Here is a 72,089-nt window from a genome sequence, read left to right as displayed (position 1 = left end):
GAAGCCTCCACAACCTCCCCCAAAACCCTAATTTTGGAGCCCCAACTCCTTACCTGACACCCCTACTTCGATTTTAGCCTAAAAAACACCTAGAAACCTTTCAAAAACACCCCAAAAATACATAATAAATTCAAAGCATCCAGATCCAAGAAGGAGATACCTTGCCTCGGAGATTAGAAATCAGATCTGGAGACAGAACAAAGCAAGGAGTACGGTGCAAGGAGCAGTTTCACAAGATTTGAGGGAATAGAACCTTTGCGTATCGAAGGTAACATTTTTCTATTTTTTTATCTAGGTTTTGGTCATTAGCAATGTAGTCTTACTTGGGATAAGTAGAGACCGGCATTGGCTGGGCGGGGTTGGTGCCTAACACCTTCCAACCCCGTAATATGATCCCCGGATTCAGATTTTCTGTAGTAGATTAGTTTTCTTATCCATTTTAGAGTCAGTTTGGTTCCTAGACCATAATAACTAGGTGGCGACTCCCAAACCTCAAGGGTTAAAAGCGGATCCACGGACCCCGCGGATCGAGGGCGCTTTCAACTATATCCTCATTTACTTAGTGTGTGTGCGTGTGGCAAAAAAGTTATCTTGTATATACTCACACATATGAACTTTATTTTTTATGCCTTTATGTTCCAGCTCAAGTAAGTTCCATACCCATCGTTGACAATAATGGGTCTCTTCTGGATGTGTACTCTCGAAGGTAAACCACGTTACATTCTCACATTTTGTTCTTTGTATGTTAGTGGAAGTTGTAATGTTGAAATTTATCTGTCCTTTAATTCTCTTTCAGCTTTTCTATTTTTCTAAGGACTTCTAGTGGAAGTTGTAATGTTGAAATTTATCTGTACTTTAATTCGCTTTCAGCTTTTCTATTTCTCTAGGGACTTCTAATCTAAGGGTTAATGTGGCCTTTCTATGTGCAGTGATATAACCATATTGGCAAAAGGCAATGTGTATGCCCATGCTCGGCTTGATCAAACAAGCTTGCATCAAGTAAGTGCACCCTATTAATGTATCATGATAGTCATTAAAGTTGGAGTCCAGCTTACCCATTGAAAAAGAAAAATGATATTCATTGAACTTTATTTAGTGTCTGAACATTCCCTTGTTGATTGGTGCCCCTTTTTCACTAAAAAACTAAGCTTTCTGAGGATAAAGTGGATAATCAGGTGATAATCAGATACCCTAAAATCACAAAGCAGTGAAGAATGACGAACCCGTTCAGATATTATTTCTGCCCTCCCAACCTCACAATCGAGCACCCAATCCTTGCCCCCGAATGTGCCATGTGATGAATGAAATCATGCATCTTGCATTCTATTATATTACCATAAGCATCTTCTTGTACAACTTTAAAAAATGAATTCCACACTAATTCCATGAAATTGTTATTACTAATAACCTCCAAAGTATCATCTTCTTGGTATGATTCAATGATCCCTCAGTAGTCCATAGCTGGATCAGCTTCTCTCTCAATATTGTAATCCTTTGGGAATATCGAACAGTAAGCAAAGCATTGCTTCAGATGTAATGGTAGACGATAATAGCTCGAAATCAAAATAGGTAAAATCTCGTATTCTAGCAAATTGAAAATGTCTGTATCTCTGACCAACAACCACTGGCTTTGCTCTCCATTGAGAAACAATAGGTCTTCAATCACCTTCATTGCAAGAGGTAAACCTCTACATTTTGCAGCAATTTCCTTCAGAGTGATGCCTTCTTCTTGCCCAAGATCAAGTGCTCGATTTTTTAACAGAAACCAACAATCATCATCTGATAAAACCTCCAAATGGTATATGTTATTTGCGTCCATCATCTGAGAGACCTCTCATTTCGAGTAGTTACTATAATTTTACCTCCCAGACAATGTGGTGAACTTAATGCAATGTTTAACATTTCCCAATTCTTGGTACCTACATTCCATACATCATCCAACACAATTAAAAAAAAATTTCCCTATAATACTTGAAAAATATCAGATTCCAAGAAAGGTCCCTGGCTTTCGGTTGCATATTCTATGATCTTACTGATAACTGCTTGGTCATAATTCCACTAAAATAAGAATATAAACACCTAGATTTATATGCTGAATAGGGAATGAGTTAGATTGTGGTGATACAGATTATCTAATACCCCAATTGACATTTTTTTATCTGTTCTGAGTATACTATTTTCAAGTGATCTCCTAATGTTCTTTTGTGTTTTGAAGCAAGGGTGACTACTGTCTCTTGTCAATGGCTTATAGGCCCATGCAATGTTAACTCTGTTGAGCTTCCTAATGGACACTCTTTGAAAAGTGGGGTAATGATTTCGAGTTCCCAACATTTCATGTTGTTCATTCTTCATTGTATCTGTGTACTTCTTGCAGGCAATCTTGATTTACTCTTTTTGGTTGGTTGGTGCATGAATTCATGTAGGTGTTGGTAGAAAGGTGCAAGTATTTGGAAGAAAGTAAATGTCTCAGAATTTGTGTAAACATGTGTAAGCTTCCAATACAGGTCAGTGTTGATCTAATTATATTTATGTTTCCTATATTCGTATCTTTTTTCCTTTGTTGAAAGTTTAAGCTTGATAATTTCCTGCATTCATAGAGACCTCGGCTTAGTTCAGGTTAGATCTTACTTATATATCATAGGTTGAATTCTCTTGTCATCAATGTTATTACAGTAAGTTTACAAGCCTGTTAATGGTTAGTTTGTTTCTTTTTATTTCATTTTTCTCATTTATGTAGTGCTATCCCATCTATGGTCATCTATAGTCGACTTACTGAAAGCGCCCTCGATCCACGGGGTGCGCGGATCCACTTTTGACCCTTGAAGTTTGGGAGTCGCCACCTAGTTATTATGGTCTAGGAACCAAACTGATTCTAAAATGAATAATGAACTAATCTACTACAGAAAATCTGAATCCGGGGATCATGTTACAGGGTTGGAAGGTGTTAGGCACCAACCCCGCCCGGCCAATGCCAGTCTCTACTTATCCCAAATAAATCTACATCGCTGATGACAAACCTAGATTAAAAAATAATGAAAAATCTTACCTTCGATCTGCAAAAGTGTTATTCCCTTAGATCTGGTGAAAACGGCTCCTTGTACCGTATTCCTTACTTCGTTCTATCTCCGAATTTGATTTCTGATTTTCGAGGTAAGGTATCTCCTTCTTGGATCTGGGTGCTTCGAATTTGTTGTGGATTTTTGGGATGTTTTTGAGAGGTTTTTGAGTGTTTTTTAGGCTAAAATCGAAACAGGGGTGTTAGGTAAGGAGTTGAGGCTCCAAAATTAGGGTTTTGGAAAAGTTGTGGAGGCTTCTTCACCTACTTTTCCTAGGGTTTTTTCTTTAATACGAAAATAGGGTGTGGAGGCTTCTATTTATTAAGTTTTTTAGGAGAATTAGGGTTTGATTAGGGTTTCTATTTAGGGTTTAAACTTTGGTCTCAAGAGATGGACTTAGTCTTTAGGGTTTTGACTTAGGGTTTTGACTTTAGTTTTATGAGATTGACTTGATTAGTTTAAATTAGGGTTTTGATTTAGGATTTTGACTTTAGTCTTATGAGATTGACTTGATTAGTTTAGATTAGAGTTTTGATTTAGGATTTTGAGTTTAGTCTTATGAGATTGACTTTAATACTTGACTTTAGTCTTACTTAATTGACTTTAATTTTGACTTTAGTCTTATTTGATTGACTTTAATATCTTGACTTTAGTCTTGCTTGATTGACTTTAAATTTTTGGAAAACCCCCATTTATTATATCTTTAATTCTTTGGACCCCCAAATGGAGGGGTCCTTAAAGAAATATCTTACGAACCATCAACAATTTTGCCTGAAAGCTTGATTGATCATTTTTTTTGTTCAAATTTTAAAATTAATTTTATTAATATTTCACTTTACATTATTTAATGATTTATTTATTAATTTCGAGATTTTTATTATTAAAATTGTGAAATTATCATTTTATCCTCGGAGAGGATTTTTTAAGTTTTAAGTCATTTTTCAATGTTCCAGGATGTTTTGGAATCAGTTTTTCGTAAGAAATTCAATGGGAATGTTGGTTTTTGTCATTTATGAAATTTTTTGTATGAAATGGTCGTGAACTTGATGAGGGGCATTTTCGTAATTTTGTCGAATTCTGTGAAAATTTGCGAAATGATTTATTTGGTTTCAATTTGTTATTTTATGTGTTTGAATGAGTTTTCCTAATCATAACATAGGCTCTAGGTTGTTTTGATGTTAGGGGTATTTTGATAATTAGGTCATTTTTAATTATTTTTAACGTGAAGCTTCTTTTGGTTTGCAAGATGATGATTTCTATGTTTCTGGGATCGTATTTTCCTAGTGTAGCGTGGTTTCTAAGTTTTGTCAGTTCGAGATACCTCATCCGGATTTCTGAAACATATCTGATAACAAAATAAAGTATTGAAATAGACATCCATCATTGGGAACCTTTGCGATCGGGTTGACGACTTGATTAATTAGGCGGATGCAAAAATGGGGTGTCTGCACTTACCATTTCATTCCTCGACTCTTTTTTCTGAAAGGTTGAACAACTCATGATGAAAATAATAGGAGTAAAAGAAGAGGTTGCTAGATGAAGGGAAGCTTGTGAGTTGGAAGTGGAAGCTGGGAAGAATGTCATTGAAGAGTGTGACAGTGAGGTAAACTCTTCACTGGATGTTGTTAGTTGTTTCCATATTAATCTATGCTTTTTTTAATGCCTACGTTGAAACATGTAATTATATGTTAAAAAAATGTTATCATATATGCATTCTCTTGGTAGCATGATTTGTGCTAGTGTCTGCACCCGTCCAAACATTTCACATTACGTTGTTGTAGTTTGCACTTGGTTTTTGAAGTAAAATTAGGTTTTTTCTGGGGAAAGAGTGTCGACAGATAGTACTTGTAGGGTATTTTGAAGTAGGATTTGGTTTTTTCTGGGGTACGGTAGTTTGTATGACAAAATATTTCATTTGAGTACATGTAAGTATTTAAATGGCTTCTCATTTCATCCTTTGAGCTATATATTATCTCTTAGTTTGGTTGTTGAACAATTTATATGTTTAGGTTTCCTTCATTACTTTAGATCTGGCAGCTATCAAAACCACTTGGCGCCATGGCTGCTGCAAATGCTCCAATCACCATGAAGGAGGCCTTGATGGTGAGTTCTGTTTCATCTGTTCTTTCTAATTGTTATGGATTTCACATTTGTTCTTTACATTTAAGCTGAATTAGTGCTAAAAATCGTATCTTTGGATTGGTTTGTTTATAGTTCAATTTCGTCTTCATTTGTATGATTCTAGACTGCAATTTATTTCTAAACTAGTCCTAGATCTATTAAACTCATAATTTCATGCATAAGTATTTTTCTAATCATTACGTATCAAAAGAAAGGGAAACTTATCAAAAAGTATTTTCTCATGAAAATATTTTCTGTCCTTTCTGGTGAAAATGAATGATCTCCCTGTTGAAAATTTTTCTCATTCCTTTCACTTTCATCAGTTCTAAAGTTATGACATTGTGAGAACCCAACATATCGTGTCAACTAACTAATAGTGCGGTTATTATGAATCAGTCCTCATTGGAGGGTATTCAATGGGTATTAGAACCAGATAGACTAGTCAAGTCAGTGTGTGTGCTTTGGCCTGATTAGTAATTGGATTGTGTTTGGATGATATCATCATCATCATCAAATCCTTATTCTAAAGGATTCATGGTCCGCTAATTGGGTTTGAATACTAATCGTCAAAATTCTTATTTGTTAACTAGACTGATTCCTTATTTATTATCTGGTTACGACTACATATTTCAGACCCAGTTAATGTTTGGGTTTTGATTTTCTTGGACAGGTTCTTGAGCCAGACCCGTTAACACGCCTTATCTTTCCTGATTTGAACATTTAGGCTAAATGTGGTAGCTATTTATTGGTTCCTTGATTTAGTTGGATTACATCTTGTGTCTTTTATTGTCAATCAGTGGACACACACACAAACTAGTTATTCCCTCATCCTTTATTCCTTTATCATCGATTCAAACATTTCCGAGTCTATGTAGGTAACAACTAGTTATTTTAAGTTGTTTAGGCTATCCACTTAACAACTTCAAATGCAGCAAAGGTAGAAAGGATGGACTAGAAGATATGATATTCATGTCCAAATTATTAGGTTTTAAAATACTATCGATCAATGTTTGTGTTACTTATTTTGTTTACAATTCATAGAGTTGCCTCTTTTTTTATAGTGAATGCGTACTTTGTTTTTGGATTTCACAGATATATGTTTTGTAGATTGTAGTTTATGCTTGGTAAAATATTCATTTACAGGTTGTGACATATTTTTATAAACATGTGATAAGTAAAATTTGAGGTGCCAATAGCAACTCTTTTCCTTTATATAATTGTAGAATTTATTTTGGAATGAATATTTTATTAAATTTTTATTACAACATTAGAAGAGGTTTTGAACTGCCTCTAATGGTGTTTTTTTTTTAAAACTAAATTTATTATTAGGATGATTTTTAAACTGCCTCTAAAGTATAAGAACCGCCCTTAAATCATAGTCTTTAGAGGCAGTTTTAAAACTGCCCTTAAATTATTATTATTAGAGGCAGTTTTCAAATAGCCTCTAAAATATAAGGACCGCCCTTCAATCATATTCTTTAGAAGCGGTTTTTAAACTGCCATTAAATTATTATTATTAGAGATGATTTTCAAATAGCCTCTAAAAATATAAAAAAACACCCTTAAATCATTATTTAGAGGTGGTTTTAGAACCGCCCTTAGTTGGCCACTAAAAGGAATCAGCGACGCCACTATAGTGGGTGGTTTAATCGGAGGCGGTTTAGTCGAAATTGGTGGCAGTTTAAAACCGCCTCTAAATACCTCATATTTTGTAGTAATACATCACAAGATGATGAATTATAATTGTAAAATTGCCTTAGTGTGTTCATTTTATTTCACAATATAAAATGAAAAAAAATATTAAGCCATACCTTTCCACATTTAGTGTACCTAGCTTCATGAAGATATTGTGGAATGCTGTTAAGACAAAACAGGTTTCAGTGAGAACATAAATGGAACTACAAAAACAACTTTCTTCAAAGTTAAAATTAATGCCAAAGGTCATCCAATGGATAAAAGAAGACCAAATCATTAAATTGGACAACCAATAGACAAATAAAGCTATATCTTTTTATAGGTAAACATGAGTGCATAACTTGACAAATAGAATGAATTAAAACAAAACATACCCTCATTCCAAAGGAAAGGCCTTGTGATCGCTTTCCATGTCTTTGCCCAATTCTTGTATATCATCAATTTCTGAGGAAAAATTCATAAATAAACAAATAAGACATTAGTTATAATTTATCCAATTAAATGCATTAAATTAAGTCATTAGATTATAAAGATAATTATAATTACCTTGGGTACAATCTTTTTTCTTTCTATTTGGATTTATAGGACATATTCAATTATAGTGTCTAAGTTTATGATAGAATGCACATTTTTTTTTCTTCTTTTGTTGGCTAAACTCAATATTACTTTTCAACCTACTTGTAGTATCAACTTTTTCTTTTTCCTTCTCATCCTTCTTTCTACCCTTTGTTTACGTGATATTCGGATCCAAAAGTAACTGAGATATGTTACATTTTTCTTTTTCATGTGCCTCTTCATTCAATTGAGCAACAATTTTTACTATTTCTTCCATTTGAATTGCATAAATTTGTTTCGACAAATCATTTACGACATTTGTGAAAAATGTGTATGCTTTCATTGAAAATGATGCATAATTGGCTAATGTATTAGCTTGTTTACACGTATTTCCATATCTCAATGCTTCTGATGGTTCTTCCCTATCGATTGTTACTTGTACATCTAACACCCTAAATTTATTAACCCCTTGTCTCCATCTCTCAATAATAAAGTGTGATGGTATAACATCAATGTCAAAGTGTGTGAAAACCTTTTAAAAATGTCGACAAATGATTCCAAGAAACTCAAATTTTTTGCACTCGCATGTACCCTCGTAGGTATCCACATTTATTTTCAAAATAAAGTCGTCAGGTTCGCCAAACTTAGTTTTCACTAAAAACGTTTGGATTCGTTCTTCCATCTCCCTTATTTCAACTTTATATCAGAAAACTTGGATTTATTCTTCTTTTAATTTTTCAAATATACTTCTTGTATAAACTTTTGTTGCATGTTTCAAAAACAAGTCGTTGTCATTGACATACCGAAACTTGTACTCTGTCTCATAATCTTCATCACTCTCCTTTTCAAAATATTCTTCAATGCTTCTTCATACTTCATAATGAATTCTCTGAGATTTGTTATAGAATTAACAAATCCATCAAAGAATGCATTGATGCTTTCGTTACGCCTAGTGGTATTCATACCAACAAAAAAAATTGTTCGATTATACGTAAGCACCCAAGATTCTCGTATTTCAAACAGGTGTTGCAATTATTCATTATCTTCTAATCTATTTTCTTGAATCACGTTCTGCCGCTGTTTTTCGAACTCTTCCCCAGTGTTGTCGACCAAATACATTTTTTTATCTTACTTCTGAAAGTAGAATTTTCAAAGTATTTATGGGACAACTTCTCCACAAACTTCTTCCGAATGTGCCAAATGCATAGACGATGACGGGTGTTGGGAAAAACTTTGGCAATTACATTCCTCATTGCCAAATCCTAGTCTGTGATTATTGAAATTGGATGTTTTTTCCTCATAGTTTTAAGTCAAATGTCGAATAACCATACAAAAGTAGTCTCTATCTCATCTTTTAGAAGAGCGCACCAAAATTGGATAGGCTGAAAATGATAATTGATTCTAGTAAATGGGACGAACGACATATTGTACTTACAAGTTGTGTCAAATGTCATAACATCACCGAAATATTCACATGACAATCTTGACCTCGCATCCACAAAAAAAAATCAATTGCTCTCCAATCTTCATCGCATTGTATCCCATAGAAAAATTGAGGATTTTCATTTTGTTTTTTAATGAAGTACTCGAGTACACATTGTGAATCGCCTTTCTTCAACTCCTATCGCCTAATATTTCGAAGGTGATTATAACAATCTCTACTATTAAACCAATCATATCTTCTTGAAGAATTGATGGAACTTTATTAATTTGAAGGTTTTGATTACGAAATGTTTCTGTTAGATCCTTAGCTACACTCGGCATATTTCGATTCGACTTCATTTTCATTTTTGTAGATAGAGTGACAACCTTGTAATTATGATCATCGTTGAAAAGCGACACTTTTGATTTTACTACATATTGATCGAATACAATACGCATGTATGTTTTACATCCATATTTAAAAATGGAACAACTTCTTGCAACTATCTTCTTCCCCTTTTCATTCTCATTTTTCATCGCATCTTCTTTTGTCTTCGATGTATAGTTGTTTTCATTTATGGAAATATATGTTATCCCAGTCACCGTATTTGAACCTCATATTGTCTTGAAACCACTTTGTATACTAATGCAAAACCCTTCCTAACGTCCCTATTCTTTATAGTATTTTTTTGCTCTCTCAGTTGAATAAAAAATCATTCCAACATATGGTGCACTTAACTTTCAAACATCTTTGTTAGGACGAAGGCAATCAACATGATCCCCACTATCTACTTCGATCATTGAAGATGATTCCACATTTCCATTTATAGGTACACTCCCACACTTCTCAACGTCAATCGTATCCATGAACAATTATCTAAAATAAATTAACAAATAACAAATGAGTAATTAAAATGGATAAACAATTATCTATGAACAATAAACAATTATCCTGAAACTAATTCTAAAATTTTCCAAATTTTTTTACAATAATAATAAATACTTAATCATATAGCTCCCAAATTATTTGGAACTCCATTAAAAAGATCTGTCATTAAATTTTAAAAGATCTTTTCAGATTATGTATCTGAGATTTAACAAATTTTGGAACTCCATTATTACGCCTAAAACTTTCAAGGCATTTGCCATTCGAACGATCTTTTTAGATTAAACAAATAAGAGTGGCATTCCAACCTGTAAAATTTTCATACATAAAATTCAGAACATGAAATTAAAATAAAAACTAATTTTCATACAAAAAATTGTATGGAGTAACATAGACTAATATAACAATTTCAAGGGATACTGGAATTCAGAACATGAAATAAAAAAAATTAAAAAATAAAAACTAATTTCCATACAAAAAATGTATGGAATAACAGAGATTGATATAACAATTTCAAGGGATACTGAAATTCAGAACATGAAATAAAAAATAAAAAATAAACAAATTTTCATACAAAAATTTGTATGGAGTAACAGAGATTGATATAACAATTCCAAGGGATACTGGAATTCAGAACATGAAATAAAAAAATAAAAACTAATTTTCATACAAAAAATTGTATAGAGTAACAGAGACTAATATAACAATTTCAAGGGATACTGAAATTCAGAACATGAAAAAAAATAAAAACTAATTTTCATACAAAAAATTGTATGGAGTAATAGAGACTAATATAACAATTTTAAGGGATACTAGAATTTAGAATGTGAAATCAGAGAAAAATAAAATAAAAATCAATTTTCATATAAAATAAATGTATGGAGTAATAGAGACTGATATAACAATTTCAAGGATACTGGAATTCATAACATGAATTAAAAAATAAAAATTTCTTTTCATAAAAAAAAATTGTATGGAGTAATAGGGATTGATATAACAATTTCAAGGGATACTAGAATTCAAAACATGAAATAAAAAAATAAAAAAATAAAAAGTAATTAAGGGTTGATTTCTTACCACTGAAACAAAGAAGAAGCTGAAGTTTCGAAACAATAATCCAAGATTTTAGATGTTCAAATCAATCTTAACCGTAGATCTGACTTTGTCGAAGAGGAAGATGCTGTCGAATGATTCGTGAAGAACGATGAAGACGAGTTTTAGAGGACCTAAATCTTATTAAAAATGAAGAAGAAGAGGAGCATATTAGATTTGTCGAAGAGGAATACGTTGTTGACTGCTGAAGATGCACTTGATTGCCTAAGAGATGAGATCAAATCTGTTGTCGTCGTCGTTCGTTAGCAGAGATAAGAGAGAAGAGGAACGAGAAAGAAGATGAAGTTGAGAGGTTTATCTATTTTTGTAAACGATGAGAGAGAAACGAGGAAGGACGAAGATGATCTCTGTCGATTTGATTTCTGTATATATGATTTCAAAGAGGGAGGTGATTCTAATTTCTAAAACTTTATTTATTTACATCGATTATAAACTCAAGTTAGATTTGCACCGCAAAGCTTCATTAAATCTGATAGTCTCTACAATTTGTAAAGATGTAAGTGTGTTTGTTTGTCTTCCGAATGCAACCCATATATATATATATATATATATATATATTAGTTTATTTGCATTTTGGTATTGTATTCATTGAGCATGAAATATGCATCTAGAAAATATTCTTTTAATATATGTTAAACAAGTGGGTTCAAAGGACATTTGGTTGAAAATCCTGAAAGTCCTGCATAGAGATCCCTTATTTGGGATAAAGGACGATGGACAATCCTAATGAAAGCGCCCTCGATCCGTATGGTACGCGAATCCACTTTTGACCCTTGAGGTTTAGGAGTCGCCACCTAGTTATTATGGTCTAGGAACCAAACTGACTCTAAAATGGATAAAAAAACTAATCTACTATAGAAAAACTGAAATCGGGGATCACATTACAAAGTTGGAAGGTGTTAAGCACAAATCCGGTCCGACCAATGTCGGTCTCTACTTATCCCAAATAAGACTACATTGCTAATGACAAAACCTAGATAAAAAATAACAAAAATGTTACCTTCGATACGCAAAGGTTCTATTCCCTCAGATCTGGTGAAACTGCTCCTTATATTGTACTCCTTGCTTCGTTCTGTTTCCGGATCTGATTTCTGATCTCCAAGGCAAGGTATCTCCTTCTTGGATCTGGATGCTTCGAATTTGTTATAGATTATGGGGTGTTTTTGAAAGGCTTCTAGGTCTTTTTTAGGCTAAAATCAAAGTATGGGTGTTAGGTAAGGAGTTGGGACTTCAAAATTAGGATTTTGAAGAGGTTGTGGAGGCTTCTTCACCTACTTTTTCTAGGATTTTTTCTTTGATACGAAAATAGGGTGTGGAGGCTACTTTTTATAAAGTTTTTTAGAAGCATTAGGGTTTGATTAGGGTTTTGACTTTGGTCTTATGAGATTGACTTAGTCTTTAAAGTTTTAATTTAGGGTTTTGACTTTAGTCTTATGAGATTGACTTGATTAGTTTAGATTAGGGTTTTGATTTAGGATTTTGACTTTAGTCTTATGAGATTGACATTAATACTTTGACTTTAGTATTTCTTAGTTGGCTTTTAATATCTTGACTTTAGTCTTACTTGATTGACTTTAAGGTTGACTTTAGTCTTACTTGATTGACTTTGATTTTTGAAGAACCCCCTTTTATTATATCTTTAATTCTTTGGGCCCCCAGATGGAGGGGTCTTTGAATAAATATCTTGGCAACCATCAACAATTTTACCTAAAAGCCTGATTGATCGATTTTTTGGTTCAAATTTTTAACTTAATTTTATTAATGTTTTATTTTACATTATTTAATATTTTATTTATTAATTTCAAAAATTTTAATTATTAAATTTGTAAAATTATCGTTTTGCCATCGGAGAGGATTTTTTACGTTTTAAGTCGTTTTTCAATGTTCCAGGATATTTTGAAATCAGTTTTTCATAAGGAATTCAATGGGAATATTGGTTTTTGTCATTTATTAAGTTTTTTGTATGAAATGATCGTGAACTTTATGAGGAGCATTTTCGTAATTTTATCGAATTCTGTGAAAATTGGCAAAATGATTTATTTGATTTCGATTTGTTATTTTATGTGTTTGAATGAGTTTTCCTAAGCGTAACGTAGGCTCTATGGTTGTTTTGATGTTAGGGATATTTTGGTAATTTGATCGTTTTGAGTGATTTTATTGTCAAGCTTCTTTTTTATTTGCAAGATGATGATTTCTATATTTCTGGGTCGTATTTTTCTAGCGTAGCGTGGTTTTTAAAGTTTTTTCAGTTCGAGATACCTCATCCGGATTTCTGAAACATATCCGGTAACAAAATAAAGCATTGGAATAAACATCCATCATTGAGAACCGTTGCAATCGGGTTGACGAGTTGATTAATCTGGCGAGTGCAAAAATGGTGTGTCTACAGATACCCCTCTTTGGCAGAGGGTTGAAACAAACTAGATAGCAAATCTATTTTGGTAGATAGTGCGATATCTAAATGCCAAAGCTAGTGACAGTTCATTTTGTGACCTGATTTAGCAATTCGTCGGGGTGTTCGGATCTTTGAGGGTAAAACTCTCCCCAAACAAGAAAAATGTCAGGTCCTTAAGTGCGAGCTCTCACTGGTAGTATCAGATCCTTGAATTTTAGAAATTTTTCCTTAACTGATGTAACAATTGTGCAAGTGTGTGGACTCAAAATCTGAGATAGATTTCAAAGAGTTTAAGTTGGAAATGAGTCAAATCTGAACATGAAGTGAATATAAACTGAGCATAATTCCAAGAAAACCCTTGGCGGCATCTGAGCATAATCCGAGAAAACCCTCGGCGGCATCTGAGCATAGTTCCGAGAAAACCCTCAGCGGTAACTGAACATAGTTCCGAGAAAACTCTCGGCGGCATCTGAGCATAATTCCAAGAAAACCCTTAGCGACATCTGAGCAAAGTTCCGAGAAAACCCTCGGTGGCATCTAAGCATAATTCCAAGAAAACCCTTGGTGGCATCTAGCATAGTTCCGAGAAAACCCTCAGCGGTATCTGAGCATAGTTCCAAGAAAACCCTCGATGGCATCTGAGCATAATTCCAAGAAAATCCTTGGCGGCATCTAAGCATAATTCTGAGAAACCCTCGGCGGTAACTGAGCATAGTTCCTAGAAAACCCTCGGTGGTAACTGAGCATAGTTCCGAGAAAACTCTCGGCGACAGCTGAGCATAATTCTAACAAAACCCTTAGCGGCATCTGAGCATAATTCTAAGAAAACCCTTGGCGGCATCTTAGCATAATTCCAACAAAACCCTTGGCGGCATCTGAGCATAATTCCAAGAAAACTCTTGGCGGCATCTGAGCATAGTTCTGAGAAAATCCTCGACGGCATCTGAGTATAATTCCAAGAAAACCCTTGGCGACATCTGAGCATAGTTCCGAGAAAACCCTCGACGGCATCTGAGCATAATTCCAAGAAAACCCTTGGCGGCATCTGAGCATAATTCCAAGAAAACCCTTGGCGGCATCTGAGCATAGTTCCAAGAAAATCCTCGACGGCATCTGAGCATAATTCCAAGAAGGCGACATCTGAGCATAATTCAAAGAAAACCCTTGACGGTATCTGAGCAGAGTTCCGAGAAAACCCTCGGCGGCATCTAAGCATAATTCCAAGAAAATCCTTGGCAGCATCTGAGTATAATTCCGAGAAAACCCTCGGCGATAACTGTGCATAGTTCTGAGAAAACCCTCGGCGGCATCTGAGTAATGTTCCGAGAAAACCCTCGGCGGCATCTCAGCATAATTCTAAGAAAACCCTCGACGGCATCTGAGCATAATTCCAAGAAAACCCTTGGCGGCATCTGAGCATAGTTCCGAGAAAACCCTTGGCGGCATCTGAGCATTATTCCGAGAAAACCCTCGGCGGCATCTGAGCATAATTTCGAGAAAACCCTCAACGGCATCTAGGCGTAGTTTTGATAAAACCCTCGGCGGCATCTGAGCATAATTCCGAGAAAGTCCTCGGTGGCAACTGAGTATAATTCCGAGAAAACCCTCAGTGGCATCTGAGCATAATTCTAAGATAACCCTTGGCGGTATCTGAGCATAGTTCCGAGAAAACCCTTAGCGGCATCTGAGCATAATTCCAAGAAATTGGCGGCATCTGAGCATAATTCTGAGAAAACCCTCGGCAGTAACTGAACATAGTTCCGAGAAAGTCCTCGGCGGCAACTGAGCATAATTCCGAGAAAGCCCTCGGCGGCATCTAGCTGAGTAAAACTGGGAATGAAGGAATAAATCTGGGAAAGAATGATTGAAAATGAAATCTGGAAAAGAGGGGTCGAATCTGGGAATAAATAAATCTGGGACAGAATGAATGCCCTATCTCCTATGTGAGATCCAAAATGCAGTTGTTTGAACCTCAAGGTTTTATCCAAAAGTTTTATGAATTTAAAACCTGAGTTTTTATTTCTTTTGAACCTCAAGGGTTTTTCGAAAAACTGTTATCAAGAGGGTAACCTTAAGTTTGGGGTTCCCATTATTTTTTAGGATTAACATTGCTCAAAAATAAAATTCCCCTAGTTTGACAATAAACATGGCATTGGAGATAATTGAATACATCATGTAAAAAAAATACCCCTGGTATAAGGGAGAAACTACATATTTAGAGGAAAAAGAAAATGCCCATTGTATGAAGGTTTGAAATATTTGATTACCACAAGCGCAATAAAGATCTAACTTTTAATTTTGATTTTATTGAAGATTTTGAGTCAGGCTCACGAGAACAAAATATTTCCTTTTGAGATCATCATAGAATTCACCCTTCTCTCCATTAGTTCACTTGGGGAAGTAAAAATTTTCAGATCGATCGTAGACGAGATACTTATGGCTTCTGAGTCTGTGCCTGATTTAAGCTAAGTATTGAACTTGATTATTTGGACTTCAAATATTACGGCTCGAACATCTTGAGATTTTATTTTATTTTTCTTTGTTGCTCTAACTTTTGCCTAGATCGCCTTTTAAGGTTTTCAATCTATCGAGCTTGCTCTAGCTTTTGCCTAGATCATCTTTTCAAGTTTTCAATCTAGCGAGCTTTTTCTTTTTTTTTTCCCAGCTCTGATTGTTGCCAAAGTTGTCATTTCAGATTTTCAATCTTGCGAGCTTGCCTTAATTTTTGCCTAAGTCGCCCTTTTTGAATTTTCAACTTAGTAGGCTTTATCATTTTTTTTTCTTCTGATCTTCTAGAGTTACTGTCTGATCATACTTTTCTATCTTCCTTGACTTTTCGTACGGTACTTAGGAGGACTTTTATTGGTGGGCTTAGGACTGGGTATAAAAAGAAAGGAATTTTGAGGCTCAAAAACCCAAATACCCCTTGTGTGGCATTTCATCTAAAAATTTTCTTGAATTTTCTTCCCCATTTTGGATGATATTTCTTTTTCTTTTGAATTTTTTTCTTTTTAAATTATTTCTTTGTCGGGGAATCTATTCTTTTATTTTAATGTGGTCGGGCCTGAAGTAACTTCTTTTATTTTAATGTTGCCTACGTACCCTAGAATTTTGGGCTCAGACCAAAACGTAGTTCGAAACTTCCCTGTCACGCTCCAAAATCCCAACACGAATCCCTATGATTCATCGGTTAGAATCTCGAGGTGTGAGGTAATCAATCACACAATCTGACAGAACATTCACAAATAATAATACTTATGAAAAGAAAATATACGCAGCGGAATAAACATTTGACTAACATCTATACGAGAGTCTAGAGTAAGTGAAAGAATTCGACAAACACTGATATAAGTCAAGATCCTAAATCTCATAATTCATCAGGTTATAAAAATTTCTAAACTAACATGTTTCTTATCTACAACCAAAAACCGCAAGGATCCTCTACTAGTCCTCAAAGACATGGTGGCGGCAAGACATCAATCTGATCCTCCTCGAGGACCTCCTCAAAAAACGGTTCTTCAAAAGCTGAATAATCCGAAAGGGGAAGGATAGGGTGCGTAACAGGGGAATGTTATTCAGCAGGATGAACGCCGTTCTAACAGCGAGTCATACATGCACGAGTAATCATCAGAACAATTAAATAATGCAAGTTTTCATAATGTAACTATAGACACCCCATTTTTGCACTCGCCTAATTAATCAACTCGTCAACCCGATCGCAATGGTTCCCAATGATGGATGTTTATTCCAATGCTTTATTTTGTTACTAGATATGTTTCAGACATCCGGATGAGGTATCTCGAACTGACAAAACTTAGAAACCACGCTACGCTAGAACAATACGACCCCAGGAACATAGAAATCATCATTTTACAGATCAAAAAGAAGTTTCACGATAAAAATCACTAAAAATGACCAAATTACCAAAATACCCCTAACATCAAAACAACCCTAGAGCCTACATTACGCTTAGGAAAACCCATTCAAACACATAAAACAACAAATCGAAACCAAATAAATCATTTCGCTAATTTTCACAAAATTTGACAAAATTACGAAAATACCCCTCATAAAATTCACGACCATTTCACACAAAAAATTTCATAAATGAAAAAAACCAACATTCCCATTGAATTCCTTATGAAAAACTGATTTCAAAACATTCTGGACCATTGAAAAATGACTTAAAATGTAAAAAATCCTCTCCGAGGGCAAAACGGTAATTTTACAACTTTAATAATTAAAAATTTTGAAATTAATAAATAAATCATTATATAACGTAAATTGAAACATTAAAGTCAATCAAGTAAGACTAAAGTCAATATATTAAAAGTCAACCAAGAAAGACTAAAGTCAAGATATTAAAAGCATACCAAGAAAGACTAAAGTCAAAATATTAAAGTTAATCTCATAAGACAAAAGTCAAAACCCTAATCTAAACTAACCAAGTCAATCTCATGAGACTAAAGTTAAAATCCTAATCTAAACTAATCAAGTCATTCTCATAAGACTAAAAGTCAAAATCCTAAATTAAAACCCTAAAGATTAAGTCCATCTCATGAGACCAAAGTCTAAACCCTAATTGAAACCCTAAAAGAAACCCTAATCAAACCCTAATTTTCCTAAAAAACTTTATAAATAGGAGCCTCCACACCCTATTTTTGTATCAAAGAAAAAATCCTAGAAAAAGTAGGTAAAGAAGCCTCCATAACCTCCCCAAAACCGTAATTTTGGAGCCCCAACTCCTTACCTAACACTCCTACTTCGATTTTAGCCTAAAAAACACTTAGAAACCTTTCAAAAACACCCCAAAAATCCATAATAAATTCAATGCATCCAGATCCAAGAAGGAGATACCTTCCCTCGGAGATCAGAAATCAGATCCGGAGACAGAACAAATCAAGGAGTACGGTACAAGGAGCAGTTTCACCAGATCTTGGGGAATAGAACCTTTGCGTATCGAAGGTAACATTTTTCTATTTTTTTATCTAGGTTTTGGTCATTAGCAATGTAGTCTTACTTGGGATAAGTAGAGACCGGCATTGGCGGGGCGGGGTTGGTGCCTAACACCTTCCAACCCCGTAACATGATCCCCGGATTCAGATTTTCTGGATGGATTAGTTTTTTTAGCCATTTTAGAGTCAGTTTAGTTCCTAGACCATAATAACTAGGTGGCGATTCCCAAACCTCAAGGGTCCAAAGCGGATCCGCGTACCCCGCGGATCGAGGGCTCTTTCAGTAACATACGATAAATGTCTAAGAATACTCAGTAAGCAGTTATAATAACTTTCAATCTATCATTTTCAATCATTTAAAGAAATATATGCATCTTTTAAATGAAAACACATATCAATCATTACAAAATAAGAAAAAGATACATAATAAGAACACGACGGTGTAATCGATAAGAGAGCAGAGGAATACGCCGATATAATTGCCGTCTCGGCTATGACAATACGATATTCCAAACTTAACCTTCGATGTGGAATCTCGTCGTTATAATCTGATTTTGTGGCCGGTCTAACATACCACAGTTGGATGACCATTTATCCGGCTCAGACTGGCCGTTGACCAAGAACCCAATACTAAGTTCAACTAACGGTAAGGTCGACCGTTTGACGACTACAGACTAATAGTGATCACTAACTAGCCCATGAGACCCCTCGCGTCGAAGCCTATCAAGAGGCAATGCATGTGAACCCCGCCTATCACTACACTATATATAGACCGTCTTTACACATAACGTTCCCTAGGAAATAAGTAGGAGAAATTCCCGGATTTCATAAGCTGTAATATGCTCTAAGGTATCCCATACTACCGAAGAGCATATGGCATCTAGTGTTATCCTAGATTGACTCGCCGCTTCCGGACACACAGCAACGCGTCACTCTTTATGGGTTTTCTACAAACCTTTACTGGTAAACAAAATAATTTATTTTGTATATAATATATCATTTCTTTTTAATCGAAAATATAAACAAACTCTGGTAGTGCCTTCCAATGACAGTTATCTGTCATTTCCATCCATCAACCATCTCATCCCTCTATCTATCTATCACGTTTTACGTGGCATTGCCACTACATAGAATTGAAGGCACTGTCCCATCAATCAGTCGAGAACATACGTTCTTTCTATCCATCTATCAATTAAATCGTTCAATCTATCATCTAATTTCCTACATATCTATTAAAGTAATTTTACTTTTAAAGTAATTCGAAATCCATAAAGCATCAACCAATTCCATTCGATGGTTTTAGTTGAGTCGAGAGACTCGAAAATAAAGGTAAAACCATAAGACATAAAAGCTGAAAATCTATGAAAATTTAACTAAGTGTTGAAAAATAATTTTTTTCAAAGTCGAAATTGAAAACGAACTATTTATTTATTTATTAAAAACTTAAAGTAATACTTAATTATTTTTAATGAAATAAATGTAGGAAATGAGTATACATACTATATGGAAGCAACACAAAACAAATTAGAACCAAACTCAACATTCGGATACTTTTCCGAATTGTTGATTTTTCGTCGAAACTCGACCAAAATCGATCAAAATATCATATTAACTATAAAATTATTATATTACATCAAATGAACTAAAATCAATCATAAATAATCATGCAAACATGATTTAAATTGTTCAAATATGTATAAACTTAATGAAACAATCGATTTATCAACAATCATATGGATTTTCTATGAAATTATCGCATAACTAGAAGGTAGAAGGGAAGGCAACCTACTTTAAGCTATTTTCAACGGTTGAACGGAGTTGAAAATCGCTTCAGGCCAATCTCCAAATTTTTCTTCCGGTGAAAATTGAATTTCTTTGCGTCCACGCGTAACCCTCGGCGAGAGGAACAACTTTCCTTCTTGCGCCTAAGCTCGGATCGTTCTCGTTTAGTGTAGATCTGAATTTCAAATATTGAAGAAAAATGGTTGAGATTTGTTTGGAGAGAAGAATAAGAAAAATTTTAATTTTTCTAATAGAATCTAGATATTTATATCACTTAAGTTGGGACATACTTGTCATTTTAGGAATTATTTTTCCCGAATGCCGAATTGGACAAACTTATACTCTATTTCGGGTGATTTTTCGACACGAATCTAATGATATGATCGGTTTCCTCAAATTACGTCTCTAAGGTGTCGTTTACCTATTAGAAAAATATCTAATGCGAAACTCGAGGATTTGATAATTTTTTCAATCGACTTCAGATTTCGACATGCTTACAGGCTAAAGTATATTTCTCGATCCTTATAAATCTATTGGTGAAGTTAATTTTTCCTCAAATATTAAAAATTAAGAATTTATACTTTTAAATCAATGCTCGGATATAAAATTCTTTCCTTGAGATACATTTTAGGATTTCAAGTCATTACATCCTCCTCCCCTTAATGAGAATTTCGTCCTTGAAATTAAACATACCTCAATCGAAGAATAATTCTGGAAATTGAGCACGCATCTCCGTTTCTTTCTCCCAAGTCGCTTCCTCGACATTGTGATGTCTCCAAAGCACCTTAACTAACGGAATAGCTCGTGACCTCAACATTTTCTCTTTACGGTAAAGAATCTATACTGGCCCCTCTTCATACGATATGTCTTCTTCTAGATTCAAGGACTGCCAGTCAATAACATGGGATGGGTCCGGTTCATACTTTCTCAACATTGATATATGAAATACATTATGAACCCTTTCTAACTGAGCAGGTAAAGCCAACTTGTATGCAACCGTGCCAACTCTGTCTATGATCTCAAATGGTCCTACATACCTCGGCATTAGTTTATCCTTAATCCCAAACCTATTGATTCCTCTTCTTGGAGAAACCTTTAAGAATACAAAATCACCGATTATGAACTCTAACGGTCGTCGACGATGATCTGCATAACTTTTCTGCTTGCTCTGTGCTACCCACAACCTTTCTTGAACTGTCTTAATCTTCTTAGTAGTCTCTGAGACGATGTCGGGTCCCAACAGAATACTATCTCTGACTTCTGCCCAACAATTTGGCGATATGCATGGTCTGCCATATAACACTTCAAACGGTGCCATGCCTATACTAGATTTGTAACTATTGTTATAGGCAAATTCAGCTATTGCCAAGTGATTCTTCCAATTACCTTCAAAATCTAGTACACAAGCCCTCAACATGTCTTCCAATATCCGAATAACACGTTCTGACTGCCCATTAGTTTGTGGGTGGAATGCTGTACTCATCTTCAACTTCGTACCAAATGCAACTTGAAAACTCTACCAGAATTGAGATGTAAAATGTGGATCCCTATCAGATACAATAGAAATTGGGAATCCATGTAACTTCACAATCTCTGAGACATAAATCTTGCTCAGCTTATCCACAATGTAAGTCATCTTGATAGGTAGAAAATGAGCAGACTTAGTAAGTCTATCTACAACCACCCATACAGCATCAATCCCATCACTGGCCTTCAGCAACCCACTAACAAAATCCATAGTTACGTGCTCCCATTTCCATTCCAGAATAGGAAGTGGTTGCAATAACCCTGCAGGTCTCCTATGCTCAGCCTTTACTTGCTGACATATCATACAACGACTCACATACTGGGCAATGTACTTTTTCATTCCTGACCACCAAAAATTTCTTTTCATGTCCTAATACATCTTGGTACTCCCTGGATGAATAGAAAAATGCGACTTATGGGCTTCATCCATTATGTCTTTCCTCAACAAGGCGTCGTGAGGATCCAAAGTCTACTCTTAAACCGTATACTACCATCATCATGAATTTTCCAACTCTGCTCACCAAAGTTCTCTGCTTTCTCTTGGTACCCTTCCAATTCCGTATCAATCTTCTACGCTTCCATAACCCTTTCAACAATCTGGGGTTGTACTCTCATGTGAGCTATATAAGATTTCTACTCATCTGTTTCTGAGGGAATGTTGAATGCTCATCTGCTCGAGGATTTGATAATTTTTTCAATCGACTTCAGATTTAGGCGTGCTTACAGGCTAAAGTATGTTTCTCGATCCTTCTAATTCTATTGGTGAAGTTAATTTCCTCAAATATTAAAAATTAAGAATCTATACTTTTAAATCAATGCACGGATATAAAATTCTTTCCTTGAGATACATTTTAAGATTTCAAGTCATTACATCTTCACAGATTGCGCCAGGAGAAGTTGTATGCTAAATTCTCCAAGTGCGAATTCTGGTTAGATGAAATGAAGCTCTTGGGTCATGTGGTTTCCAAGAATGGGATATCGGTGAACCCGTCGAAGATTGAAGCGGTTATGAACTGGCGAAGGCCTACTACAATTACTGAGATCAAGAGTTTTCTTGGACTTGCGGGATACTACCGTAGGTTTGTAAAAGGCTTCTCGAAGATAGCTTCGTCATTAACGAAGTTAACTCAGAAAGGGGTCAAGTTTGAATAGACCGATAGTTGTGAAATAGCATTCTAGGAGTTGAAGACTCGACTAACCACGGCACCCGTTTTGATAGTCCTTAAGCCAGGAGAGAAATATATCATTTATGCTGATGCTTCTCATACGGGACTTGGGTATGTATTAATGCAGGTTGGTCAGGTAATTGCTTATGCATCGAGACAGTTGAAGATCCACGAGAAGAACTATTTGACCCATGATTTAGAGTTGGCGGCTATAGTGCACGCACTCAAGGTTTGGAGACACTATTTGTATGGAGAAACCTTCGAAGTGTATTTAGATCACAAAAGCCTCAAGTATTTATTCTCGCAGAAGGATTTGAATATGAGGCAGAAGAGATGGATGGAATACCTGAAAGACTACGACTTTACATTGCATTACCATCCTGGTAAGGCCAATGTAGTAGCAGACGCTTTAAGTCGTAAGAAAGATGGGGTGTTTGCTCACATAAAGATTGAGGAATGGAAAATGCTAGAAACTGCAACCGATTATGCATTCAACATTCCCTCAGAAACAGATGAGCAGAAATCCTATATAGCTCACATGAAAGTACAATCCCAGATTGTTGAAAGGGTTATTGAAGCGTAGAAGATTGATACAGAATTGGAAGGGTACCAAGAGAAAGCAGATAACTTTGGTGAGCAGAGTTGGAGAATTCATGATGATGGTAGTATACGGTTCAAGAGTAGACTTTGGGTTCCTCACGACGCCTTGTTGAGGAAGGACATAATAGATGAAGCCCATAAGTCACATTTTTCTATTCATCCAGGGAGTACCAAGATGTATCAGGACATGAAAAGAAATTTTTGGTGGCCAAGAATGAAAAAGCACATTGCCCAGTATGTGAGTCGTTGTATGATATGTCAGCAAGTAAAAGCTGAGCATAGGAGACCTGCAGGGTTATTGCAACCACTTCCTATTCCGGAATGGAAATGGGAGCACGTAACTATGGATTTTGTTAGTGGGTTGCTGAAGGCCAGTGATGGGATTGATGCTGTATGGGTGGTTGTAGATAGACTTACTAAGTCTGCTCATTTTCTACCTATCAAGATGACTTACACTGTGGATAAGTTGAGCAGGATTTATGTCTCACAGATTGTGAAGTTACATGGAGTCCCAGTTTCTATTGTATCTGATAGGGATCCACATTTTACATCTCAATTCTGGTAGAGTTTTTAAGTTGCATTTGGTACGAAGTTGAAGATGAGTACAGCATTCCACCCACAGACTGATGGGCAGTCAGAATGTGTTATTCAGATATTGGAAGACGTGTTGAGGGCTTGTGTACTAGATTTTGAAGGTAATTGGAAGAATCACTTGGCAATAGCTGAATTTGCCTATAACAATAGTTACCAATCTAGTATAGGCCTGGCACCGTTTGAAGTGTTGTATGGCAGGCCATACAGATCGCCAAATTGTTGGGCAGAAGTCGGAGATAGTATTCTGTTGGGACCAGACATCGTCTTGGAGACTATTGAGAAGATTAAGATAGTTCGAGAAAGGTTGCGGGTAGCACAGTGCAGGTAAAAAAGTTATGCAAATCATCGTCGACGACCATTAGAGTTCGTGATTGATGATTTTGTATTGTTGAAGATTTCTCCTAGAAGAGGAATCAGTAGGTTTCGGATTAAGGGTAAACTAAAGCCGAGGTATGTAGGACCGTTTGAGATCATAGACAGAGTTGGCACGGTTGCATACAAGTTGGCTTTACCTACTCAGTTAGAAAGGGTTCATAACGTATTTCATATATCGATGTTGAGAAAGTATGAACCGAACCCATCCCACGTTATTGACTGGCAGTCCTTGAATCTAGAGGAAGACATATCGTATGAAGAGGGGCCAGTACAGATTCTTTACCGTAAAGAGAAAATGTTGAGGTCACGAGCTATTCCGTTAGTTAAGGTGCTTTGGAGACATCACAATATCAAGGAAGCGACTTGGGAGAAAGAAACGGAGATGCGTGCTCAATTTTCAAAATTATTCTTCGATTTTGGTATGTTTAATTTCGAGGACGAAATTCTTATTAACGGGAGGAGGATGTAGTGACTTGAAATCTTAAAATGTATCTCAAGGAAAGAATTTTATATCCGTGCATTGATTTAAAAGTATAGATTCTTAATTTTTAATATTTGAGGAAAAATTAATTTCACCAATAGAATTAGAAGGATCGAGAAACATACTTTAGCCTGTAAGCACACCTAAATCTGAAGTCGATTGAAAAAATTATCAAATCCTCGAGTTTTGCATTAGATATTTTTTCAATAGGTAAATGACACCTTAGAGACGTAATTTGAGGAAACCGATCATACCATTAGATTCGTGTCGAAAAATCATCTGAAATAGAGTATAAGTTTATCCAATTCGGCATTCGGAAAAATTAATTTTCAAAATGACAAGTATGTCCCAACTTAAGTGATATAAATATCTAAATTCTATTAGAAAAATTAGATTTTTCTTATTCTTCTCTCTAAACAAATCTCAACCCTTTTCCTTCAATATTTGAAACTCAAAACCACACTAAACGAGAACGGTCCGAGCTTAGGTGTAAGAAGGAAAGTTGTTCCTCTCGCCGAGGGTTACACGTGGACGCAAAGAAATCCGATTTTCGCCGGAAGAAAATTTTGAAGATTGGCCAGAGGAGATTTTAAAGTCCATTCAACCGTTGAAAATAGCTTTATGTAGGTTGCCTTCCCTTCTACCTTCTAGTTATGCGATAATTTCATAGAAAATCCATATGATTGTTGATAAATCGATCGTTTCATTAAGTTATACATATTTGAATGATTTGAATCATGTTTGCATGCTTATTTATGATTGATTTTAGTTCATTTGATGTAATATAAGCATTGTATAGTTGGTATAATATTTGGATTAATTTTGGGCGAGTTTCGAAAAAAAATCAGCAATTCGGAAAAGTAATCCGAATGTTGAGTTTGGTTCTCATTTGTTTTGTGTTGCTTCCATAGTATGTGTACCAATTTCCTACATTTAGTTCATTAAAAATAATTAAGTATTACTTTAAGTTCTTTAAAATATAAATAAATAGTTCGTTTTTAATTTCGACTTTGAAAAATCAATTTTTTAACACTTAGTTAAATTTTCATAGATTTTCAGCTTTTATGTCTTATGGTTTTATCTTTGTTTTCGAGTCTCTCGACTCAACCAAAACCAACGAATGGAATTGGTTGATGTTTTATGGATTTCGAATTACTTTAAAAGTAAAATTACTTTAATAGATATATAGAAAATTAGATGATAGATTGATCGATTTAATTGATAGATGGATAGAGAGAACTATGTTATCGACTGATTGATGGGACAGTGCCTCCAGCTCTACGTAGTGGCCATGCCACGTAAAACGTGATAGATAGATAGAGAGATGAGATGGTTGATGGATGGAAATGACAGATAATTATCACTGGAAGGCACTACCAGAGTTTGTTTATATTTTCGATTAAAAGGAAATGATATATTATATACAAAATAAATTATTTTGTTTACCAGTAAAGGCTTGTAGAAAACCTATAAAGAGTGACGCGTTGCTGTGTGTCCGGAAGCGGCGAGTCAATCTAGGATAACACTAGATGTCATATGCTCTTCGGTAGTATGGGATACCTTAGAGCATATTACAACTTATAAAATCTGGGAATTTCTCCTACTTATTTCCTAGGGAACGTTGTGTGTAAAGACGGTCTCTGTATAGTGTAGAGATAGGCGGGGTTCATATGCATTGCCTCTTGATAGGTTTCGACGCGAGGAATCTCCTGGGCTAGTTAGTGATCACTATTAGTCTGTAGTCGTCAAACGGTCGACCTCACCGTTAGTTAAACTCAGTATTGGGTTCTTGGTCAACGGCCAGTCTGAGCTGGATAAATGGTCATCCAACCGTGGTATGCTAGACCGGTCACAAAATCAGATTATAACGATGGGATTCCACATCGGAGGTTAAGTTTGGAATATTGTATTGTTATAGTCGAGGCGGTTATATCGGCGTGTTCCTCTGCTCTCTTATCGATTACACCGCCGTATTCTTATTATGTATATTTTCTTATTTTGTGATGTTTGATAGATGTTTTTATTTGAAAGATGCATAGGTTACTTTAAATGATAGAAATGATAGGTTGAAATTATTTAACCATTTATTGAATATGCTTAGACATTTATCGTATGTTACATTATGAAAAACTTACATTATTTAACTGTTCAACTGATTACTCTTGCATGTATGACTCGTTGTTAGAACGGCGTTCATCCTGCTGAGTAACATTCCCCTGTTACTCACTCTGTCCTTCCCCTTTCAGATTATTCAACTTTTGAAGAACCATTTTTTGAGGAGTCTTTTGAGGAGGTCCTCGAGGAGATCAGATTGATGTCTTGCCGCCGCCATGTCTTTGAGGACTAGTAGAGGATCCTAGCGATTTTTGGTTGTAGATAAGAAATATGTTAGTTTAGAAATTTTTGTAACCTGATGAATTATGAGATTAAAAATCTTGACTTATATCAGTGTTTGTCGATTTCTTCTGCTTACTTTAGACTCTCGTATAGATGTTAGTTAAATGTTTATTCCGCTGCGTATATTTTCTTTTCATAAGTATTATTATTTATAAATGTTCTATCAGATTGTGTGATTGACTACCTCACACCTCGAGATTCTAACCGATGAATCATAGGGATTCGTGTTGGGATTTCGGGGCATGACAGAAGTGTGACATTCAAATGATCCTCTTGCTCAAATTCCGTCTTCGAATAGATCAAGATATCGTCAATGAAGACGATAATGAAGACATTCAAGAAATCCCAAAACACTCGCTGCATGAGATCCATAAACACCGCAGGTGCATTAGTCAAACCGAACGGCATTACTAGGTACTCAAAGTGCCCTAACCGAGTTCGGAATGCTGTTTTCGAAACATCCTCCTCTTTGATCCTCAACTGGTGGTATCCCGATCTTAGATCAATTTTTGAAAAGTACTTGGCACCTCTTAGTTGATCAAACAGATCATCAATCCTAGGGAGCGGATACTTGTTCTTTATCGTCAATTGGTTCAGTTTTCGATAGTCAATGCATAATCTCATTGACCCATCCTTCTTCTTTACAACAAAACTGGAGCACCCCAAGGCGAGCTGCTTGGACGAATGAAACCCAAATCTGTCAACTCTTCCAATTGACTTTTTAGCTCCTTCATTTCTGCTGGGGCCATTCGATAAGGTGAAATCGATATGGGTCTAGTTCCTGGAATCAGTTCGATTGAGAAGTCAATCTTCCTGATTGGGGGTAACTCAGGTAACTCTACAATTAAGACATCGGGATAGTCACATACTATTCGGATTGCTTCCACCTTTAGTGAATCTTCATTCATCTCACTAACGGTAGCATTCATGTTATACAGACTATCCCAATCAGTCCCATTCCTAGATGGTTCTATCACTCGGATTACACGATTCCGAATTCCCTTAAACTTGAATTTGAACTCTGATTGTCCCAACACACCAAACTTAACTGTCTTCGCATAACAATCTATAACCGCATGGTATGCAGCTAACCAGTCCATGCCTAAGATGATGTCGAAATCTCGAAGTTCTAAGACTATCAAGTTCAGTTCAAATGAACTATCTCCTATCTTGAGAATGCACGAGTTACACACTCGATGTGGCATTGTTTTGTTTCCCAGGGGAGTTATCAATGAAAGTGTCCTATTGGTGTCTGTTGTAGAAAGTTCTAACTTTTCTACCATGCTAGAAGATACAAATGAATGTGTGGAACCTGAATCCATCAATACATGTGCTAAAAAATTGTATAACATAATTATACCTTCCACCACATCCTCTAAAGCTGTAGCGTTGGCTTGTGTCATAGCATAGACCCTAGCTTGAGTCATCGAATCACGGGTCTACTGGGGGATTTTGGGGCACTGTCTCCTCAGATGTCCCAACTCTCCACATTCATAGTATCTAACCGGCTTTCTACTGGCCTGACCCGTAGGTGCCCTCCACGACGGTAGTGGAGGTCTAGCAGTCTGAACCTGAGGCCTCGAAATCTGTCCCTGGCCTCTAGTCATCTGACTCTACGAACGAGTAGCCTAACCCCTGCCCTGCACTGGTGCTACTGTCCTCTGTGAAAACTGGCCTGTAGATACTAGGGGTCGGAAACTGCTCTGACCCTGTGGTTGGCTGGTCCACTGCTGCCCTGAACTACTGGGCCTGTAAATCATCTGTCTCTTGGCTGGTGGGGGTACCGTCCTCATCCCAACACTCTGCTCGTGAATGACTTCATCTGTCCACTCTAGCCTTTGGGCTCTTGTGACCACTTCGAAGTAACTAGTAATCTCGAAGGCTGCCATCCTACTCCTGAAAGTGACTTTCAACCCTCTAACAAACTTCTCTGCTTTCATCTGGTTCGTGGAAATCAGCTTGGGAGCATAACGAGCCAATTGGGTAAAGCGGGACTCATACTGGTCCACGGACATGTTACCCTGTGCCAACTTATCAAACTCCATCCTTTTTCTGTCCCGGGAGCTAACGGGAACATACTTCTCTTAGAACATTTTCTGAAAGATTGTCCAATTGTTCTGAATCTCTGGTTGGTTGTCTTTCACCGAAGTCCACCAATGTGATGTACCCCTCTCAAGCATAAAAGAGGCACATAGAACCTTCTGAGTGTCTGAACACTCCATAGTGCACAAGTATTTATCAAACTCCTCCAACCATTCTTCTGCCATTACGGGGTCCGCAACTCCATCAAAGCTGGGTGGCCTCATACTCCTATACTCTCTCAAAAGAGCACCCGCAAGACCCTGATATGGTGGTCCCACCAACTGCACATGTCTCGGTATCTGTGCTGGTGGTGGTGGGGATATACCCTGATCAGGTGTGGAGTCAGGGGTGTGCTCCGGAGCAACCTCAGGTATATGTGCACCTGACTGGTTTTGGCCCCCTATCATCCCAGTCAACTGTCTCATCAAGACTGCCTGATCTTCTATCATTTTCATTTGCCTTTCTTGTATTTTTTCCTAGTTCTGAGACATCGCAATTATGCCTTGCATCATCAATTCCATCTCTGTTGCTTGTCTAGCCTCAGATGTCCCTGCATCTGTGGGTTAGGGCCTCTTGCCTGGCCTACCTCTGCCTGCCATCTAATCAAATCTATAATTGAACAATCTTTATAATTTTTTCAAATTCAAAAGACATTTCATCAAACTTTATGTAGAGTACTAATTACACATCAAGCATTTATGCATTCAAACATATTCCATTTAATACTACTTAGTCCATTAATTCATCAAATAACTATTGTCTCATACTTTATATCCTTAAGGAATTTCCTATTATTCCTAATCCTATCTCCAATCTAGACTCTAAGGGTATGTTTGATTGCACATGGAAATTCATTTTCCATGGAATTTGAAATCCATGGAAAAATGGTATGGAATTTGAATTTCCATAGAGAAAATTTCTCTCTGTTTGATTGCACATGGGAAAATGCATTCATTTTCCAAATCTATTGTTTGATTGCAAGTTGGAAAATTTAAATATTTTCCAATTTCACTGTTTATTGTCATTTTAGTTATTAAATAAAATGGATCCTATACAATAAAAGTCTATCTAAAAAAACATACTTTCACTACAAAAATTACCATATATAACATTGATGTGGTATAAAATTTACAAGCATGATGAATTACTCATACATCATGATTAATACAAAATAAGTATACCCAAAAAATATATGTAAGACATCCCCCAAAAAATGCAACATATAACCATTGCAAATCAGTATGATTTTTTGTATTATAGTAAATACATCTCCCAAAAAAAATATGACATCTAACAGATCTTAAGTGTCATCTGACTTTCCTAAGCGCCTAAATAACCAATCTCTCTTCATGTCACTTGCCAAGCCAAGGAATATGTGTGCTGCTTCTTGACGCTCACCCAAGTAATCAATCGCTTCTAACATGATTTCTTGAGAGATATCAGGAACTTCATTGAGTTCCTTTTGCAATTTGGCTATGTTAGGTCTCTCCATTGCCGTTGCCATACGCATGGCTGCAGAGGCAAGTATGGAAATCGTCACATCATTAGATTCTTCAGAATTACGCTTTCGCTTTCTCTTAGACGAAGAATTTTCACGAGAAGGCACCGATGAAGATCCTGTTTGTTGTGTAGGTACGTCACCTTGTCCAATTGCTTCTTGTACCTCATCGTCTATTTCATCAAGATCTAGTACAAAAAAAAATTAAAAAATACATTGAAAGATGAAATATGCAATTTTCAAAATAATTGCATAAACCAAGGAAGAATTCTTACCTATTTCTTCAATTGGAGACATTTCAAGTTCAGTTTCTATTCCAGTTGTACATCGTTCTCCACTTGCTTGATCATTACCAACAATAATGGCAAGATCATCATAAAATGGGATGCACTTGTGACGGTATTCTGCATTTTTTGGATGTTTCTAATAAGAAAAGACAAAAAAATAATCAGAATGATAAATGTATGAAGAAAAAAAATGTTCTTAAATTTAATATTTTGAAAACATACCTCTATATACTCTTTCCACGCCTCATCATCTGCTGTCACTAATTGAGTATCCTTGTCCCATCCAAAACCACTTTGTGAAATCACTTCATTTGCATTAAGATATCTCTTTCTAAGTGTCTTGAGCCTGTATCGTACATTTTGGGCATTTACTTCTTTTTGCAACTTGTTACGGAGGACAAAACAAACATTGTTTATGGCTTTCGTATTCCATCCATTGTCAGTTTTTTGTCCTAAAGCATATTCCTCCAACAATACTTCAATTAAAATTTTATCCATAAGTAAGTCCCATGTCAAATATGGTTTATCTTTTGGTTGCTTTTCTTTTTGTTGCCTGCCTTTTTTAGAAGAAGATTCCATTCCTATGATAAGTAAATTCATACACATTCAATCACAAATAAATGTATTAAAATTTTAAAAATGAATAGAAGATTAGCTAAACCTGAAAGGCAAAGTAGATTGTTCGTCGATTCCTCAAATCATGCCCAATTGTTAATAGGAACATTGAGACTTGTTCTTCGACTTTTACTGATCGACGATCAACCAATCCATGCATCCTTAAACGGTTACACAATCTATGAAATGTAGCTCTATTCATTCGAAGTTGCTCATGACAATACCTGTCACTTTCATTGTATAACCTATTCAAAATCTGTCTTCTCTCATGATCTCTATTTATTATAGGTGCTCTAGGTAGAGATCGCCTACGTCTAAGATGAGTTAAGATCACATATGTACTGAATATCAATGTCATGACCGCAATCCTATTATTTTCTTGTGTAGTCAACATCCTATCAATCAAGCATTTAAACAATAGACATAAGAAAGGCATAATCATATATGAATAAGAAATGACCAAGCTTTTATTGTCACCTCAACCTTTTCTTATTACACCTCATTCACTTATTTTCTTTATTTTTAGTTGGGCTGTAATAAGTAAAAGTTGGAGTGTCAATAGTAGCTCTTTTATATATAACAACAAGAAGCATTATTCCATAGAGTGTGAACTTTGGTAGTGATAGCCATGTGTTTTTTAATTCCATTCTTTATAGCCATGTATTCTTGAATTCCATTTTTGATTGCCATTTAGTTGCAAGAAAAATAAAAGAAAATAATCTTGCAGTGAGGAAAAGTATCATGATTATGTGGGAATAGTTTCCCCCTAGCTTTTTATCTCGATATGTAATCTAGTTCAAGTGAAAAAAAAAATCCAAACTTGATTAGGTACAAATCACAAGATTGATGGCACCAAAACATTAAACTAAAGTAAGATTAATAAAAGAAGATCATCATGAATAATGAAGCTGCAATCACCATACTGGGTACGTGAGAGTAGGCATGTCTTCACACTTCATATTAGTGTCAGAAATTGACACATGATCATGTCTCTAAAATGTAAGCACCTATACTAGAATAGAAAATGACCACATATAAACATTTGTATCAGTCAACTATGCGAGTCACTAAAAAATCAAATCAACCACAATAAATAAAACATGCTTTTATTCCAATAAAATTTTGAAAATTCAGAGCAATAGCAATAATTCCGGCAACCGATTTTCGTAAAGATCGTGTGTGAATTTCCTGTAAGAAACCAAGAAACTTTCACCTAATCACCTTCTAAATCCCAATTTTGGCATCAATTATAAATCCCACCCATGGCATGTCACCTACAGAACTCATTTTGAACAGTTAAGGAATCTCGCTATAATCCTTGCCTACTCCATTCCAATTTTCAAGTACAACCCATCTATCTAATAGGGCTAAAATTAAAGATTGGTCCACATCTACCAGATTTAGAAGCCCACCATGCCAACTCAACACATTAACACCCTTACATATGTCTGACACCAATACATATGGTTTGGGACTTAGGATTATTAAGACACAAACATGGGCCGACTTCAAAACTTGATTAGTTGACTATATGGTCCATGCATGAGCCTTGGATCAGATCTGACTCTTATATTGGTAAGTAGCCTCTTTTGTAAAGTCATGTGAAGTTGACCCATATATGTGTTCATAGATCAGTTTGGTTCATGCCATATGGATCATAGGTTTGTTTGGGTTGAATAAGATCCAAAACCAGGTCTACCCATATCTAACTTATTCAAGTTTTAGAGAACAGTCATGACAAACAAATTGAATATTCATCTAAGGGTAGCGTTCAATGGCAAACTTTTTAGCAAACTTTTTGGCAAAACATTTTTCAAAACATGAGTTAGAGGTTTTGGAAGAGCTGATTTTTGGTGATGATGATCTCCTCACCGTAGAGATCATCCTCACCAAAAATCAGCCCATTCCAAAACCTCTAACTCATGTTTTGAAAAAAATTTTGCCAAAAAGTTAGCCATTGAACGCCCCCCTTCATCTAATATTTCTTTGATGCATTAAATTGAATATCCAACTTATTTAAGAAGATTCTATATAGCAAAGAAAAAAAAAACTATATATAAAAACCATTAACATTGTAATTGGTATGCTAAAATAAAGTTTGGAAAAAAATACCCATTATGATTCGTTGTTCTCACCTATTTTATTAATGTTAATTTCTCAAGAAAAAAAAATCATGAAAATATTTTCCCAACAAACCAACCGACACTAATAGATAAAAGAAAACAACATAAGTCATGAAGGCACACATATTTTACATGATTTATACACATTTGCTTGGATTAAAACCCATCAATCCCACGGTTAGGATTAAAAAAATAAAAATAAAATTCTCTAAACAAAAGTCTTTTTTTTTTTAGATAAGATGTTCAAACCATCAAATTTGGACTAACTTAGGTTCCAATAGAGTTTACAATCCACAAATTCCTTTATAGAAATCACTTTGGATGCTTCACTAAAATTGGTGCAATAAAATCACTATGAATAAAAGGGTGAAATACAACCAATTCCATAATAGAAATCAACAAGGATGCTTCACTAAAATTGGTGCAATAAAATTGCTATTAATAAATCTTACAACAAACACACACAATTCCACAAAAATAATATTCTACATAAATAAATCCTTCAAAGTTTCCTATAACTAACACTCTTCCAAATGTCAACTTCAACTAGGCAATTACTCAAACATCTAACCTACATAAATGCTTCAAATTTTTTCACAAATGAACAAAGTAAACATTAATAAATCCTACAACAAACACATACAATTCCAAACGAAAATTCAACAAAAAAATATCCTACATATTAAATCCTTCAAAGTTCCCATAACACTCTTCCAAATGTCAACTTCAACTAGGCAATTTCTCAAACATCTAACATACATAAATACTTCAAATTTTTTCACAAATGAACAAAGTTAACCTTTTCAAATTCGAATCCTAACCTTCCACAACTCAAATCAGATTTTGCTATACTACCAAATAAATTTCTTTCATTCTAAAAATGGATTTGAGGTTCCATCAAAGAATTCAAAATATACATTAAAGAGAGCTTACATTGTGATATGGAAGAGATTCTCTAGAGTTAGGGTTCTCTTCTAGATCCACTGAGAAGAACGATTAGAGGTTTCTCTTATGGTTCGATTGAAGAACCATGAACGGGGGTGAGAGCACGAGAGTCACAAAACAGATCGAGAAAGCTTTTTAATTTAAAAAAAAAAAGAAACGAAGATTAGGTTACTTGGAGAGAGAGAGAAAGAGAGAGAGAGAGAGAAGAAGAAGAAGAAGAAGAAGAACAACAACAACAACAACAAACCTGTGACGAACTTATGGAAGTTGCAGACGTTGGTGACGAGGGTTTCGTTGGTGAAGAAGGTTTCGTTGGTGAAGAGGGTTGGGTAATCTAATTAAACAAAAAGTCCATCTTGGATGGAAACTCATTTCCTTGGGGTGAAGGTGGGATTTTAAAATCCAGCAAATGGTGGATTTTTAATGGGGTTGGAAAATAGATTTCCATGGAAAATGTTACAATCAAACACTTGACATTCTAATTTTCCATGAAATTCAAATCCATGCCATTTTCCAAGCCTAATCAAACACACCCTAACAGATTTCTAGACATAGAAGAGCTCTCGTCCCATCCGGAACTAATATTGAGCTCTGATACCACGCCCCGAAATCCTAACATGAATCCTTATGATTCATCGATTAGAATCTCGAGGTGTGAGGTAATCAATCACACAATCTGACAGAACATTTACAAATAATAATACTTATGAAAAGAAAATATACGCAGCGGAATAAACATTTAACTAACATCTATACGAGAGTCTAGAGTAAGTGAAAGAATTCGACAAACACTGATATAAGTCAAGATCCTAAATCTCATAATTCATCAGGTTACAAAAATTTCTAAACTAACATGTTTCTTATCTACAACCAAAAACCGCTAGGATCCTCTACTAGTCCTCAAAGACATGGCGGCGGCAAGACATCAATCTGATCCTCCTCGAAGACCTCCTCAAAAGACTCCTCAAAAAATGGTTCTTCAAAAGTTGAATAATCTGAAAGGGGAAGGATAGGGTGAGTAACAGGGGAATGTTACTCAGCAGGATGAACGCCGTTCTAACAGCGAGTCATACATGCACGAGTAATCATCAGAACAATTAAATAATGCAAGTTTTCATAATGTAACATATGATAAATGTCTAAGAATACTCAGTAAACAGTTATAATAACTTTCAATCTATCATTTTCAATCATTTAAAGAAATATATGCATCTTTTAAATGAAAACACCTAACAATCATTACAAAATAAGAAAAAGATACATAATAAGAACACGGCGGTGTAATCGATAAGAGAGTAGAGGAACATGCCGATATAACTGTCGTCTCGGCTATGGCAATACGATATTCCAAACTTAACCTCCGATGTGGAATCTCATCGTTATAATCTGATTTTGTGATCGGTCTAACATACCACAGTTGGATGACCATTTATCCGGCTCAGACTGGCCGTTGACCAAGAACCAAATACTGAGTTCAACTAACGGTGAGGTCGACCGTTTGACGACTACAGACTAATAGTGATTACTAACTAGCCCAGGAGACCCCTCGCGTCGAAGCCTATGAAGAGGCAATGCATGTGAACCCCGCCTATCTCTACACTATACATAGACCGCCTTTACACACAACGTTCTCTAGGAAATAAGTAGGAGAAATTCTCAGATTTCATAAGCTGTAATATGCTCTAAGGTATCCCATACTACCGAAGAGCATATGACATCTAGTGTTATCCTAGATTGACTCGCCGCTTCCGGACACACAGCAACGCGTCACTCTTTATAGGTTTTCTACAAATCTTTACTAGTAAACAAAATAATTTATTTTGTATATAATATATCATTTCTTTTTAATCGAAAATACAAACAAACTATAGTAGTGCCTTCCAGTGACAGTTATCTGTCATTTCCATCCATCAACCATCTCATCCCTCTATCTATCTATCAAGTTTTACGTGGCATGGCCACTACGTAGAACTGGAGGCACTGTCCCATCAATCAGTCGAGAACATAAGTTCTCTTTATCCATCTATCAATTAAATCGATCCATCTATCAATTAATTTCTTAAATATCTATTAAAGTAATTTTACTTTTAAAGTAATTCGAAATCCATAAAGCATCAACCAATTCCATTCGATGATTTTGATTGAGTCGAGAGACTCGAAAACAAAGATAAAACCATAAGACATAAAAGTTGAAAATCTATGAAAATTTAACTAAGTGTTGAAAAATAATTTTTTTCAAAGTCGAAATTGAAAACGAACTATTTATTTATTTATTAAAAAATTTAAAGTAATACTTAATTATTTTTAATGAAATAAATGTAGGAAATGGGTATACATACTATATGGAAGCAACACAAAAAAAATTAAAACAAAACTCAACATTCGGATACTTTTTCGAATTGTTGATTTTTCGTCGAAACTCGACCAAAATCGATCCAAATATCATATTAACTATAAAATGATTATATTACATCAAATGAACTAAACCAATCATAAATAAGTATGCAAACATGATTTAAATTGTTCAAATATGTATAAACTTAATGAAACAATCGATTTATCAACAATCATATGGATTTTCTATGAAATTATCGCATAACTAGAAGGTAGAAGGGAAGGCAACCTACTTTAAGCTATTTTCAACGGTTGAACGGAGTTGAAAATCGCTTCAGGCCAATCTCCAAATTTTTCTTCCGGTGAAAATTGAATTTCTTTGCGTCCACGCGTAACCCTCGGCGAGAGGAACAACTTTCCTTCTTGCGCCTAAGCTCGGATCGTTCTCGTTTAGTGTAGATCTGAATTTCAAATATTGAAGAAAAATGGTTGAGATTTGTTTGGAGAGAAGAATAAGAAAATTTTAATTTTTCTAATAGAATCTAGATATTTATATCACTTAAGTTGGGACATACTTGTCATTTTAGGAATTATTTTTCCCGAATGCCGAATTGGACAAACTTATACTCTATTTCGAGTGATTTTTCGACACGAATCTAATGATATGATCGGTTTCCTCAAATTACGTCTCTAAGGTGTCGTTTACCTATTAGAAAAATATCTAATGCGAAACTCGAGGATTTGATAATTTTTTCAATCAACTTCAGATTTCGGCGTGCTTATAGGCTAAAGTATGTTTCTCGATCCTTCTAAATCTATTGGTGAAGTTAAATTTTCCTCAAATATTAAAAATTAAGAACCTATACTTTTAAATCAATGCACGGATCTAAAATTCTTTCCTTGAGATACATTTTAGCATTTCAAGTCATTACATTCCCTCCCCAAGGTTAAGTGATCGGACTGAGAAAAAAAAAGGCATGATTTTTCTTTTTCAAAAGGGTTGAGAAAGAAGATAATGAACTAAGTAGTAGGAAAATTGATTCAACCAAAAATGGCCTCCTTAAATGTAGTACCATTTGATTTGGTCAAGGTTGGTTGGTTCTGGTAACTCGATTCCTTTATAATCTTGAAGTCTGACAGCTTTTCCTGGTAATATTTCCTTGATGATGAATGGACCTTCCCAATTTGGTTTGAACTTCCTTCTTGGGTCAAAGATAAGTGTCTGATTCTCTTTGAGTACTAAATCCCCGACTTGTAAGTGACAAGCCTTGATCTTTTTATCAAATGCACGGGCGACTCTTCTTTGATAAACTTGCACGTGATACAAAGCTCTCAATCGTTTTTCTTCGATCAAATTCAATTCTTCATACCGTTGGCGAAACCAATCTGCTTCTGACAACTGACTTTCCAACAAGATCCTGAGAGACGGAATTTCCATTTCAACTAGCAAGATTGCTTCCATGCCATACACTAAGGAGTAGGAAGTAGCTCCAGTAGAGGATCGAATTGAAGTTCGATATGTCCATAATGCAAATGGTAGTCTTTCTGACCAATCTCGATGTGATTGACACATTTTCTTGATGATAGTCTTAAGTTGAGAGGTGGCACACAATGCAGAGCAAGGGCCCATTTAAATACCTCTCGTCTAGAATAGACGTAGTCTATCCCCCTTATACAGTAGGGTACAACGGGACAAGATCTCGCTTAGGCACTAGTTTTGATCAAGAAGTGCAATTGATATACTTAGATTATCTTTTACATACCTATGGGTATGAGTCAAGAGTTGTAGCTTTCATAAATGGTTTGACATCCCACGAGGGGACCGACCCATACTAGTATTACGTTGGCAATCGGGATATGTGACTGTGTGGCTCACAATAGGTCAAAGGCTCAAGTTGCTCCAACCTGGGTACATCAATATACCTCTCAGAATCACCTGATCAGACAGTATTGATGTCCCAGTTTGATATACCCTAAGGTACGTGACTGAAGTTGTGGTATTCATGAATGACGTCGCATCTCCGAAGAAACCGGGCCACGCACTAGTGCCATGTTGGCTATATAGGACGTGTAAGTGTGCAAAATAGTAAACGTGTATATGGTGTGTGCAAAACAGGGTGGGGTGTGCCCGGAACCTTTTTTAAATAGATTAAGTCATGGGTCCAATTAAACCATATAAGAGTGGATATTAAATCATACAAGTGCAGACATACATTGATCAAAAACATATTCATATAGTTTAATTTAAGATTTAAACATGCACACCTCCTGCATACATCAATTATAGTAGATCAATCAATGAGTACATCATATAATAATCAATTAGATCCAATCATTGCAATAGACACAATTTTTGTAATTTTATGGTCCAATCAAGGGTTGCTTTGGGTGATCCTAAATAAATTAAGATTCCAATAGATGTTACATTGATGATAGAATGATAATTGTTGAAATGAGGAGCGATGAACCCCTTTTTTTTTAAATTAAAAAAAAATTAAAAACACATCCCAAAAGAAAATCAAAGAGAAAGATCCTAGTGCCAAATGAGCTCGCTCTCAGGAACATTAACTATGTTAACAATAGATAAATTCGGATTTTCTATGAATTAGGAAAATACAATCTGAACTTGCATCGATGATATCTAAGGCTCTCAATAACGAAATCGAGTAAATTCAGATTCTAAATAATCTACTCGATGGGATCTACGTTTTATTAAGTAGGTGCTCAGACCTAATTCTGACTAGAATGTTCTGTAAAAACGTTTTAACATTGATGTCCCAACATTCATTCAGCAACAATTCCAGATTTACATATTGAACTTGCATCAATGATATCTAAGGCTCCTGATAACGAAATTGATTGAATTCAAGTTCTAAATTAATCTACTCGATAAGATCTATATTTTATTAATAGGTGCCCAGACCTTGTTCTGATTAGAATATTCTGTAAAAACGTTTCAACATTGTTGTCTTAACCTTCATTTAGCAATAATTCTAGATTTACATATTGAACTTGCATCGATGATATCTAAGGTTCCCGATAACAAAATTGAGTGAATTCAAGTTCTAAATTAATCTACTCGATGGGATCTACGTTTTATTAATAGGTGCCCAGACCTAACTATAAGTAGAATGTTCTGTAAAAATATTTTAACATTACTGTCCCAACCTTCATTAAGCAACAATTCCAGATTTACATATTGAACTTGCATCGATGATATCTAAGGCTCTCGATAACGAAATTGAGTGAATTCAAGTTCTAAATTAATCTACTCAATGGGATTTACATTTTATTAAGAGGTTCCTAAACTTAATTCTCACTAGAATATTCTATAAAAACGTTTTAACATTACTGTCCCAACCTTTATCATTCCATCATTTTCATATGTTAATTTGAATCTTTCATTATTTAGGGATGATCAAAAAGTGACCCTTAATGGGATAAAAATACAATACCCAAAATCATTCACAATTAAGTCACAAAAATAAATAAATAAATAAAATAAATCGAACTAAATAAAAAAAAATTAGGTCATCCTGGCAATGCTCCCATACTTGAAAATTTTCAAGTCTGATCCTCAATAGTCTCCAACAGAGTCGCCACTGAAAGTGCCCTCGATTTGCGAGGTGCACGAATCCGTTTTTGACCCTTGAGGTTTGGGAGTCGCCACCTAGTTATTATGGTCTATGAACCAAACTGACTCTAAAACGGATAAAAAACTAATCTACTACAGAAAAACTGAATCCGGAGATCACATTACGGGGTTGGAAGGTGTTAGGCACCAAGCCCGTCCAACCAATGCTGGTCTCTACTTATCCCAAATAAGACTACATTGCTAATGGCAAAACCTAGATAAAATATAATAGAAATGTTACCTTCGATACGCAAATGTTCTATTCCCCTCAGATCTGGTGAAACTGCTCCTTGTACCGTACTCATTGCTTCGTTCTGTCTCCAGATCTGATTTCTGATCTCCGAGGCAAGGTATCTCCTTTTTGAATATGGATACTTCGAATTTGTTATGGATTTTAAGGTATTTTTGAAAGGCTTCTAGGTCTTTTTTAGGCTAAAATCGAAGTATGGGGGTTAGGTAAGGAGTTGGGACTTCAAAATTAGGGTTTTAGGGAGGTTGTGGAGGCTTTTTTACCTACTTTTTCTAGGATTTTTTCTTTGATACGAAAATAGGGTGTGGAGGCTCCTATTTATAAAGTTTTTTAGAAGCATTAGGGTTTGATTATGGTTTCTTTTGAGTTTTAATTAGGGTTTTGACTTTTGTCTTATGAGATTGACTTAGCCTTTAGGGTTTTAATTAGGGTTTTGACTTTAGTCTTATAAGATTGACTTGATTAGTTTAGATTAGAGTTTTGATTTAGGGTTTTGACTTTAGTCTTATGAGATTGACTTGATTAGTTTAGATTAGGGTTTTGATTTAGGGTTTTGACTTTAGTCTTATGAGATTGACTTTAATATTTTGACTTTAGTCTTTCTTGGTTGGCTTTTAATATCTTGACTTTAGTCTTACTTGATTGACTTTGATTTTTGGAGAACCCCTTTTTATTATATCTTTAATTCTATGGGCCCCCAGATGGAGGGGTCCTTGAATAAATATCTTGGCAATCTTCAACAATTTTGCGTGAAAGCCCGATTGATTGATTTTTTGGTTCAAAATTTTAAATTAATTTTATTAATGTTTCACTTTACATTATTTAATATTTTATTTATTAATTTTAAAATTTTTAATTATTAAATTTGTGAAATTATCGTTTTGCCCTCGGAGATGATTTTTTACGTTTTAAGTCGTTTTTCAATGTTTCAGGATGTTTTGGAATCAGTTTTTCATAAGGAATTCAATGGGAATGTTGGTTTTTATCATTTATGAAGTTTTTTGTATGAAATGATCGTGAACTTTATGAGTGGCATTTTCGTAATTTTGTCGAATTCTGTTAAAATTGACGAAATGATTTATTTAATTTCGATTTGTTATTTTATGTGTTTGAATGAATTTTCCTAACCGTAACGTAGGCTCTAGAGGTGTTTTTATGTTAGGGGTATTTTGGTAATTTAGTTGTTTGAGTGATTTTTATCGTGAAGCTTCTTTTTGGTTTGCAAGATGATGATTTCTATCTTTCTAGGGTCGTATTTTCCCAGCATAGCGTGGTTTCTAAAGTTTTGTTAGTTCGAGATACCTCATCCGGATTTCTGAAACATATCTGATAACAAAATAAAGCATTGGAATAAACATCCATCATTGGGAACTGTTGCGATCGGGTTGACGAGTTGATTAATCAGGCGAGTGAAAAAATGGGGTGTCTACACCTGATGACATAAATCATCATAAGTATGGTGGCCGTTCCGATGATATAAATGGTTTGGGTGTGTTGAGTTATGTTATTCATTTCATTTCATGCATTCATCGCATAATTTACTTTGTGATATATGCTTACTTGTTTGGTGTTTCTACAATTTGGATATGTTTTTAATGTTTATAGTACATAAAAATTTGCTCGTAGTCTCATCCTCATTAACATTATAGGAATAAATGGATGGCATATTGAGCTAGTTTTAGATTTAACGGCGAACTCGAATGAATCATGTCTCTATGTTAATTGGGCTTTAATTGGACTCTTTAATTAATATTTATGGGAGAGATGGTACCCATGTTGCCATCATACTTTTCTCTTAGATGATATAATTATTTTTCTTAATAAATCAATGTAATAAAATTGTTATTTATGTGATAATGCATGTTTAATATATCTATATATAGCTTATGACACAAAAGTTAAAGTTTGCGTGCTTTCGAATTTTGAATTGGATATTTGGGTCGGATTTTGGATTGAATTAATAGGTTCAAAATATGGATAAGATATTTTTTAAGGGTGTATTAAAGAAATTATAGGTGAGGCCATCTCTGTCCAAAAATATGAGTTGCTATAGCAAAATAGTCCTATTTTGAGTATTAAAAAAAAAGTGGCCCCTTTTTTGCCATTGCCATAAACATCTAGAATTTTTATGCTAAAAGTGTACTTTTTGGAAAGGTTAAGGTAAAAAACACCCTTCATTCTCTATCAAATTCTACCATCTTTAAACTCTTTAACCTCCATGGTAAATTTCTTCTAATAGATTCAACTTTATCTTTTAATCCATTGTCTTAACTAAGGATTAGAAAACCCTTGTTTTTTTTACCCAAATTTCAATATTTTCTACTTGTACAAAATTCTATCTCATCTTGAGGTTTGAGGGTTGAAACATACATAATCTTAAGGTTGAAAATTATTACTTTTGAAAATGAAAAATCAAAGTTGAATATCACTGATTTTGATGAAGAAGCCGAGGATTTTTTTATTACATGGAAAGTCACAAAATTCTCAGAGTAAGGGACTGGACAATTAAATCGATTTATTAGTGAATTAATCGATGATTCATGAAGTACTTCTGGAATATGGTAAAATTTTTACAATTCACCCTCAAAATATTATTTTCTTCAATGTCATCATTAGTATATTTTTTAATTTTTTCCATTATTTTACAAAAAAAATTGAATTAAATTCAAATAATTAAATCCGGTCCAAATAATTAAACAGGGCTTTCATTACTATAATAGGGAGAAGTGTGGCTATATAGGTTATTTCTATTAATAGGGGTATTTTAAATATTCTCTAAATTCTGTAGGTTTATATCTAAAGAGAGCTTCTATTGCCATACCAACTTTTTTGTGAATGCCACATCAAGATGCGTGCTAATTCTTTGGTGATTTACACAGGGAGATCGACTAGTTGCACACCATTGATAGCTGGTTGAACACTAGCCTTAAAAATAACCTTATTTTTTATAACCTCCTATTTTAACCTATCAATTGCACTTCATTATTGGTCTCGTTAATTCGTTTTCTTTGCTCGTGTACATCGTACGCATACTTGTTATACATCCAAGTATTTTTTACACAAATGATTAAACCAACAATAATTTATGTGAGCATAGTTGAAGAAGAGCAAAAAATAAAGAACAAAGGAATGCAATATTTTTATTTTACTTTTGAGTGCAATAATCCAGATGGAAGTGCAAAGGGAAATATTCAAGTGATGCAGTGTAATTAGTAGTGGATGGTGTGCAACTAGTTAAATCTTTTTTACATTTGAATTGGTTTGGAAAAAAAATCTCTCTACCCTAAACATCCATCAACTTAGGAGAGAGAGAGAGAGAGAGAGTAATGGAGCCGTTAAATTCCTCGGTTGATGATGTGGCAAGCTTGCGAGGCCTTCGCATCAAACTCGGACTACGCGGCGAGCGTTTCGAATCTTTTCTATGACTTGACGGTCCAGATTCAAAGGAGGACGTATACTCTAGGTGCTTAAAGTTTCGTTGTTTTCCTCATTTTAATCCAAGGTTGTGACGAAATCCCTTTTACCCTAAATTGTGAGCGATTTCTACTCTTCCTTTTCATTCGAGGTATGTATTTTGATCCGATTGTATTCGTTCTAGTTTTTGCTTAGATCATCAAAGAGAATAGATTTTAAATTTTTTGTTTGGGAAAATTAGGGTTTGCTTGGCTAGAATGATTAATCTTGGGTTCTTCAGAACATAAGAAAATTATGCTTAGGGCATTACTTCTGTTGACAGATTGCTTGGGTTCCATGATTTGCTAGATTTTTGTTTTAATTTTGATCTTGGATCAGCTTTGAATTCGCATATATTTTTCTTTGTTTTTTATTTTTATTTTCTTGATTAGAGATTTTATGTGGTTTGTGCTCTGAATATTTTCAGTCCTGTTTGAATAGGTGCCACAATACTTGAAACTTTCAACTAAACAACCCATAATAATGCAATATGGCCATATATATTTAATTTTTCTTGAATACTAGTATTATTTTAAGTTAATTTTATCAAATAGTGTGATGGTTCGGATTCTTGACTTTACAATATGATCGATGCTCTTCATGTGCAGTCACGCTACTTTTGCGGGATTCATTACTGTTTGCATCCATGACTCGTATTTTCTGCAACCCATATTTAATTGGTTTGCTAAATAATGCTTATAAAAAAAATTGGTGTACTAAGTAAGTAGCTTGCTTAATGCTGTACAGTAATTTTCCTTCGACATCGAAACTTTTGGATCATTTGGTGATGGAGCAATCCCCTTGGGTTAGTCAACTCACCATAGCTACTAATTGGATCATGCAAGCAATTATTTCTGAATCTGGACCACCCCATAGGTTTGTATGAGTTTGACCTTGCTTCAATCTTGAAGAGAATGATGCAGCCATACTCTTCCAACGGCATATCAATCTTACTTCGAGAAGTGAAGGATAAATTCTGCATATATTCTTTCTCAATATATTAAACATTAAAGTTGGGCTCTAAAAGGGTTAGAGGAGGACTGGAAATAACATGGATGGACGTAGCAAGAAAAGATATGAAGGAACATTACTTGACTGAAGATATGGTTCATCATATAGGGTTAAATGGTGAAATGGGTTATATGTTGAATAACAGTAGATGGGTTAATTTCTAGTTTAAAATTTTGATTGGAGAAGCCTTTATTCCTGTGTGAAATTTATAAACTAAAATAATGGGGGAACTAATTTAGAAGGGTGCTAGTTGGTAGAGCATGCAACAAGTTTACAAACAACAACAAAGCCTTATATTGAAGATTTGGGGTTAGCTAAACAAATCTTGTTTCGCGCAATTCGATTATGTTCAAAGTTATGTCTTTTGTTTCGACTGTGTTGTCACGTGCGGTCAGAAATCTAATCATTGGACACTTATTTTTTTTTAAACCCCCCCCTTTCCCCTATAATTAGAGCACTCGAGCCCTTTATTCTTCTCTTACCACACATGTCCATTATGTTATAGACATTCTAGCAATCAACATAAAAAAATCTCTAATCTTTCTACTTTTGTACTCAATTCTTCTTCTTCAGTCTCTTCTTTTTTATTTTACCTTTATGAATTGAGACAAGCTCAAGACTCTCAAGTCCCAAGAATTCAAGCATCAAGCCTCAAGTTAAGACTCAAGAGACATTTGAATTCAAGAATCGAGTTTCCAAGAAGAATCGAGATTCAAGCTTTGTTTTAATATTCAAGATTCAAGACTCCAAATCTCCTACACCCAAGTCATGGCTCATCCATCATTTTATATATTTTTTTTCTCATTCCCCATTCTCAAATCTCACCTCAACTCTCAAGATTGAGGTATTTATGTACTAACTAAGTAACTTGCTAGTTAGTATAATTTTCTTTAATTGTTTGTTACTTTTTATATTTTATTTGGTTAGTTTAGTCGTTTTAGTTTCCTCCTCTTAGTATTTTGTAGTTAGTTTTTACTTAACACTTGGTTACCCAAAAAAATGGTATTTAATTTAACACGTGTCACTTACTAGTATACTTCAATTATCTAGAGTCTTAGAAACTATAGTAATTGTTGTTTTTGACCAGTGTTATTATTATCACATATCGCATATGTTGTAGCATATTGGTCGGCCATTTTTAAAAAAACATTTTGTTCAAAAAAAAAAAAAAAAGAAAAAAAAAAGTAGAAACATGTAAATAATCTAAAAGATCAACCTAGGTTGTTAAAAGCGCTATGCGGGGCCTAGGTGACAAAAAAAATAGTCATTTTTTTAGTTCTATTAAAAATAATGCAAAAATTAAGAAATAGAAAAAAAAATAACAATAAATATACAATTGCCAAGATAACATCAACTAATTAGCAAACTTGCAAGTCAATAATCAATTAAAACCCAACAAGTCAACCTAACATTTGCAATTTAAAATCCATCAAAGTAACAATTAAGAAGAATATGTAAATAGAGTATCTTCAATTTAATTTTCATAAATATCAATTAAGTTAACAAAAATCCTCTAATCTGAAGTCAATAATGTCCTCATCCCACCAATTGACCGGGGCATTGGCACCACCATCATCGTCGTCGTTGTTGTCATCTCCCTCCTCCACTTGAATAGTAGGCCCTAGCTTTCAAATTTGAGAAGTCTTAGAAGTATAAATACTAAAAAGATTTTTTTTATATAAAGCCCTCAAAGTTTTGTTGAATATTTTCGACATCCCTATGTTTAAAACAAAAATCTAATAAGACATCCTAGACCGTGGTCTTTTTGAAAAGACTAAAGAATTTTTAAAAAAAATCCCACTTTAAGTGTTGGGCACTTGAGAAGGTTAGGCGGCCGCTTCGGCACCTAGGCCCCGTTTTTGACAACTATGATCAACAAATCTTTATGAAATGTAAGTAAAAACATCAAATCTTTATTAAATGTAAGTTAAAAAGTTACAAATTAAATACTATATTCTTTGATATTGATAATTTGCATCATATTCCACACAACCATCTTTGATCCATTGGGGGACAACAACTTATGTACGACTGCCGTCTTCACCATCATCACTTCCATTCCCATCATCATCTGAATCACCTTCTTCTACATACATCTCTTTCTCTTTTGTTTATTCGTCATCTGATCTCACTAAAATTTCATCTATTTCCAATGTTGCTTCAACTTCATCTTCATCGTCTTCTTCGTCCTCAACTTGTTGTCTTGAGCGTCTCCCCTTCTTCTTTGCTTTAGCTTTCCCTAGGTGTTAATGCAAAAGCTATTTGCTCAACTCGGGCCCAAGTCAAGTCTTCTCCTTCAAACACCATCTCGTCTCTTGCATCAGTGAGCTGCAGATGATCTCCACTCAGGTCTACAATGGAGATAGGGTCGTAGAATCCCATATTGTCCTTCATTTGCTTGAATCATTCATGCAATATTTGATTGTATTGCACGAAGACCAAGTCATTGAGCTTCTTTTGCTCAAATCTATTTCTCCTTTTTGTGAATCTGTTCAATATATAAATTTTTTTAAGTCAATACTTAATAAGTAATTAAGTATAAGAAATTATTAAAATAACAATTAATAACTAATAAGTTAAGATGTTAGTAAATACCATCTCAAATGTGTTCTAATTATGTTCGTATCTTGATGCCGAACATGTTAGGCTAAGTAACCAATCTCTTCAAGGTTGGATCTTTTGTTAGTGGATCAACTCCATATTGTAACCACCAATCGGCTGTATCATTTAGGTTATTAGTAACTTGTAACTTATAATAAGTATTTTAATTTTAAAAGAAAATAAAGGCAAGGTGTATATTAATTTTTTCTAATTATTTATTATACTTGGAATCTTCATGGTTCTATGTCTCTTTACGATCCCCCTTCTGAAAATCCTTTCATAGTTCTTGTATTGATTTAGCTACGACGAGATCCTATCATGTTTTTCCTGCTAAGGCTTAAAATGGGTCAAGTTCGGCCCGAATATGTGTCTACTCATATCCATATCCAAAATTTTAATTCGGGTTCAAATTCGGATATGCATCCAACTAACTCAAATCATATCCGAATTTTTTTACCTTCATCAAACCCATATCTGGATTCGGTCTGATTGAATTAATTGATTCGGGTCGGTCAGGTCGGGTCGGATAATTTCGAACTATTACAAAGTAATTTATTAAAAAATGTGGCTTAAAATGTGATTTGAACTTAAGACCTCTCCCCTATTGAAAAAATGCTTTGACCACTACACCTAATACCCATTTGTTGATAAATGATAGACTAAAAAATATAAAAATATAACATATACAACATACAAAATAATATATCATTTGGATATAGGGATGGGTCTGTATCCGACTCGGGTCAAGGGATATCAACCAATCGGATATATCGGAGAAACCAAATATGCTAAAAATCGGATTCAGATCACTCGGATTTCGGATAAAATCCGACCCATTTTAAGCCCTACTTCCTACATTGGAACCATCCTTTCCAAGACATCAAGGAATCCAACCATATACGTTAAATTTGCCTCATCATGATTGGTGGATTGGAAGTATACGACTGGATTAAGGATGTAAGCAATTGGATATAAAGGAGATGACATTTGATTATGCCATCTCTTATGTATGATGTCAACTACTTTATTATAATTTCCTTATTTATATTTCTTTTCGTCGTTCAAAGAGTATTGTGGGGCCTATTGCCATTTGCCATTTGCCATTTGTTGGGGTCTATGGAAGGAAATGAATAAGCAGATTTTGAAGAAAAGGAGTCACCTTTTGAAGAGCTCAAGTTTAATGTGTTGGGGTTACTCTTCCATTGGGGAAAGGTTTCACAAGAGTTTAAGGGTATTTTCTTTGAAAATTTTGTTGTTTGATGGGATCTCGTTTGTAACTTGGGAGATTAGTGGCACCTTTAGTGGTGTTCTTTGCTTTTCCCTCTTTTTCATAAGCTTTGCATTTTTGGGACTTCTTGTCCCCTTTCTAATGAAATTCTAACTTATCGAAAAACTAATTTCCTTATTTATATTGATTATTTATTCTTAATTTTATCAATTGTTTTTTCTATAAAATCATAAATATAACCTGTGGGTGACTTTCCATCGCAATCTACTAATTCAAGCATAGTAATTAAAGGCATGAGATCTCTAAGTTCTTGAACACCCTTCCAAAAGTTTTGGGACAGGATAGTTTGGGCAACCAATTTACCTTCAGTCATTGTTTTAATTCTCATTTATATGAGCACGCATGTTTTGTAATAGTAAATCATATGTATACATAAAAACAACTTTTCTAGCTTTAGCTATACGCATATGCAATTTACCCATGCCTTCTAATATGAGGTCGATACAATGTGGTGTACATGGAGATCAATATAAATGAGTCTTTTTGGCCGTTAAGAGGTGGCCGTTGGCCCACATAGGTGTCAACATTGTCCATTACAACTTAGACTACATTCTTTTCACCAATTTCTTCAATCGTCTTATCTAACAATTGGAATAAGTACTCGGCTGTGTCAGAATGGGCTGAAACATCCACAGATTTAAATTGTTCCTATAAGACAATTAATTCAAAAATTAATTATTGATCGCCCGGTTCTTTCTGTCCTTCCGTCGGTCATTAGAGCACATCCATAGGTTTTTCAGGATTCTTGGTATTCAGTAACTAAACTCTACCTCCTTTTCTATACATAAGTATTGTATTTCATGGTATGAATGTAGTTTAAGTTCAGATCCAAATTGTTTAATTGCTTTGAAGCTTTTTAGTTTGTGGTATTGAAAGCAATATTGGCTTGGTATAACCATTTTGCTATGTATTGAATGATAGTTTTTTTAATCTTTAGTACTATGTTTTTTGGTTGTTTGAACTGGACCTTTACCCTTTACTCTTTGATCCACATCCTCTGTATTTGGTCTACACCACTTATCAAGTGGACCATGTGCTCAAGCTCTTCAACGGGGAGGAACCGGTGGTTGACTATATCCCGTTGATGTAGGAGGAGTATCATATGTAACAATGTCATCGTCGTCTTCATCCATCCCACTACCTTCCATATAACTTTCTATGTTTATTGCATCATATTTTGTTTTAGACAACTTATCTGTGTATTCCATTATCTCCCTTTGGACTCAAGTCTAACTTATATGACCTCGCATTTGATCCTTACATATGCATTAGATGTTTGTGGTGTGCAATGCCAACTTGACTTATGTAGCCACAGAACTCACAAACTACTTCATTTTTTTGTTGCACTAAGGTAAAACCTGTATTTCCAATCAGGATCATTAGAATTTGACCTTATGGGAAGCGTTTGCCGACGAGGAAGACATGGTAGTAAATTAGTAATTGTTAAGTGTGAATGTGTTATATTCTAAATTCTAAATTTCTCATTTCTAGTTTTAGTAGTGAAGTATCTAACTAAGTGACAATGACAAACAACTAGTCAACTAGTAATATAGTTTGAGTTTTGTAAGAGTCTACTTTAGGTAATTGAAATGTGACACGTTCTAAATTTATGTAGTCAAATATCTAAGTAAAAACTAATTAATCAACATTATAAAAAGTAAAATAATATATAAATACCTCAAGAATTGAGATGAGATTGTTTAGAGAAAAATGAGAAGTAAAGATGATGATTTAGAGTCTTGATTCTTGAGTTGGGATCGAGATTTGAGTAGGAGAGGAGACTTGGCTTCTTGGAGAAATGGTGAATTTTATTTTGGAGTCTTGATTGTTGAAGTTGATTCTTGAATCTTGAATATGTAAAGCTTCTTGAGTCTTGAAGTGGAATCTTGATTCTTGAATGCTTGATGCTTCTAGGAAAATCGGTTCTTGAGTCTTGAATTTTGATTCTTGATTTGAGGTTTGAATGCTTGATGATGCTTGATCTTGGGAGACTTGAGTACTTGACTTGAGACTTGTGAGTTGAGAATCTTGAATCTTGATCTTAGGAGTTGGGAGTTTGGAATTTGGAATTTGAGTTGACTTGAGTTGAGAGTCATGATCTTGTCTCAAGACAAAAAAAAGTAAATAAAAAGGAAGATTTAAGAAGAATTGAGTAAAATTAATAAACATGTTGAGAAATTTATGTGTTTTATTGCTAGAATGTAGAGAGAACAATGTGTATGTGTTGTAAGGGAAGAGTTGACAGATGGAATGATTGGTGTTTAAAAGTAAATAAATAAGTGTCCAACAGTCAGATTTTTGACTGTTGGAGTGTGTGCCATCACATATACCATACGTGATTGCATATTGAGTGCAACCGAAAAAAGTCAAGTAGTTTGTGAGTTGTGTGGTTATATAAGCCAAGGTAGTAGTGCACATCACAAACAATTTTTTTTTCATATGCTTGAATCAGTCGCGAATAGCTACACTAGAAGTCTAAAGGGAGATAATAGAATATATGGACAAGGAGTCTAGGAAGAAACAAGATGATGCAATAAACCTAGAAACTTATATAGAAAGTGGTGGAATTGGTGAGGATGACATTGTCGCATATCATTTTCTCCCTATGTCGACGAGACAGTATCAACCATTAGTTCCCCCCCTCAAAGAATTGTTAAAAGAACTTGAGCACAGAATCAATTGGACAATTTGAATCTAGCCTTAAATAATGTTCATACCATGAAATAAGAGAGCAAGTATATGAAAAAAGAAGTAAATTCTATCCAAGTTTTAATTATGGAATATTGAGAATCATGACAAACCTATGGATGGTACTCTAATGGCTGATGGATGGCCAAATAGAACTTGCCGATCAATTATTAACTTTTTAATTAATTGTCTGATTGGAACAATGTTTATTAAATCCGTGGACACTTTGGCCCATTCTCACACGGTTGAATATTTGTTCCAATTGTTAAATAAAACAGTTGATAAAATTGGTGAAAAGATGTTGTCCAAGTTCTAATAGATCATGCTGTTGCCTATATGGTCGTAGGTCGCCTATTTATGGATAAGATGTTTCGTTTATATTATTCATTGTGTGCAACACATTGCATGTAACTCATACTTGAAGATATGGTAAATTATACATAAATACCATAACTAGGGCTAAGAAACTAATTCCTTTTATGTACAAACATGTTTTATTATTACAAAGAACGCGTGCTTATATAAATGAGAATTTGGTTCGACCTACAATCACCCATTTTGCAACTGTCTTTTTAACACTGCAAAACATTTATGGAAAAAAGACTGAACTTAGAAGCTTTGTAATGTTAGTCGATTGGAATAATGGGCCCTGATGTAAGGAGGTCGAAGGTAAATTAGTTATCTAAACTATCTTGTCCCAAAACTTTTGGATAGGTATTGTTAAAGTATTAAGAAATTTCACACCTTTAATATCTATGCTTTGATTAGTTGATTACGATGAAAAGCTACCAATGGGTGTGATAGTTATGATTCTATAGAAAAAATTAAGAAAAACAATCAGTATAGAGAAAAAAATTATAAGAATGTAATAGGTATTATATATAAAAGATGGGACAGTCAAATGTTATCTCCATTATATTCAGCTTCCAGCATCCTTAATTCGACAATGTACTTCCAATCCACCAATTGGGATGACGTAGATTCAAGACATGTGGTTGTATTCCTCGATGTCTTGAAAATAATGGTTCCAACGCAGGAAGACAAGATAGGATCTTGTCGCAGCTAATTCGATAAAAGAACGACGAAGGGATTTTCGAAAGGGAGATCATCAAGAAACAGAGAACTTTGAAAATTCCAAGTAAATATAATAGGAAGTTAGAAAAATTGAAACATATAATTTGTTTGATTTTAGAATATTTATGTATTGTTTGTAACTAACAACTTAAGTGATATACAACCGATTGGTGGTCACAATATGGAGTTGATCTAATTACAAAGGATTCGTGCTTGAAGAGATAAATCACTAGAATTATTGGCCTAACACATTTTGCATCAGGATGCAAAAGTAATTAAAGAACCTTTGAGATAGTATTTAGTATTTACTAATCACCACTTAGAAGTATTACTTAATTAGTTTTTAATTTTTGTTAATTGTTAATTTGTTTTACTAAGAACTTATAAATTTTTGATGTGTTGAATAGATTCACACGAAAAAGGAGAAATAGACTAGATGAGTAGAAGCTCAATGATACAAGTTGAGATCGTATTGAAGGTGATTCAATAGAATGTCTGGTTAAACCATGCTCAATTTTGGAGGATGAACATGCCTCTTGCATAAAACAAGAATTTAATTTTGTTTTTTTTTCATCCCCTTGTCAAAAAAGTCCATACATATTAAAGATTCCCAATCCAATTTGGAAATTACCTATCACACCTACTCTTATTGCAACTCAACTACTTGCAAAACTTAAAAAAAACCTACTAACACTAAAACTTGTTAAATAAAATACTTAACTAATAAAATAAAGCAATAAAAAAGTGACGCATATATCTTCATTGATCTCCATATGCCAGCTTAGCAACCGTACTATTCTCTCCTTGCAAGCCACGTTCCTTGAGTTGCATCATTCTACATCCGTTGAGAAGCAACCTTGTCCATGCTGAGGAAAATTTAGAGTACTCAACTCTAAATGCTCAAATATTGGATATAAACAAGTAAACAAATTACTTGTATTATACCTACAATAAAAAAAAAATACCACTCATGATTTGAAGAAGAAAATAAAACTCTTTTAAGAAAACACAATTTTTACACTCACTTTCTACAACTTCTCAAAATCTCTTTTACTTACTATTTTGTTACTACTTGATTTTTCTCATAACTTGATGCAAAATGAGGAAAACTTACTCCTATTATACTAGTGACACTTCCTTAACCAATGGTTAGGATTTTGCCAACACACTTTTAATCTACTGATTACAATTTTTCACCTAGAACTCTCTACCAAAATATCTACCATTCTAGAATTTTCTACTTTTATCTCATCCAAAAATATCTAGAGTTTTCTCTACAAAGATTCTAGAAATTAGATTCTATATTGTCATTGCGCTTATGTAATAAGTTTGGGCTTTTCTCAATTGGGCTGGTGTTGAATTTTAAAACTCCCCCTCAACACCAGTTCTCACTTTTTGCACCATGTTGAAATGATGACGAAAGTTTTTGAACTTGTCAGTACTCAATCCTTTGTAAGCAAGTCAACAACTTGATCATCTGTTTGATTTGCCTCATTTCAATTTCTTCTTGAAGAACCTTCTCTCTAACGAAGTGATAATGCACTTCCACATTTTGTTTTCGCATGAAAAATTGGATTCTTTGCCAAACTAATTGTTGATTGGTTATCACAGTATAACGGAGTCGCATAATTTACTAGTTGATTTAGATTATTCATCAGCTGTATCAGCCACATACTTTCTTGAGCTACTATTGCTACTGTTTGGTACTCTGCTTCTGTTGTTGACAAAGACACAGTCAGTTGTCTCTTGCTATACCAAGAAATCACTTCCGATCCAAGAGTAAACATATACCCAATAGTTGATCGTCGAATGTCGTGATCTCCTGCATAGTCAGCATCATGGTAGCCAATTAGCTTGCAATCTTCACCTTTCTTGTACAAAAGACTATAGTCAATTGTACCGTTCACGTATCTCAGTATTCGTTGGACTGCTTTCAAATGTGACTTCTTCTGATTTTGCATGTATTGACTCATTACACCAACTACATAAGAAATGTCAGGTCGAGTCAATGTCAAGTAGATAAGACTACCTACCAATTGTCGATACATTGTTGCATCTTCCAAGTCTTTTCCTTCATGTGCACACATCTTAGCATTTGGTTCCACCGGTGTTGAGATCAGTTTGCATTCGAGCATCCCGAACTTCTTCAATAAATCTCTAGAATATTTTTGTTGATGGAGAAATATTCCTTCTTGTGTACGATCAACCTGTAGATCAAGGAAGTGTTTGAGTTGTCCAAGTTCCTTCATTTGGAAACGAATAGATAAATTCTCTTTTGTTTGAAGAATTGCTGTCTCATCATCACCGTTTATGATTAAATCATCCACTTACACAAACACGATATAGCTAACTTTCCTCCATTAACTTTAACAAACAAGTTGGAATCTGTAGGTTTTATTGAATAGCCACTTTGGGTAAGCAATTCAACAATCTTACCGTACCACGCCCTTGGTGCTTGTTTTAATCTGTAGAGTGCTTTTCGCAGCTTACACACATAATCAAGATGATCTTGGTTTTGAAAATCCATTGGTTGAATCATATAAATCTCTCGATCCAACTCCCCATGCAGAAAAACATTCTTCACATCTATCTGCCACAAGTTCCAGTCTTTGTTGGCTGCAGGTGCTAGTAGGACTCGTACATTTGTTAGTTTTGCCACCCTGACCGTCTGGCTCTGATACCAATTGTTGAGGAAAATTTAGATTACTCTACTCTAAATGCTCAAATATTGGATATAAACAAGTAAACAACTTGATCGTTCATACAGTTGATGAACGATCTACATCAACCAGTAAATTATGCGGTTCCGTTATATTGTGATAACCAATCAACAATTCGTTTGGCAGAGAATCCAGTTTTTCATGTGAGAACTAAATGTGTGGAAGTACATTATCACTTTATTAGAGAGAAGGTTCTTTAAGAAGAGATTGAAATGAGGCAAATCAAAACAGATGATCAAGTTGCGGATTTGCTTACAAAAGGATTGAGTATTGGCAAGTTCGAAAACTTTCGTTGTTAGCTCGATATGGTGCAAAGAGTGAGCTCATGTTGAAGGGGAGTGTTAAAATTCAACACTAGCCCAATTGGGAAAAGCTCAAACTTATTGCCCAAGTGCAATGGTAATTTAGAGCCCAATTTCTAAAATCTTTCTAGAGAAAACTCTAGATATTTTTGGATGAGAGAAAAGTAGAAAATTCTAGAATGGTAGATATTTTGGTGGAGAGTTCTAGGTGAACAATTGTAATCATTAGATTAAAAGTGTGTTGGCACAATCCTAACCATTGGTCAAGGAGGTGCAACTAGTATAAATAGGGGTGAGTTTTCCTCATTTTGTATCAAGTTGTGAGAAAAATTAAGTAGTAGCAAAACAGTAAGAGGTATTGAGAGGTTGTAGAAAGTGTGAGTATTTGTAAAAGTTGTGTTTGTTTAAAACAGTGTTATTTTCTTCTTCAAATTGTGAGTGATATTTTTTATTTATTGTGGGTATAATACAAGTAATTTGTTTACTTGTTTATGTCCTATATATGAGCATTTAAAGTTAAGTACTCTAAATTTTCCTTAATAGCCCACAAGGTTGAAGGAAGGAAATTTGCACTCAAATTGATGCCGTTCAACCCACGAGGCATCATCTATAGGAAGACAATCCCATTGCACTAATAGTTCTTCAATCATCTTCTTCCATTGACGTGTCCAATGGTAGTCAAGGATGGATAGAAGAATGGGATCAATAACTCAACTACCCAAAATTGCTAGAATTGTTGGACTAACCACAACATCGGGACAAACAAATTTTTTTAGAAGAGAGACATGAAAGATTGGCTGCAATCATGTATTAGGTGGAAGCTCCAAGCAATAAGCTACCTCACCAATACGTGTAAGCACTTTAAAGGGCCCAAAGAAGCGAGTTGCTAATTTTTGATTTGTGCGACAAAATAGTGAAGATTGTTGATATGACTATAACTTAAGAAAAACTATGTCACCAACCTCGAAAGAACGTTTCGAACGGTGGTGATCTTGTTGTTGCTTCATTCGATTTCTTGCCTTATTGAGATTGTCCTTGAGATCACGAAGAACATCATCCCTATCTCGGAGTGCACGATCAACCATATCTACTACAGTGGATCTGGGTACATAAGTAGAAAGAATTAGTGGAGGGCGCTTGTATACGGCCTTCAAAAAGGAGTCATTCTAATCGTGGAATGAAAAGAAGTGTTATAACTCCATTCAGCCCAAGGAATCCACTTGGCCAATTGCTTGGGTTTATCACATACAAAACAACATTGGTAAGTTTCAAGGCAATAGGTTTACCCTTTTGCATGGGAACAACTCTAATACCGTGCCCCGAAGCATCATATTCAATCTCGAACGGTATGGAGAAATATGGAAGTGCAAGCACCGGAGTAGTAGCCATAGGCTTTTTTAAGGCTTGCTTGAAGGCTTCCTCCGCTTCATCGTTCCATACAAATTGATCTTTACGTAACAATGCAGTAAGTAGAACAACAATCTTTCCATAATCTCGTACTAAGCGGCGATAATATTTCGACAAATATACTTAGATCGGCAGCAACCCCATTGGTTGAAATGATATGGCCTATAAGTATTCCACTTCTTCTTGTCCGAATGCACACTTTGATTTTTTATTTTAACAAATAAGTGATGTGTGCGAAGTACTTCGAAGTGCATCCTTAGGTGTGACAAATGCATGGACCATGATGGGCTAGAAATCAATATGTCGTTGAAGAACGCCAACACGAATTGGCGAAGGAAGGATTTGGATTAAGGGTGTTTAGGAGGATTCAAATTCATATAACAGGGTTTATAGGGGTTAGGTTCTTCGGCTGAAACTAGGCAGCCTTAGGAGGGGTCTGGGGTTAGTTTGTAAGCGTTACTAAAGTTGGATGATTGTTTAGGAAAAGCTTATAAGATCTGCAGTTGAGCCAATTGGGTTTAGGCTAGGAAATAATGTCAAAAAGGTTAATCTTGGGTTCTGGAAAAGGTTGGCAAGGGTTCTTAAAGGATAGTTTAGATGTGTTTTAGGAATCAATTGGTGAAAAATTCTCTATTAGCCATACAAAAATAACAAAAGTTGATGAATGGAATACCCTTACTAATGGAGAATTTGTCCCTCTTATTTTCATCTCTCGCAATTTCACAAGTGAAATTTGGTCCCATTTTTTGTCCTTTTTGTTGTAAAGTGTCTAGTTTCTTATGGGTGTGTGTGTGTATGTATGAGGATATACTTGTGAATCTGTGATCTTCTCTTCATCTTAATATACAAAGGCTAATTGGGTCATTGCCTTTTAAGCATGTTTTTCCCAAATAATCAAGTTGGTATCAGAGCTAGGGTTTCCCTTGTTTTTTTTTTTTTTGTTGTGCTAATGTCGGCTGCAAACCTCCATTGACGAATGCTTTCGATGGATTTTCATCCCTCGAGTCTCATGGACTCCTCAGATCTGGATTTTGAGGTCATTTGATGTGGTTTTCAAGAAGTAGTTTGTGAACTTGCTGTCCTCGATTTACGTGTTTTGTTGATATCTCTTCTTCCAGCTCTCTAATTTCATAATCCCTTGAAAGGGTATGTCATTTTTGGTTGTAAATCCCATCTACAACCTTCGATTTTTGGATCATCGATGTTTGGCTCTTAAGAAACCCATGTCTTCATCATGTTTTGCTATTTTTTAGCTTGTGTAGCTCTTTTTGGTTGTCAACATCTTGCTCCTTGATTCTCTTTGGTTATCAGCTTTATCTAGGATCAAACATCTTGCTTTCTTGTTTGACCGATTTCATAATAATAGCTTTTTTAATGAAGTTCTTTTGTAATGGATTCCAAATACCTGTAATTTTCTTGCGTGGAGTCAAGCTGTTACTTTTTACATTGGGGGTTGATCGAAGATGGATTATGTTACAGTGGATACTTCTCGGCCTACTATTGATGTTAGTGCTATTGCTAAGTGGGATTTTGAGAGTTGTATCATTCTAAGCTGACTTTTCAACTCTATGGAACTCTAGATTACTACCAACTATATTTTTTATGAGACTGCTCATCAGGTGTGGACCTTACTTTCACAGATATATGCCTTAGTTGAGAATGATGCGTGAATCTACCAAATTTATTCGTGAGTTAGCTACTTTTTAGCAATGAGACCATTCTGTTTATGATTAATAAAACGTCCTCCAATGCCGTTGGGAGGAACTAAGTTAATATGAGCATCTTTTTGAACTCCAACCTGAGTCCGCTAAGATTGTTACTAAGCGGATTGAGCATCGCTAGATCAATGATTTTTTAGGAGGTCTTCGCACCGAGTATGAGTAGTTGAGCACTCAAATTCTAGCAACATCCCCCATTCCTCCACTTTGCACCATCTATGCCACAATTTTTAGAGAAGAGTGTCGTGCCGTTATGTCTTCAGGGACTTACTCAGTTGCTCCTCGGGATCATATTGCTTTTGCTTGTGCTTTTCATTATCTTATTCTTCTTTTTGTTGGACGTAGTTGAGGGAATGATCGAGGTCATAGTGGCCATGGCCGTGGCCGTAGTCACTCTAGTAGTATGATATGTTCTCACTGTGGTATTGTGGGGCATGACCATGCTCAATGTTATTGTTTCAATGATTATCTTGAGGGCTACCGTTCTCGTTCTATTGCTGCTGCTACCAATGATTCTACAGCTGTTGATACTTTCCAATCCGAGTCTACGGCTAATGCTTTGAGCTCGATGAAAGCACATATGACTGAGGTTATGCGTACCGCATGTTACTTTGTGTTGAGATGCGGCTTCCATCCAATCCCACTACTACTGCTACATCTTCTTTTACAATTGACCCATTCTCATCTATAGCTTTTGGTATTCATGATTCCTCAACTTATGCAGTCATTGCTGCATCATCCCTTACTTAGTGGGTCATAGACTCAGGAGTCACTGACCACAGACGGGTGAGTCACAAAGTCATTCCTTATATTCTCCACCTTCCTCTCCGAAAAAGGTTCGCCTTCCTAATGGCTTTTCTACACTTGTCACTAGGATAGGAACAATCCCTCTCTCTTTTTCTCTCTTTGTTTCATGTTCTACATGTTTCCCATTTTTTGACTAATCTTCTTTCTGTCAATAGTCTTGTTAAACACTTAAATTGTTGTGCAATTTTTACCCTACCTGTTGTATTTTTCAAGACTTGTCTACGAGGAGGATTGTTGGTAGGGGTGTCGAGAGAGGAGGCCTATAGTACTTGGACACTTGTCCTTCGACTTTTGCCGTTGCCGCCGTTACCAATGGCGACCCTTTTTTTTTTTTTTTTTCCTTTTTTTGTTGATGCTAGTGTGGATATTTTACATTTTTGGCATGCCAAGGTTGGGAACATTGGCTTTCAGACCTTGTGTGCTTTAATTCCAAAATTTGTATTTTTGTTCATCTAAATTTCAATGTGCGATTTGTGAACTCACTAAACATGTTAGAAATATTTATTCTTCACGCATGCATTGTTGTAAGTTCATGTTTGAGTTGGTTCACCTCCGATGTTTGGGGTCCTTTCCCAGCCATATCTCTTGATGGTTTTCGCTACTAGGTTACCTTTATTGATGACTACTCTTGTGCCACTTGGGTTTACCTTATGAAATCTAAGGATGATTTTTTTTTTTTTTAAATTTCGTAAATTCCATACTATTGTGTCCACTCAGTTTGGTATTTCGATTAAAGTTCTTCGGTCTGGTAATGGTGGTGAGTATTGGTCCACTCCCTTTGTCCACTATCTTCTCGACCACGGTCTTATCCATCAATTTACTTGTACCCCTCAACAAAATGGCGTTGCTAAATGTAAAAATCGTCATTTAGTTGGGTTGCTAGCTCTTTGTTACGTGGTATGCAAATGCCAGGACCAACTGGACCATGGCTATACTTATTGTTTGTTTCTTGATTAATCGTATGCCTTCTCGGATTCTTCATAGACATACTCCATTCCAGACTCTTAATCCCGGGCGTCCCATTTTCCTATTGAGCCATGTGTTTTTGGTTGTACCTGTTTTGTTCAGGATCTCTGTCCCACTTGTCATAAGTTAAACAATAACGTGGTTCGTTGCATTTTTTGTTGGTTATTCTAGTATGTCTAAAGGATATTGCTGTTATGATTCTACATCTCGTCGATGCTTACTTCCATAGATGTTACCTTTTTTGGGGATGTTCTTTACTTTTCTAGCGATCCTTCTATCCCTCTTGTATCCTTGCTTTTGCCAATCCCAATTGATCTTCCTCAATTGAAGGAGTATCTCACTTATGTTCATCGCAAGTGACTTGGTTCCTCCTCTCATGCATTGCAACCACCTCTCAACGCAGGCACCTTTGGTAGGTCTTTCTCACCCTATTAACTGTACCCATTGCTTCTCTTATTCCTATTGATGCTATTAGTCCTACTGATACTATTAGTCTTGCTGGTACTTCTGCTCTTGTGTAGCCTATTACTCTTCGTAAGGGAGTTTGTAAGTGTGTAACTCCTAACCCACTTGCTAGGTATGTTTCTTACCAGACTGTTTTTTCTCCTTATCGAGCATTTCTTTCTATTTTTGACTTTGTGACTATCTCCCACGCACGGTTTCTGCTGCTCTTGGTAATCCTGCATTGAAAACTTCTATGCTAGATGAAATGACTACTTTGGAAAGTAATCTAACATTGGATATGGTCTTTCTTCCCTCTAGAAAGAAAACAATGGGTTGTCGATGGGTCTTTATTATTAAGCATAACTTTGATGGTAGTATTGCACAGTACAAAACATAAACTTACAACCTCGATTATGATGCCACCTTTGCTCCTATGGCAAAGTTGACTTCGGTTTGTGTCCTTTCCATTGCAACTAATCAAGATTGGCTTCTTTTCAGTTAGATGTGAAGAATGCCTTTCTTCATGGCATCTCACAGAAGAGGTGTCTATGGAACCACCATCTAGGTTTCTGCTTCAGGGGGAGTCCATGAAGAAGGTCTGTAGACTAAAGAAGTCTTTATGGTTTGAAACAGTCACTTAGAGCTTGGTTTCATTGCGTCAGCAGAGTGGTGATGAGCATTGGTTTTCGAAGATGCCACTCTGATCATGATGTCTTTATTCATTCTGGCTCCATAGGTTGTACTATCTTCTTAGTCTACGTTGACGGCTACTTCACCTATGGATCTAAAGCTATCTATACATGAGATTGAGGATGATCTTCTTCTTGATCCACATACTTATCAAGGACTTGTAGGTTGGCTGATTTATTTCACGCTCACACGACTAGATATTGCCTTTGTTGTGAGTATGGTTAGTCACTTCATGCATGCTCCTCGTCTTACCCATCTTGTAGCAGTTCATTGTATTTTTTGTTTTATCAAGTCCAGTTTGAGCTGTGGACTTGTATATCATTCTCATAGTCATTTGGATCTCACCGTTTTTATTGATTTTGAGTGGGCAAGATCTGCTTCTGATCGTCTTCGACCTCAGGATATTGTGCCTTTTTAGGAGGCAATTTGGTTGCATGGAAAAGTAAAAAAGCTACCAGTGGTATATTGCTTGAGTGTTGAAGCTGAGCATGCTATTGCTCATGGTACATGTGAGCTTCTTAGGTTTCGATCTCTTCTAGGTGAGTTAGGATTTCCTATCAAGAGATCTATGCCGTTATATTCTAACAATGAAGCAGCGGAGAAGATTGGTTCTGATTCTATTCTGCATGAGCGAATCAAGCATATAGAAGTTGATATACACTTTTTCCATGGAAAAGTCTAAGTTGATTCATTTAGGTTGCAACATGTCTCTCTTCCTCTCATCAGTTGTCGGACCATCCATCCTTTAAGATGTCTAGGGCTTAAAACGGGTTGGATACGGTCCAAATATAAGTATGTCCATATCCATATCCGGATTTTTTTTATTCGGATTTATATCCGCACCCGACTTGGATCCTAATAGCTAAAACTATATCTGAACCATTTTACTTTTATCAAATCCATATCTGGATCCGATCGAATTAATTGATTCGGGTCAGTCGGGTCGGATGATGTCATACCATTTAAGATTATTTTAAATAAAATTGCTAAAATGTGGTCAAATGGTAACTTGAACTCAAGACCTCTCCATTTTAAAGAGAAGTCTTGACCACTACACCCAACTATTGTTGGTTGATGGAAGATAACTTAAAAAATATAAAAATACAACTTGCAAAGTAATATATCATTCGGATCTTGGTGGATATATAGGAATGAATCCGTATCCAACTCGGATCAAGGGACATCAACCCATATCCGAACCATTTTTTAATTCGGAAATACTTGATGGGACCAAACCCTCTAAATTTGGATTCGGTGCACTTGGATTTTGAATAAAATTTGTCCAATTTTAAGCCCTAAAGATGTCATTGTCAAGCTGGGCATGTTTGATGTTTATGCTCCAACTTGAGGGGGAGTGTTGTAAAGTGTCTAGTTTCTTGTGTGTGTGTGTGTGTGTGAGGATATACTTGTAAATTTGTAATCTTTTCTTCATTTTAATATACAAAGGCTAGTAGGATCATTACCCTCTTAAGCATGTTTTCCCCAAATAATCAAGTACCCATATTTTATGGTGTTTTTCTGCTAACTTGATTTCAGCCTTATATCTTGGATGACCAATGCTTTTAGCTCTTGAATGAGGATTCTTTTTGGTAATTGATCCTTTTTGTTGGTTGTTGGAGTATATGGAGGGAGAGGGATTAACAGGCTCTTTGAAGGGAAGGAGGGTCCAATTCAAGACGTCATCATCTCGGTCTTTGGCCTTATGCATTGTTTCATTCCCTTTTGATCATACAACAGAAGTTAGTATATGCCATAAAATCCTTGGTCTGTTTCTTAAAGGTCTGACCATACCAACTCTCAAACATCAACAAGACCGAAGAAAGAAAACACACCAAAAAGTGAATAATAACATAAAATGTTTGTGGAGATCTTGGGGCTTCTCTTCTTTTGGTGCAAGAGGAGTAAAGACTTCGATGGGGTATTTTTCAAGGATTTTATTTTTAAATGGGATGCTTTGTGTACCTAGTTGGTCCCATATTTAGTGGGGTGTCCATCTATGTTTTTTCTTTGTTTGCCATTTTTCATTTTTGGTTTGGACGGTTGTTTTCTTGGAGGATTCCTCATCTTCCTTTCTTCTTCTCTTAATGAAATTTTATACTTAAAAAAACCATAAAATGAGACCATAAAACATTATGCAATATTGCATTGGATTAGGATGTGATTGTCCCAAAAAAGTATAATTTTTGCATATTGAACATGAGCAAAGTGGTGTTACTGTAAAACATATTGCTTTGGTACAAATTGAGGGCTCTAAAAGTGTAAGAATAGAAACAAAAATGATACTGAATAACATAATGAAACATGCCTTGAATGGATGTGCCGGTTCATGTTATATTTAAATGGCGAAATAGGATTTACGTTAGAAACCCAAATATTTGGGATAAGGTGGTGTATAAGATGATGAGGTTAGATAACTGCACTGTGTAATGGCTTACTCTCCATTATTATTGTCTTTGTTAGACCGATGGACCAAAGGTTCTTAGGTGTTAGGATATCTAATTTAAAATTTTTATTTTAAATAATAATGCAGGATGTCAGAACCACCTTTTAGACCCAGAGAAACGCTTCTTGAGAAGCAAAAATACTTCCAGAACATTCACAAACACACTTATTTGAAAGGACGATATGATAAGATCACCTCAGTTGCTATTCCTCTTGCATTGGCGTGTACTGCTGGAGCTCTCATTGTGAGTTTGTTTTTTCAACTCATCCAATAAGTTGAAGTTCTCATCTGTTTTGATGTACCATGTTATCCAAATTCTCATTAGAAGTGTTGTCTTTTTCAGTTGCGAGGGATCTACAACATGTCTCATGGGATAGGAAAGAAGGAATGAGAGTTCTCTCTCGTTATCCAATGTAGGCTTGTGTAAGGTGTTCGCATTTCAGGTTTCAGAGATTTTTATGGATTTGAACGTTGTTTTTGATGTGTTCTGTTTTTCTAATTCCAATAATGGTTTAATCTCAGATTACAACTAATGATCTGAATATTTTTCTACGTTGGGGTTTTTTTTTTTTTTGGATGCTCATGCATGGTGAAAGGATGATTGAATCTCGTATTTTACCATGTGTTCTTAATATTTCTATTTTATTTTCTCTTTTTAAGTGTTCACCAGCAGATCAGGTCATGCAAGTGCAAACCACCTGGTTACATATGCAATGCACAGTCTGGACTGGGGGGGCATTATAAGGTTGAACAAGTCGAAGGAATGGAACAGAGTGAGTGTGGGTGTGCCTTAGCCCAATGTGATCATAAACCAGCTCAGCTATCCAGATTGCGCTACCCATTGGTAGGACTGGCGATGGATTGATTCGGTACTGGATCACTATCACACCATTGCCAATCCGAAAAACTTTACCATGTGAACCAAATCCGATCCGTCCCTATCGTATCAATAAATCCCTGGACCAAATCTCATCCAATGAAGCCTTCATTTGAATCAAAACCGATCCGATCTGAACCGAACCAATTGAAAAATTAACGTTTTCAAGAGAGACCAATTGTGTTTCTAACAAATATGTTGTTCAACGCGAATTGTGTTTTTGCTAAATTGCGATGACCCTAAATGAAGTGGGTGTTGAGCTTGGGCTCGAGTTTTAAGGCTGTTTAGCTGGGATGGTTTGGATTGGATCATAAATTTTGTAGACCTACACCGTATCCTGATTCAATTGCTATTTTTTCTGGTCGTCGTCATCATCATCATCAAAACCTAATCCCATAAATGTAGGAGCTTAAAACACCTGGGCTGGGGCTCTTGGCCCAATTCTAGATCATTGAAGTTAGTTTTTTATTTTTGTTTTTGTGGGAAAAATAGTGGAGAGAATTTTTTTTCTAAGCATTAATACAAAGTTTAAATTAACATTTTTATTTATTTATTAAAGATGTAACTAAATAAATTTCAAAGGTAAAGTTGGATCCATGTCACCCAAAAATTAGAATAAGGTATCGACGGTAGTGAATAGGGGTGCAACTTGGTTTGGTTTGGTTCAGTTTGAGGTCAAATTAGAATCAAACGGATATAGGTCAGTTCCACTAAATTAGAATTAGAACCGAACCAAAATTTTATTGGAAGCAAACTAACCCAATCCAAACTAAGGTTGGTTTGGTTCGGTTCTATGGGCTGCCAATATTCTATAGATTATAAATTATAAATAACATATTTTTTTATGGAAAAACATACATATAATAAATATAAGATTTCAAAGAATAAATCTTAATCTATCCATAGAAAGTCAATAGTTTGTCCATAATAAAGTCTTTTATCTATGTGCTAACTTCTAATATAATTCGTATTACATTAATATATATATATATATATATATATACATTGTGTCAAACATTTTTGAAAATAGGGGTTAGAAGTTGAAGAATCGTGGACTGTCCAATTTTTATAAATCGCGGTTAGAAGTTTCACAATGGGCTGATTTTTTGTGAGGATGATCTCATCAAAGAGATCATTCTCACAAAAAATAGTCCATTCTGAAACCTCTAACCCATACATTGAAAAAATGTTTGGCTCTCTTTAGGGCCTTTGAACACCACCCTATATATATATATATATATATATATATATATTATATATATATATATATATATATATATATATATTATATATATATTATATATATAGGGTCCCGTTCGGCACCCTAAGTTTTACCACACTTTAACAAATGCGTTTTGTCTTACATGGGTTAGAAGTTTCGGAATGGGCTGATTTTTGGTGAGGATGATCTCTATGGTAAGGAGATCATCCTCACCAAAAATCAGCTCATTCCAAAACTTCTAACCCCATCAAAATTGATTTACAAAAAATGGACGGTCCACGATTTTTCAACATGTAAACATGGGGCTAAACATTTCGGAATGGGCTGATTTTTGGAGAGAATGATCTTCTAATCATAGAGATCATCCTCACCAAAAATCAGCTCATTCCAAAACTTCTAACCCATGTAGGACAAAAAACGTTTGTTAAAGTGTGTGGTAAAACTTAGGGTGCTGAACATTTCCCATATATATATATATATATATATATAGGGTCAGGTTCAAACGTCAACCATTTCAACACACATATAGACAACGTGTTTTGTCTTATATGGGAAAAAATGTTTGGAATGGGCTGATTTTTTGTGAGGATGATCTCTGTGGTGAGGAGATCATCCTTGCCAAAAATCAGCTCATTATGAAACTTCTAGACCGTCCAATTTTTGTTGAAAAATTATAGACCGTCCAATTTTGTAAATCAATTTTGATGGGGTTACAAGTTTTGGAATGGGATGATTTTTTGCCAGGATGATCCCCTCATCACAGAGATCATCCTCGCAAAAAATCAGCCCATTCCAAACATTTTTGCCCATATAAGACAAACACGTTGTCTATATGTGTGTCGCAATGTGTGTTGCAGGAATATATATATATATATATGGGGTCCCATTCAATGGCTAACTTTTTGACAAAACATTTTTCAAAACATGAGTTAGATGTTTTGGAATGGGCTGATTTTTGGTGATGATGATCTCCTCAACTTCTAACCCCATCAAAAATAGTTTACAAAAAGTGGACGGTCCACGATTTTTTAACTTGTAAACATGGGTTGGAAATTTTGGAATGGGCTGATTTTTGGTGATGATGATCTCCTCACCGTAGAGATCATCCTCACCAAAAATCAGCCCACTCCAAAACTTCTAACTCATGTTTTGAAAAATGTTTTGTCAAAAAGTTAGCCATTGAATGCTACCCATATATATATATTACTTCAAGGGTTCTTTACAAGTTTGATTCGAGAACTGATCCAAATTGATCGGTTCTCCATTTCCTTAACTTGGAACCAAACTGCAACTTGTCCAAATCACACCAAAGCCATCGGTTTGGTTTGCTTCTCGGTTTGAACCAGACCAAGTTGCATCCATAGTGGTGATAGATATCAAATGGATCAGTATCATGTGTTAAGGTATGTTGATCTGAGGTTTAGATGCAAGTTCGGGCATTGTATCTCAATAGATGTTACAAGTAGATCATTGATCAGACCTGCATTGCCTCTAGATCACAAAACATCGAGCATGGGTTGTTCTTGTCAACTGTGGTTCACAACACATGGAGCATGAGTTAGGTCCATACTATCGTTCTGAATCGGACCTTGATCAGATTTGGGTCAACATATTTAAAGTTGACCTCCATCCAACATGTTGTATGGAATAGACATTTTCATCCGGTATTGGGTGGTCTAGTTCTTTGTTTAGCTAGTCATATGTGCAACTATTGCCTTCCTGCAGCCTTTCTCAGGAGGAAGTAGAGCTCCTTTTCTTCGTGTCGGGTAAAATTTAGATTCTTTTACCCCTTAACCCCAACTAGTTCTCAATAAGCCATTTGCCCCTTGTTCTATTATGTTAACATCGCTCACTCGATTCTTTTCTTATATTAAGAAAACTGATAGTTGGATCTATTTTTTTTTCCTTTCTTTTCCCTTAAAATTTGTGAAGGTGAACTGTGAAGTAAGTCTTCCCTGAGCTTCAAGTCACGAGCTTGTGATTTTACTCCGATGATCAAGTCAATTTATATTTCAACATAGTACCGTGGGCGAATTTAAGAAAAATTGCCCTTTATTATAATGCAGAGCTTCTTGTTTGTTAGCCCTCTTGGCTTGTAAGAAACAACTCTCTAATAATCATTATTATATGTGTCGCCATGAGGTATGAGTCACAACTTCATTCCATCGGGTAGATAACACTTGTAGCTTGGTGAATTAGCATGTTCTAACACATGTTTGATGTGAGTATGCCTTTCATATTTGATAGTTGCCCTGAACCATAATTGCAAGAGGACTTAGTTGTTTTTCTTACATATGATGTTTTATGGATGGTAGAACAAGAGCTACAAAGAGTTGTAGGGATAATGAGTTGCAATGGATCCGCTCCTTTATCCTCCGCTTAAAGAGAGTTTGGGATTTAATCTCACTACAAATCTCGGTGATAATTTTTAACTTTATTGTCTTTCCTCTACCACCTATTTTTCAATAATACCACTCCAACTTTATTGGATTCACTCTTTTACCCGTTAACCCTAAAGATGATGTTTTGTCGATAGACATAGGCTAACTCTAATATATATATCGATATAAAAATACACATAGATTGTCTTCCCTCAAAATGTCAATTTCTCAAGTATATTGAGAAATTTTTTGAACTTTATTCTTTTTTCGCTCCTTCCCTTTTTAAGAATACCTCTTCAACTTTATTGCATTTTCTTTTCTACCCCTTTTCTAATATACCTCGTCAACTTTATTTTCATTTTCACTATTTTTCCAAATAATATCACCCTAACTTTATTGTCTTTACTCTTCTAATTCCTTTCTAATAATACTTGTACAATTTTAGTGTCAAAGAGGATCATCGTGCCGTAGACACAAGTAAACTCTAGTCCTTAAAATAAAAATAACTTTATTTCATTTTTTTTCTCTACTCTCCAATAATACACTCCAACTTTACTTTCTTTCCTCTTTTACCCTTTTCCAATAATATCCCTCCAGTTTTATTGTTTTTACCCTTTTACCATTTTTCCAGTAATACCCTTATAACTTAATATTCTTTTCTCTTTTACCCCTTTAACTAGGCAAACTCTAGTATATACTAAAACATAACCGTAGTCTTCTCCCTAATAATTATCTCCCATAAAAAGTGGTTCAAATTTGATTTCAAGGAATAATTTCAACTTTATTCCCTTTTTCCTCATCTCTTTCCAAGAATACCCATTCAATTTTGTTGTTTTTTCTCTTTTGCCCATTTCTAATAATATGTCTAGATTTTATTGTTTCTCCCCTTTTACCCCCTTAACCCCAAAGATGATGATTGTGCCTTAGTGTCATGGCCGTGTTCTTTTGAAACGAGGTCGTGCGGCGCAAAATGGTGCTAATCTACAAGCAAGCCTGTAAAAATGATCGTACACCACAATACGTAACGATCAAATTTCTCTCATCCTCCATTAATTTGATGATTTCTATCCATAAAAAAAATTGACAATGAAAATTTTGATGCCTTGGTCTATTAAATTTTATGAAATTCAATGATCTTGGGCCATTAAATATAAGTTTTTTTCACATTGTGTTAGCTACTAACTGTGCATTGTATTTTTCAATTTATTTTTCTGAAAGTACTTCTTTCTTGCGGTACACCAACTTGAAACCTTCAACTTTCTCTCCTTTAGGCAATGTTACCAAATTTCAAGTTCATTTTTTCATAGAGATTCCATCTCTTCTGATATTGCACCCAACCATTTTTCACTGTATTTACTATTAACTGCATCCTTGTAAGAAAATGAATTTCCATTAGCTATTAAAGCGAAAGTAACTATGTCTTCAAAATCATATCTCTATAGTGTCTTTTGAACACATCTTTCTCTATTTTTTACCAATGAATAAGACCTTTGTTAGTATGAGATGTTGCCTTAAAATTGACTCTGCACTGCTTTCCATACACACAAAATTTGCAAAAATCTAGCTTGTATGATTTTACTCCTTTCAACAAGTTTTTTTTTATATATTAAGTTCCATCATGTCACACTCTCCCATATGCCTAAGGCGCATATGCTACAATGTAGTGTCATTTATGGAGGATTCTACTGATATGGAGACTACAACTTCACCTACTATGGTGTTCCCAACTAGCCTATACAAGTCTCCAACTTTTTGACCCTTCATGATCACCAAAGCACCCTTTGTGATTTTTATTACTCCACCTCTTGCCTAATAACTATAACCCAATGAATCTAATGTACCCAAGTAAATTAGATTTTTCTTCAACTCTGGGACATATTTGACATCACCAAGGGATCGCATAACACCATCAAACATCTTGATTTTAATTGTTCCTACTGCAATAGTTTTACAAACAAAATCATTGTCCAATAGAACAATATCACCATTGCAAGGTTTAACAGTATCAAACTAGTCCATATTTACTTAAAAATACTGATAAAAGATCTCCATCAACATCACTTTCTTCTAACTTATCTTCAACGATACTGACTGAATTTGAAGGTATTTTATTCTTCTTATCTACCATATCCTATTTTAGGACTTTATAGTTTCTCTTGTAATACCCCATCTTGTGACAATAATGGCATTCCACGTGTTTTACAGATGGTCACAACTTAGACTGAGACTTCTTCCTGTCAAAATTCTTATTGGGATTAGACTTCAAGAGGTAAGGCAATAACAAAAATGACCTTTCCCGATGCATAGTGGGCTCGGCCCAAATTTTTTTTGGGTATGTATTGTATTTTCGATTAGGATCTCTTATGTGTTTTTGATCTGTGGGGTTCCCTGCAGCTGTGAATAGAGAGTCTGTAATCTTTATCGTTGATAGTGGATTTTTCCCCCTCTCATTCGTGGACGTAGGCAATTTGTCAAACCATATAAATCTTGTGTTCGTTTTTATATTTCTTTAATCTCGTTACACTTTTGCACAACAATCTCAATCTTTCAAAATACATAAATCCAAAATCTATTGATGAGACCAAGAAGATGCAGAGATGTTCATATTTTTAAATAGTGGACATTCTCATGTATGTCATGTTGTGTACACAACCAAACATTTTTCATACATGAGGAGTGTTTAATAGATTTTAGAGTAATCCTAGAGTTCTATTCCATATTATACAACAATTAAACTTATAATGGAGTACCTGAACGAAACTAATGATTGTGTTTACTTATCAAAGTAAGGATTTGATAACTATAAGGTACACCAACTCAAATCTCCAAGTTGATCAAGAGAATTGATTATCAACATCGAGCTACATATTCACGTTAGAAGCCAAACAATCAGTTGGCGTATGTGAATCAGAAAAGTATAAAAATTCAATCATAGAGGCAAAAGACATCTTAGCTTTAGAAGTTGCAAAAGAGACTATCTAGATTAGGATATTCTTGCAATAGCTAAGAAGTGTTCCATCAACATAAAAGTTGTGATAGGAGTAGTGCAATGACTTAAACCAAAGAACGAACCAAGAAGTCACAACAAAATGAAGCAGGTAGAAAGAAA

The 72,089-nt window shown here is 35.1% G+C and overlaps 5 protein-coding genes across 7 annotated transcripts in view; 3 read left to right on the top strand and 2 right to left on the bottom strand.

Annotated features, from left to right (window-relative positions):
• The window catches only part of LOC147384512 (beta-carotene isomerase D27, chloroplastic-like), a 10,281-nt gene extending 3,786 nt beyond the window's left edge, over nucleotides 1–6,495 (top strand). Inside the window, exons 1-7 of one of the 3 annotated variants that reach the window (XR_015173144.1) lie at nucleotides 62–268; nucleotides 643–706; nucleotides 930–999; nucleotides 2,216–2,307; nucleotides 2,424–4,659; nucleotides 5,085–5,159; nucleotides 5,848–6,495. Coding sequence is in view for 2 of the 3 variants with exons in the window: in XM_086426946.1 (XP_086283072.1) it covers nucleotides 956–999; nucleotides 2,220–2,307; nucleotides 2,424–2,504; nucleotides 5,066–5,159; nucleotides 5,848–5,855 (315 nt within the window). In the remaining variant the exon portion in view is untranslated. Of the gene's footprint in view, nucleotides 1–61; nucleotides 269–642; nucleotides 707–929; nucleotides 1,000–2,215; nucleotides 2,308–2,423; nucleotides 4,660–5,065; nucleotides 5,160–5,847 lie in introns of those variants that run through there. The other 2 variants (XM_086426945.1, XM_086426946.1) reach the window with 2 other exon arrangements.
• Nucleotides 6,496–23,871: 17,376 nt separating this feature from the next.
• On the top strand, nucleotides 23,872–24,711 carry LOC147384511 (GAG/POL/ENV polyprotein). Its single transcript, XM_086424948.1, has 2 exons — nucleotides 23,872–24,191; nucleotides 24,273–24,711. The coding sequence occupies exons 1-2, from the start codon at nucleotides 23,872–23,874 to the stop codon at nucleotides 24,709–24,711; spliced, it is 759 nt and encodes a 252-aa protein (XP_086281074.1).
• A 3,050-nt stretch (nucleotides 24,712–27,761) lies between these two features.
• On the bottom strand, nucleotides 27,762–28,547 carry LOC147384510 (uncharacterized). Its single transcript, XM_086424947.1, has 2 exons — nucleotides 28,481–28,547; nucleotides 27,762–28,432 (listed from the first exon to the last, which is right to left on the bottom strand). Exons 1-2 carry the CDS (start codon nucleotides 28,545–28,547, stop codon nucleotides 27,762–27,764), a joined length of 738 nt encoding a protein of 245 aa, XP_086281073.1.
• A 1,166-nt stretch (nucleotides 28,548–29,713) lies between these two features.
• LOC147384509 (uncharacterized) lies at nucleotides 29,714–35,137 on the bottom strand. The gene is made up of 6 exons (XM_086424946.1): nucleotides 34,918–35,137; nucleotides 34,659–34,801; nucleotides 31,210–31,568; nucleotides 30,976–31,123; nucleotides 30,563–30,888; nucleotides 29,714–29,794 (listed from the first exon to the last, which is right to left on the bottom strand). The coding sequence occupies exons 3-6, from the start codon at nucleotides 31,564–31,566 to the stop codon at nucleotides 29,714–29,716; spliced, it is 912 nt and encodes a 303-aa protein (XP_086281072.1). The 5' UTR covers nucleotides 31,567–31,568; nucleotides 34,659–34,801; nucleotides 34,918–35,137.
• Nucleotides 35,138–44,294: 9,157 nt separating this feature from the next.
• Nucleotides 44,295–65,119, top strand: LOC147384508 (uncharacterized). Its single transcript, XM_086425191.1, has 3 exons — nucleotides 44,295–44,453; nucleotides 64,588–64,744; nucleotides 64,844–65,119. Exons 2-3 carry the CDS (start codon nucleotides 64,589–64,591, stop codon nucleotides 64,889–64,891), a joined length of 204 nt encoding a protein of 67 aa, XP_086281317.1. The 5' UTR covers nucleotides 44,295–44,453; nucleotide 64,588; the 3' UTR covers nucleotides 64,892–65,119.
• Nucleotides 65,120–72,089: the final 6,970 nt, after the last annotated feature.

Source organism: Akebia trifoliata, chromosome 15 (assembly GCF_017979445.1).
Source record: "Akebia trifoliata isolate Shusen 1 chromosome 15, ASM1797944v1, whole genome shotgun sequence".
Lineage (NCBI taxonomy): Eukaryota > Viridiplantae > Streptophyta > Magnoliopsida > Ranunculales > Lardizabalaceae > Akebia > Akebia trifoliata.
Note: the sequence above shows the minus strand (reverse complement) of the source record. Positions and strands in the feature narration are given on the sequence as shown.

Coding starts and splice junctions, on each gene's coding strand:
- LOC147384511 (XM_086424948.1), top strand. CDS start 23,872: ATGAGTACAGCATTCCACCCACAGACTGATGGGCAGTCAGAATGTGTT. Junction 24,192..24,272: donor TTGCGGGTAGCACAGTGCAG/GTAAAAAAGTTA, acceptor GATTTCTCCTAG/AAGAGGAATCAGTAGGTTTC.
- LOC147384510 (XM_086424947.1), bottom strand. CDS start 28,547: ATGACTCAAGCTAGGGTCTATGCTATGACACAAGCCAACGCTACAGCT. Junction 28,433..28,480: donor TTTAGAGGATGTGGTGGAAG/GTATAATTATGT, acceptor TGATGGATTCAG/GTTCCACACATTCATTTGTA.
- LOC147384509 (XM_086424946.1), bottom strand. CDS start 31,566: ATGGAATCTTCTTCTAAAAAAGGCAGGCAACAAAAAGAAAAGCAACCA. Junction 31,124..31,209: donor CGTGGAAAGAGTATATAGAG/GTATGTTTTCAA, acceptor TTTTCTTATTAG/AAACATCCAAAAAATGCAGA. Junction 30,889..30,975: donor GTCTCCAATTGAAGAAATAG/GTAAGAATTCTT, acceptor TTTTTGTACTAG/ATCTTGATGAAATAGACGAT.
- LOC147384508 (XM_086425191.1), top strand. CDS start 64,589: ATGTCAGAACCACCTTTTAGACCCAGAGAAACGCTTCTTGAGAAGCAA. Junction 64,745..64,843: donor GTACTGCTGGAGCTCTCATT/GTGAGTTTGTTT, acceptor TGTCTTTTTCAG/TTGCGAGGGATCTACAACAT.